Raw genomic sequence first — 70,971 nt, 5'->3', positions numbered from 1 at the left:
ACACCAGTTCCCACCACCTCGACTCAGGCCTTTGTTATCCATAGTGTTGCGCGACTTGCTCCTGTCCATCGCAGTATGGTCGTATCTAAACCCTTGCACTTGTCACCAAGTTTGTTCTTCTCCACCCGTTCTTTGAGGACTTGGACTTGTCCTTGCCAGATTGAGGATTTCTTATGTGTACCTGGGCTTCCGCTCGTTTTGCACACTTATCAGCCAACTCGAAGAGCTCTTTGAATGTATAGATCTTCCGAGTAGCCATCTTCCTGAGTAGATCCATATTCTAGATGGCTCGCTTAAAGGTGATGATGACTGATTCATCAGAGATATCTAGGATCATGTTATGTCTGTCACTGAAATGGTGGATGAAATCTCGGAGGGACTCATCCGCACTCTTGTTTAGCTGATGGAGATCATTCTCCATTCCTAGGTGCTCAAATGTGCCTTGGAAGTTGGCTATGAAGTGAGCCTTCAACTCGGGTCACAATCAGATCGAGGTACGAGCTATGGTATACAGCCAGGACTTTGCAGGTCCATCGAGCACGGTCAGCAGATAATTGGCCATTACCTTTTTTTCACCGCCCATAGCTCGAATAATCATGGTATAGATCTATAACCACTCGTTAGGGTTGATCTTCCCATCATACTTCTAGATTGGGCCAGCCTTGAACTTCTCGAACCATCGTATCGATCGAAGCTCGTGTACAAAAGCTTCGCAGCCTCTATCGAATTCTTCAGGAGGAGGTGGGGGTGGACTATCATGCATGTTCCTTTGAGTAGGGGAGTCAGGTTGACCATCTCGTCCTAGAGATATGTGATCGTAATGACGGTGGTTGTCCTCATAGTGTTTCTCACGCTGGTTGTCTATCACTATACGTAGATCAAGCTGATTGTAACGAATGTGATTCCTCAGGTCTTCCTGGTTCCTACGCTTATGGATAGGATAGTTACAGTTTGGGCTACAAATTGGTACTCGGGCTCGATAACCTAAGCTTCTCGCCTGGGGTCCCTCGACTCGGGGATACTCGCATTTATGGCTCCTCGAGCTGGTGCCTTGCTGGCAGGGGCGCCTAGAGTTGCTGGTATTGTTTGCTCGAGCAGCTTGGATTTGGCCCGCATAGAGTAAGGTCCTAACCTGGTTAACCAAAGGGGTTAAAGGATTCTTCGGATCCAACTCAGAAAGAGATCTTAGAATAAGATAGGCTCCTTGGACATTAGCATCTGGAGTGCTAAAAACATCACTGCCCAGACTTGGCTATGGTTGACATGATGCTGCTCTGCGGTTGTTGTTCTAAGGGAGCTCGTCCCTTGATGTTTGAGCCGTTGGGGGTGGAGGTGTGCCCATCGGAAGTTGTCATTGAAGACCAGGAGGTATCTGACCTCCTGTGGTCTGTCGATGGAGAGTTGTGTCAAGAACACATAAGGCTCCAGCTGCAGATGTCTCTAGTAGCATATCACCAACAACGCTGGTACCATGAGACGCGGCTAGCACTGCTAGATCCTCGTGAATCTCTATGCCATTGTTCACCACAACATTTGGATCTACTGCCATTGGGTCAGTAGGTGGGGTATCAACTCCTCTAGCCATGAACATGAATCGATCTATTCGGTTGCTCTGGCTGGTGGTATACATGTTCAAGCCCTCAGTTGGAGTAATACTCTACGTGCTATGTGGATGATTATGTATATGTATTCACTCGAGTATAGGTAATATGGCTAACCTATTATAAGGAGTAGATCGGATCTAATCTAACCTAGGGCTAAAGTCACCGAGTTCCTCCTGCGTCAACATCTTGATGCTTGTCTCGAGTAGTTGGAAAAAAGAGAGCCTCTCCTGGGGGATCTGGGTCCCTGCCTTATATAGGGGTGATGTACTGTCTTCTATCCATCTGTAGTCGATAGGGAGTCTTTCTTGTCCCATAAGTAGATAAATTTGTTATGAATACTAGTCTTCTCGAGTTAGGTAAGCAATCGAGTCCTTCTAAGTATGCACCTTCTAGATTCTGGGAGTAGCATATACTGCAGATTTCGGTTATGTAATATCCGAAGTTGTAAAGTATGCGCATGGTATACCTTGTCCGTATATGGTATACTTCTGATACGTATATACCCCATAGTTAGATATTCGACAGACTTGTAATTCAGAAAAGGTTTCTGGGTAGCGGTCATTTACACATGAACCTGACGGATTACACACTTAAAGGGATGGAATCTGAAACTTGCATGAAACGACTCTAGTGCAAGTGGGAGATTGCTGGTGATATGCCTTACAGGCGATCGCGTATGCAGATTGGACCTACGAATGGGATTTAATATGATTGAATGTCCATTAGGGTTTAGAGTCATGATGGGCTTTAATGAGATTAAAAACCCATTAGCGTACTCTATATAAGAGGAGGCAGGGGCCGTGTGTGCTAGAGTTGATTTTGCCATTAAAATCCTAGCCACCACCTCTTCCCAAACTCCCTGGGAAACGCTAGATGGGCATGCGGTGCTAGCACACCGATGTATGGCATTCCATCCCTATACGTTTTGATACCATTGAGGCACTGCTACGATTACTGCGGTGCTGATCGGCGACAAGGACACTAGGACGGGTTTGACTACTTCCTCATCGTGATCGAGGATGTGGTCGAGGCTTCCTGTTCATGGTCGATAAGGTGGTCGACGTGATCGACTACTTCCTCTACGTGGTCATGAAGCTGGTTGAGGACCTAGTGCCCATGGTTAGAACTGGTTGAGGAACTGGTCGAGAAGCACGACCACCTGCTTAGAGCTGGTTTATGAGTGTGACCACCTACTCAACGCTGGTCGAGGAGCGTGACCACCTGCTCAGAGCTGGTCGATGAGCATGACCACTTGTGTGTGGCTGGTCACGAATCTGATCAAGAAGCTGCTTGAGGAGTTTAACACATACGACGTTGGATCGGTCTACTCCAAATCTTGTTCCGTTGCACTACGCATCAAATGGTAACGATCTATGATCTCTTACTTGCATGGTTTTCTGGATGAATGCGGTAGAAAAATTTTATTTTTAGGCTAGCATAGCCAACGCGTTTCCCAACAGAGCATATCCTATGGGTTGTGATTTTGAGACTAACAAGTATTTCAAGTAATATCTTTTGTAGTCTCATAGAGTGATCAACAAGTCCCTGGAGGTATGCAATGCTTAAATGCATTAATTAGTACAATTGTCGATTCATTTCTACATTTAAGCTACCTTCATGCATGATATGGCTCAAACTTCCTACCTCTACTTATTATCTAGTTGTGCATGTATTGCTACATGTTACTGAACGGGTAGGCTACGCTAGCCTAAAATAAAAAAATTCTACCGCATTCACCCAGGAAATCATGTAAGTAGGAGATCGTTACCACTTGACGCGTAGTGTAGCCTAAGAAGAGTTGGAGTAGACCAATCCAATATCGTGTGCGTCAAACTCCTCGAGCAACTTCTTGATCAGATCTGCAACCAGCCCCGTGTAGGTGGTCACGGTTCTCGACTAGCTCTGAGCAGGTGGTCACGCTCCTCGACCAGCTCCGAGCAGTATTGTCGCAATCTGCGACCACGAAGGGGAAACCTCAACCACGTCGTCGACCACAAAGGGGAAGTAGTCGATCTCAACCACCTTGTCGATCAAGTACTCGCACTCCTTTTGCACCCCAAGAAGGTGCATCGCACTCCTTGACGACAGAGCATAACCAACACCATGATCAGAGAGTACAATCAGCACTGCAATCTTCATTCCAAAGAGCATTGCCTCTACGGTATCCAAACGTTAATGGATGAAATGTCGTACGCTTGTGTGCTAGCAACGCGAGATCGACTACGGTTTCATAGGGAGTTCGGGAACAGGTGGTGGTCAGAGTTTTGATGGTGAAATCAACTCATGCGCCCATGTCTGCTACCTCCTCTTATATAGAGTACACTAATAGGCCTTTAATCACATTAAATCCCATCATGACTCTAAATCCTAATGGACATTTAATCATATTAAATTCCATTCGTAGATACAATCTGCATACGCGATCGCCTCTAGGGCATATCACCAACACCGCATTCCTACAAGTGGTATTTACAAGTGGGTTGCATTATATGTATGCACACATATAGGGAGAGTTTAGATTATATCAATAAGTTTCATGAATTATGATCCTTATTTGTATTTTTAATTGATATCAATACCTCGTATCCTAACAATTGGTATATCTTTTCATTTGGTATCAATTCCTCATAATTCTTCATAAGTGGTATCATTCATATGGATCGTGTTTTATGAAGCTCTCCCAAATACTCTAATGTTTTCATATGGATCATGTTTTATTAAGCTCTCCCAAATACTCGCCTTTTTGAGATTATTGACAGGGGAGATTTTGAGACCAAAGCAAGATGCAAGAGAAGCAAGCAAGATGCAAGGGAGAAGCAAGATGTAAAAACTATCACGGGTAGATTGTTGACAAAGGGGATACATCTCGGGTAGACAAAGGTGAAGAAACTCTTGCATGGGTTGATCAAGGGATATATTGGCAATTGAGAAAAAGGAAGAACTATCTACATGGCAGCCACAACTAAAAGGGGGACATAATGTTGAGGAAAATTGTATCAAAAAGGGAGATATAATGTTGGTAAGAACACGGTTGTCTTTAAAATTGGTATCATATTTTGTTCTTAACGTACATCCAAGTAAAGAGGTATGGTCTTTGCATGTATTTTCTTAATTGGTATCATTTCTCTCTTGCTTTGGTTGTGTTGTCATCAATCAATAAAAGGGAGAGATTGTAGCGAAAATGACCCTATTAGGTCATGATTGTGATTTTGGTGATTAATGACAACATAGTCATTGGGACTAATATGTTTGTCAAGAATATATGTTAGTAGGCCTCATGGATGCAATATATAAAGAAGCCACCACATATGGGATAAAGTTTAGTTGAATTGGAGAAGTCCCAGGAAAAATGACTACACTGTATGGTCCGGCGCAAAGGAGTTATGAACGCTGGAGTGTTTTCTTGCCTGGTGTTTTTACATGTTGGATGATCCCACGTTGTGGAGATATGAACGCCAGAGCATTTCTGAGTTGAAGCTCAAGGATGGTACACGCCAGAAGGTCTGACGATCAGTAGTATGCACGTCGGAGTATACGCCAGAGCAATTGTTCCAGAGAGGATTGCAATAGTGGGAAGACCGAAAAACTACATGCCGGAAGGTACGTGCACGCCAGAGTATACGCCGGAGCATGTGTTGCGAAGAAGATGTCAAAGTCTGGTTTGGTGTAAGCGAATGGTGCGGCGATGAAGCAAAGCAACGTCGGAGTATTTTGCACTGAGGAAGGCGCGGGATGGCTCAGTTGAACACGTCAAAAGGTCCGACGATGGAGCTGGTGAACGCGCTAGAACATCCGATGTTCACATTGGTTTTGAGTGGAGTTTCAATGGCTAGTTTTTGGAAGGTGTATACGCCGGATGTTCCGGTGAGTACAATTTGTCTACACCAGAAGATTCGAAGTATATAGAGAATTTGAGCCGTTGGGGCAACGGCTAGTCCGCAGGGTTAAGGCTATAAATACCCCTCTACTCAGTCATTTGAAGGTGCTGGAGTCTAGAGAAGCACATATACACTCGAGAAGACATTCAACCCATCAAAGTGCTAAAAGCGATCATCCAAGGTGATTAAGCACAAGTTTAGAGAGTGGTTAGTGCTTATAGACCTAAAGAGAAGTGTTGCTGGGTGCTGTAACCTAGAGAGTGGATCAAGGAGTGATCCAACCGTGAAAAAAATACTGAGAGATACGCTGATGCCTTGGAGTCTTGGTGACTCGCTGGTAACTTGTTGACCCTCCGACTTGGTGTGGAGCAGTGGCAAGAAGATTGTGCGGGGACGCGGAGGCCTTTGTCTTTATGACTAAAGCTTTGAAGTGAAGACGACGTACAAGTGATCGAAAGAGAGGTTAGTGGTGAGACCTCACCTTGGTGGCTTGGTGACTCATCGTGCTTGAGGCCTTGTCTTAGTGACTTGGTCGCTCAAGTCCCATGACCGAAAGAAACTTAGTAATTGGGAGCATATTCTTTGTGGATCTCCAACGTGGACTAAAGGTGTCTTGTATGCCACCGATACCACAGGATAAAAATCCCTTGTGCTGAGTTTGTCTCTCTACCATATTTACATTTCCACATTTACATTCTTATAATTTACCTTGCTAGAGTAGGTTTCAATCCTCTTAAATGGTAGAGTAGACACACTAGATACATTTAGAGCACATTTAGATAGAATTTGAGATAGGTTTATCTTGTGAAGTTTCTGGAGCCATTAGTTTCTAATTGTCCTAATTCATCCCCCTCTTAGGACGTCATCATTCCTCACAACATTGCAAGACTTGTCATGATGAAGTCCCATAATTACCATGTGATGATGATGTCACTGCTTATGGTAGCTATTAGGAACATCCTCCCAATTAAGGTTCACGAGGCTATCCTAAGCATGTGCTTTTTCTTTAATGCAATTGAACAAAAGGTGCTCGATCTAGACTCGCTGGAGGAGCTAGAAAAAAGACACTTTGACACTATGTATTCTTGAGGTGTATTCTCCATCATCCTTTTTTGATATCATGGTACATCTCACTACTCACCTTGTGGAGATACACTACCTTGGCTCCGTGTTCCTGCATCACATGTTTCCATATGAGAGATATATGAGCGTTCTCAAGTTGTACGTAAGGAATCAAGCATTTCCTGAGTGACAGATGGGGCATTGGAGTGGTTTATTGATTACATTGATCCAAATAACCCAATTGGTTTGCGTAAGTCTCACCATGAGAGGAGGCTCACAGATGTAGGGGTTCTGGGGAAGATGGCAATAACTCCTGATCCGAAGGCATACGACCAAGCTCATTTCCTCGTGCTGCAACAAATGAGCGAAGTGTGCCCATATGTCGATGAGCACAAGCAGATGCTACTTGAAGAGAATCCAGGGCAGACCGCAGCTTGGGTTGCGATGCTACATATGCAAAGGTTCACGACTTGGTCCTATGAGTGCTCTGATAAAAAAAAACTGGCATCGGGCCCTATATACACAATTATGATATATTAATAGTACAATATAAACTGATATGCATTTTATACGGTTGCCCAAGATAAGAAGAGCATATACCAGAACAGTGATGTCCGTATAGATGCTTATGACAACAACTTGCAGAGGGGCACGTACTACGGTCAAATAGAGGAGATTTGAGAGCTGAACTACTTGGGATTCAAGGTAACCCTGTTTTTGTGCCGTTGGGTACATTGGGCAAAGGGCATCACTAATGACATGTATGGATTCACTAACGTTGTTCGCAAACATGTCGGATACAATTCTGAACCCTTCGTACTCACTAAAGATGTTTGCCAAGTCTTTTATGCGACTGACACAACAAAAAAGAAACGTCATATGGTTCTCACTAGGAAAACACGCATCGTCGGAGTTGCAAATATCGTTGATGAGGAGGAGTTCAATCAATTCGATGAAATCCCCCCTTTCGCTACTGCAATCGTGCCACACTTTTCGCCGACTGAGGAAAATCCATACCTGAGCTCCGACCATAACGAAGGGATCCATGTCAAGAAAGCACGAAAATGACAAATTTAAATTTGAGTGTCAAATTTGTATATATTAAATTTGTAATATTAATGTCAAATTTGAGTTTTAGGTTTCAAGTTATTTGAATTTGTAATGTTAATGACAAATTTGTATTTTAGGTTTCAAGTTATTTAAATTTGTAATATTAATGTCAAATTTATATTTTAGGTTTCAAGTTACTTGAATTTTATTTCAGCAAAATATTTTTCTCTTCACTGGATGGTTCGACGCTCTCATTCTCCTCCCCAGCGGATCATAAGTAAAAGATGAGGGGTGATACTTTGCACCTATCACTTATTATAAGTAAAAGGTGACGGGTGATACTCTTCACATGTCACATTTTACTATCTTCACCAGTCACCTATGACCATATATGTATATATATTAATGTCAAATTTGTATTTTAGGTTTCAAGTTATTTTTCTCTTCACTGGATGGTCCGATGCTCTCATTTTCCTCCTCAACGGATCATAAGTAAAAGGTGATGTTTGATACTCTTCACTCATCACCTTTTACTATCTTCGCCTGTCACCTTTTACTATGTATATATATACTGAGTCCCCGCCCTCCTCTATGTCATTTTGCCTAAGTCATTTCCCGCTCGACCGCTGCACTCACCCGTGCAAGGGTTCGCCGCTCCCCGCTCCATCGGGCCTCTCTGCCGCCCTCAGAGCTCCGCCGCCCACTAGTCCCCGCCGCTCTCAAAGCCTCGCCACCCTCCACCCTCCACCCTCCACCGTGTGCCACCTCCATCAACCTCGAGCTGCTTCCAAGCACCAGGCCACCATCGATTGTCACACCCTGATTTTCAGATTTCTCAAATTTCTAAAATTTTACAAGAATAGTTTTAGATTAAATCATTAGAATAGGAAAAATCCTATTTTCTAAATTCCAATTCAAATTTGAATAAGGTTATAATTGTTTGAATGCATTCATGCTAGAAAATAGGCATTTAGTTTTTATTTGGCCTTTGGATTTTAATTTGGTTTTTTGGATTTTATTTGAGCTCATTTGGAGATTTCTTGAATTTGTTTGTTTTATATTTATTTTACAAAATATTAAAATGTTTTTCATAAGCTCAAAATATTTTTATTTGGCTTCTAAATGTTTTTGAAAGCTTGTCAAACTTTTCTAGAAGTTTTAGACTTCATTTGATATTTTATTTGGATTTATTTGCATTCCTTATCTTCTAGAAATTCCCAAACCAAAAGAAAATCCCAAATCTAAAACCCAACCCGCCTATCTAGACCTAGCCCAACTCCCCAGCTGTCTCTGGGCAGCCCAAAGCCAGCCTAGCCCACCAACCGCTCCTTCTCAACCCATATCTCCCTCTCCTCTCTCCCACCCGCACCTGGGCCGCAAGCCAATTGGCCCTTCCCTCCTCTCTCCCCGCACGGGCCAACCAGACCAACCCAAGCCAGCGGCGGCCCTCTCCCTCCGCCTGCTCTCTCTGCCTAGGCCGCTAGCCTAGTGCCAACAGCGCTCCTCCTGCCTTCCGCCTCCTGCCGCCAAAAGCGCCTGCGCCGTACGCCTTCACCACTGAGCCATTGATGTGTGGGTCCCGCTTTTTAGGCGTGTCTCCTACCTTGATCCGGAGTCCCACTCCTTCACAAGACCGCACTGGCCTTCCAATCAATGTATAATCTAAGCCAAAGATCTTCAAGAAGTTCGTGGGATAAAGTCCACTTGTTTCCCGAGACCGATTGTCGGTCTTATCTCTAGCGAATTGCGTTTAAACAAGGGAGTTCAAGCTTGGATTTATGCCACCACCGCCAAACCCTAGCCGACTCCATCTCGATCCTCTTGAGCCTCCATGCCTATAAATATTCGCCCCTACGACCTCCCTAGAACCCGCCGACCCTTTTCCCCAACTTGCTGACGCGTTTTTGATGTCGTAGCACCATCTCCGTGAAGCCTCGTCGCACGTCACCAAGCTGCTCCGGTGGTCCTCCACCCCTATCGACGCCCAAACAAGATTCATGTGCTCCCGCGCCTCTTTTCCGCCGCTCTTCAAAGCTCCTTGATCGCCGGAGCTTGATCTCACCGAGAGTTCGCCGCTCTACTTGTCGGAGCAGAACCAGGTAATGCCGCCACCATCTGATCGAGATTCAACGATCACGATTAGATCACAACATACCTCTTCACTAGCCAATCCAGAGCCGCCATCTATCTACCTTAATCCCAGTCAGCACTATCTTAAACCTAGTCAGCAAGCCACATGGCACCACGTTAGTGCCACGCCACCTCATCCAGAACCCGATCCAAGTGCCACGTCGTCAGGGACCACATCACATGCCACCTCACTTGCCATATCATCGTCCACATTAGCATCCTTGCTGACGTGTCAACCCACATGTCTGCCACATTAGCTCAACTAAGCCCAGTTAATGCCCAGTCAGCAATTCAATCTTTTTTAGTACAAAAATATTTCTAGAAATTCCAGGAAATTAGGGAATTTTGTAGTAAGCCCCTTAGACTTTTTAAATATTAATGTTAGGTCCTATATTTTTATAAAAACTCCATTTACTTTAATAAATTAGATTTTAGCCCCTGGCTCCTTTGCAGAAACGTCCCTAGAACTTCAAAGTCTCATATCTTTTTCGTTTTAGTTCCGATTGAGTGATTCTTGCACTCAAATTTTTCTAAAAATATGATCTATCCAACCATGCTAGTTTCAAATAGCAATTCTTACATCCTTATAGTTGTTTTCCTCATTAACATTTAAATCCCTACAATATGAAGATATTATTTTGATTAGTAAATTTATGTTTATTACATTGGCAATTAGGTGCTGGCTAGATTTACATGTCATTGTATCACAAACATGAGTTTATGATATTAAAATAGTATATTAATTTATAGGTGACACATGTTAATGCTTCAGTCAATCTTTTCTATCATTTCATGTGAAGCCTTAGTTCATTTATCGCTTTATCTTTCCTAGAAAGAAGTCTAGTCAATTTTGTTCTCTTTACCTAGATCGACCAAAAATTCTAGCATATCATTCTATTCCTATTATTTTTCAATTTGGAGTTTATTTGGTGTTTATTCGATGCTGCTTTTGTTTGTCAGTAGAATCCGCGATTAGTTGATAATGCTTCAGATCTGTTCGAGGACTTCAAGACCAAGGTTTCAACAACACCAATCAACATTGGGTAAAAAGCAAGTGTACTTCTTGATCATCTTTAACCTATTTTTAAAATGTTTTGTTTTACAAATTACATGCAGTGTCTACTAACTTGATGGTAGTCACCTATGTTAGGGTTTGCTCTAGTTTTTCCTTTATATCCCTTGAAGCCTAAGTGGTAGATGTATGAGTCTCTTGGATAGATTTGCTTAGTCATGCTATCGGGATGTTGGGAAGTGTCATTTACAGGATTAGTGGACATATGCAGTGTTGATTGTAAATTTGATATAAAAACATGGAACTTTAGGACTTGGGCAAGGAGATGGTTTGATAATGGAGGTTCATGTGGTGGGCTTGTGGATACGTTCCAAGCAAAGGTGTTAGGTCTTGTTGGTTATTTCCCTGTTGGATAGTCTTTGCCTAAGTATCACATATAAGGACTGGTTAGTGGAGCGACAACTCAAGAAATACCGTACCAACCATGAGGCTGATATGGATAAGACTTAACATATTGATTAGACACCTATCTCACATTCATTGGGGGTACCAGGACCTAATTGATAGACCATACTTTGTAGTGATCTCCTAGCGGCACACCACTGGCGTGTGTTGAGTGTCTTGTAAGTATAGTAACATGTAAATCACGACTCGTGGAAAAAGCTGGACAACATTTGCAGAGTGTAAAATCTGATATATCAATTGTGCTCACTGTCATGAGAGACTTGTATCCTCACATGATTAGTTGGTTTGGGTTATGGTTATAGATATGGTTATGGATATGGTCTGGTGATATGGGATGGTAATGGTTTCCAAGGTGGGTAGCCTTGAGTGATAGTTATTGGGTCATTTGGGTTACATTCACTTAATAAATATTTAATGCTTTTGAGTCTAAATATTTTTTCTTTAATTGAATTTACATAAATATACCATGTGTCAGCTTGTCATTGTTATAAACCTGCATATCATTATTCTCATGTACACTTGTTGAGCACGTCAAGCGCTCACACTTGCTATTTTCCCTATACCATACGACATGTGCGGTGCTGCTCAGTGAGTGAAGATGCTAAAGATTAACAAGACAAAGTTGCGATGTTCTAGGCATGTGTCTCCCAATCAGTTGCCTGTGGTGTTATTGGGTACCAGTGCTTCTATTCTGCTGTAGATATCTTCTTAGAAGACAATATATGTCAATTGTTGTAAGAGTTAATGTTTATTCCCTAAAAGTATTGCTTTTATTACTTCACATGTGACGTCCTTATATGTGTTGAACATTTTGGGCACACATAAGCCACATTGGATTTTTTCCGTTAAAACCGGGTGTGACATTGACCCATCGCCCTATCCTCCGTGCACCGCCGCACTCGGAGCATTGCCTCCCTCTAGTCCCCACTACTTAGATTGGGTATGTTCTCTTAGTACACTAGCTTAGGCCTGTGGATGCTCTTCTAGTTTGGCTGAAATTGATAGCACATGGAGGCTAATTGGTGTGATTCTAGGTTCTGTTCCTGTACATCGAGAAACACTTGATGGATTGGATGTCTAGTGTGTTGCTTGCTTTTTGATCCATGGATTAGTGTTGCTATGAGTCCAGAGTGTGCTAGATAAATTGCTAATCAAATTGCAGTTACTGTCATCTTGCAATTTGCTGACTACTTTTATCTTTGTCTCAGCAGTGACTTGCCTCTTTTATTCTGAGTTTGTATGCTTTGGCTTGGCACAACAACATTGTCCTTGATGAGGCTTCAAAATTTGAGAACTCTGTCCAGGTTCTATTTACTAGTTGAGAGCTTAGAAATATTGCCTAGTCTATGATGTATTTGATAGGACAATTAGAGAGTAGGATTATGATAGTCCGAGGGCCAATTGTTATACATTTTCTGAGAGCACATTTATACCAGAAATGTTCTTGCTATTCAGTTCTTGATGTATACATGATGTCGGAAATTGCTTATTATGCTTTGCTGTCAATCCTTTCCAAGGTCATGTGTAACAAGCACATTTTGTTATGCTTTTGTATATTTTTATGTGGGATGACATCCATGCTCATATTATCGCTTTATGTACAACAATCCAGCTAAGTAGTACTCATAGTGCTTGTAACGAGTATTAGAGTTGTTGTTTTATTAGAAGATGGATACTACCAATCATAGTACTTGTAAGGAGTATTAGAGTTGTCATATTCTTTGTTGTTGTTCGAATTAGCTACAAATTGAATCCATTTTAGCCAAAATGTTTATCAATTCTTAGTTTCTTGGATGGAGAGCGCAAAAGGACTCCTTGACGCATAAGTTCTATCTGGGTTAGTTTACATATTTAACTTTTCTAACATTCAAATATTCCCTAATTGATCTATCTTTATGTAGGGCTTTTGACAAGTACCTTCGAGCTGATCTTGACTACAATGCAAAAGACGGGATCTGAGCACAGGATATCAAATCCCCCCATGTAAGTTCAATACAAGATTATTCATAACTAATTTTAGTAATTAGTTTAATTATATGATAACATGACATTGATTATACATCAAATTATGCAAGATTATCAGGCTTCTTTTTTTGACGACAGTGCACTCCCGGGGATTCGACAATGAATCGCCAAGTTCATGATGTTTGAAGTTATCAACCCATATGGTGAGTTGTACTATAGAAATCCTACGTTGTGAGGTCTATGTAATATGAATTGATTGGAACTTTGTAACCTTTGCGATCCTGTGATGAAGTGAGTTCTTATATAAGTGTGTTTGTCGATATAGATTTGATTGTGTTGCTATTGTTTGCAAGGAGAAGATGGCTGTCAAATCCTGGCTATGCTCCAGGATGAAGCCAAGAAACAGGACAAACCTGTAGGGCAACCTACTCATAAGTGACGGCTAAAGAACATTACCCGTCACTTATGTGGTAACCTCTTCACCCGTCACTTATGTCTTTCTCCCTGGTACATGGGAGACGCACGTCAGTGACGAGTCACAATTATGACCTATCATCTATGATCTCATAAGTGGCGGGTCGTAACCCATCACTAATGACGACTTATCAGTGGTGCATTCATGATGACGGATGCGAGACTCGTCACCTATGAAGGTTATCACCCATCATCATTGTTCTTTTTTTATGTAGTGTTACATGATTTAGCCCTCACCGTTTGCTAACGTGGCCAACTACGTCATGTCATAATTTCTTGCCAAGTTAACAGATTCTACGTGGCCTTTGGACTCCTTCTCTTGGAAGCTACCGATTTTTCGCGTTCAGGAATTCAACTCATGCCAGATCGGTAGCCTCCGAGAGAAGGAGCCCAAAGGCCACGTAGGATATGCTAACTTGACAAGTAATTGTGACATGGCGTAGTCAGCCACATCAGCAAATGGTGAGGGTTGAAACCTGTAAGTATGACATGTGGGCCCATCTTGTTAGATCTATCCACATTAACAAAAGTGTAGTTTGTGATAAAGTGATGCAAAATAAGTGTGATTTTGTGAAATAGGAGAGGAAAAGTGTAGTTTTGTGATAGTAAACCAAAAGGAGTGTAGTTTTATGATAAAGTGATGCAAAGTAAGGGTGATTTTGTAAAATATGAGGAAAAAATATAGTTTTGTGATAGTTAAACCAAAAGAAGTGTAGTTTCGATATTCACTCTAGATTATTTGATCATATGTGACACAAGACAGTTGAAACCATGATACAATGTTTCACATATGTTCATGACCAATTGGTGTTTGATTTGACCTAGTTTCTAGTAAGCTATAAGGTTCATTAATTTCAGTGGAGTGAAAATTCATGTAATTTTAACAATTCGTTAGCATGGAGTTGCAAGTTGTATTACCTTTTTATAGTTTTAAGTCCTAAGTCCTTACATCTGGCCAACATCTAGGTGAAAGAGGATTGGAGCTTCTACCATATACAAATAAACCACTTTATTTTATGGGAACAAACATTCATCGCATCGTTGAAGGATTTGTTGCTCAGGTACCAAAAGATTGCACTGATCTGGCTGCTGCATATTTCTGACAGTATGTTTGAATCTTTTGTGGGTTTAAAAGATTGAGCTCTATAGAATATAGATATATTGGGACTTGGGAGTCTGCTACTGCATAATCCCATAGTTTTTATCTCGGTTCGTAGATATCTTATTCTATGGCATTTTAACATCTGTTTTGTTCGAACTAAACTCAACCGATCAAATTTTCTTCCTTCAGGGTGGTGATTTTTCAAAGGGAGATGGTATTGCTTCATTAGCCCAGGCCTCTTCTTTCAACTGACTTCTTGATGTTGTGTACTTTATAAGCTCAACATTGCATGCTATTTTCAGGACGTGGTGGAGATAGCATATATGGTCGAAAATTTCCAGGTTAATTGTGGATGTTGTAGAATTTGTTTGTTAACTACTGATGATTGATATTAAGCTTTTGCTGATGTTTTCTTGGGTACTGTCATGTGTTCTATAGATGAAAACTTCAGGCTATGCATGATCATCCTGGTGACCTATCCATGGCAAATTATGGAGTACACCGCAATGGATCCCAATTTTTTATAACATTCAAGGCTTTACCTAATCTTGATGGGTATCGCTTCTTTCCATGAGTTAGTTGGCATTATTAGATTATGAGTTTCTTTCCAGCTGTTGATTCTTTATGTATATGGACTTGAGGGTGTACTTTTTGTTAATTTATCACAACCTAAACTACTATTCTGTGGAGAAGTATACTGATGACAACGTGACAAATAATGGTTGAGACTTGAGAGTACGTGATGACCCCAACCTGAGTGGTATATTACTATATTAGCCAAATCGAAACTGATCATCATTAATTCCTATGGTGTCTTTCTTTGGAGAAGGAAGTCTTATATGTCTCATATTTCCTTACCAATTCCTCCAAGTAATATCAATTTAAAATAAGCGAATTTTCGTTCTCGTAGCAAGCCTATGGTCTTTGGGAAGATGGTCAGTGGAATAGCATTCCTTAAGAAGCTGGAAGCAGAAGATACTAAGGCACGGTTTGGATAGTGTCAATGTCAAGAATAAGGGGTTATCTGTCAGGAGGGCACAGTATCGAGGGTTAATCCCAGACAATGATTCCGAAGTGTATCAGACGATAAGCGTGTGATCAACATCTTGTGTATCTGCTAGAACTCAAGAACACCAGGAATTATCCAGGTTTAGACCTCTTGAAGGATAACAGCGCTACGTCATGTATATTTTGTTATGAATGTTTTCTGAACTGGTTACAAATGAGATCCTCCCCCCCAATCCTAGACCTATTCTCCTCTTTAAATACAAGAGAAGGAGAACTTGCAAGTGGGCCCCTTTTCATAGACCCATACCTAGCTAGATATTCTTTTCTCAGGCCATCACCACGTGGAGCGTGCGCTACAATATTGCATAGTGCGAGGGCCTCTTGTCCAGAATACGATCAACCTCCAAACTTGGGATAAAGCGCCAGCTAGCGATTAGGGGCTCGCTACTAGTCATGAACCAAGTGCAAAAGGATTTTCAGTGCTCTGATCTGATAATGGCGACATACCTCACTGAAGTGAGAAGGCTGGAGCAATGCTTTATCGATTTCGAAGTCAAGCATGTCCCTCGCAAGGACAACTTCCTAGCTGATGAGTTGGCCCGTCTAGATTCTTCTCGCGAACTTGGCCCAGACAGACTCTTTGAAAAAAAACTCACACCATCATCCACTGCGCTCTCAGGCCAAGGTGAAGGGGATGCTCCGTTTGGAAATGGAGCACTAGAGGCAACACCTCCTTTGGTGCAGTCGACCTCGGATGGCCATTATGTGGTCACCTTGCTCGATTCGAGTACGACCTGGATGGATTAGATCTTGGACTATCTTCAGAATTAAGTAGTCCGTAATAATGATGCGTCAGTAAAAAGGTCACGCGACAAGACCGCAGATACTCCCTGGTAGAGGGACGCCTTTACCCCAAGGGGAGCAACGGCCTTTTACTGAAATGGATCACTCAGGAAGATGGGAGCACAGTGCTCTTTGATATCCATAGAGGCATATGTGGTAGCCACGCTTTATACCGCACTCTGATCAGAAAAGCATTTAGGCAAGGATTCTATTGGCCCACTACCCTCTAGGATGCTTGTGAGCGGGTGAAATGGTGCGAGTCATGTCAGTACTATAGCCAACATACCAACCTACTAGTGCAAGCACTGTAAACCATACCTCTCTTGGCCTTTCGCTGTCTGGGGGCTAGATATCGTGGGACCGTTCCCTAAAGCCCTAGGTGGTTTCGAATTTCTGTTCATGTCAGTCAACAAATTCACTAAGTAGATCGAGGTCAAGCCCATCAGGAAGATAATCGTTGCATCAGCAATCAAGTTTATACGGGGGTGTAGTGTAGTTTGATAGTCCAAACTGCATTATTACAGACAACGAGATTCAGTTCGCCAGTAGTGCTTTCCGAGACTACTGCGAAGAGACCAGGACCAAAGTTTGCTTTGCATCGGTGGCACACCCCTAAAGCAATGGACAAGTCGAAAGGGCAAATGGGATGATACTGCAAGATCAAAATCGGGGTCTTCGATCGACTTAAGAGCTATTCAAGACACTGGGTGGACGAGCTTCCCATAATACTCTAGTCGCGATGAACGACCCCCAGTAGGGCGACGCCTGAAACTACTCTTTTCCTGATCTTTGATGCAGAAGCAATGCTTCGCTCCGCGATTGCCCTTCAGTCTCCCCGAGTGACCAGCTACTTGAATGACAACTAGGTAGCGCGACGAGAGGATGGCATAAATTTGATCGAAGAGTTTTGTGATCGTGCTCTAACTTGAGCAGCTCAATATCAGTAAAACCTCAGACACTATCACGACTGCAAGGTGCGGGAGTAGACACTGGTCATAGGCGACCACGTCCTTAGGCAAATCCAAAATAAGGCAGGCTAGAATAAGCTCTCTCCCAAGTGGGAGGGGCCCTACAAGGTAGTCGATGTTACCTGACCTGGTACGGTCAAGTTATCCATGGAGGACGGCCGTGAATTGCACAAATCCTGGAACATAGTCTAGTTGCACAAATTCTATGTATAGGGTTACTCGAAGAAGAGCATGTTTCTCTATTTTGTAGGATCTTCCGGATGAGCATGGAACATGACTTGTAAGTTTTTTCGATTCAAAAAGTAGACTCTGTTTTGTAGGATTTCCCAGAAAGGAACAGTCTCCCACTAGCTTGTAAGTTTTTTTGATTCTAAGGCTCGACCACTTGGTCGGTAGCTTTTTTTTGCAAACCAGGCGGTTGGGGGCTAGAGCAGTTTAGATATTATATAGGCTTTTTTTTTATGTTTTTCTGTGTTGCTAGTTATTTTGCTTGTTCGCTCATATGGTGAGTACCAAACCGTTTGAGTAGGGATTCAAATTGTTACTCGCGTAGTTTCAAGGATATGGGCGGCTGGGGGTAACGACCATGAAGCCACAAGCCCTAACTCGAGTCAAGCATTGGTCGCCACCGAAAGGCTTCTCGTGCCAAGGGTTGCTCTAGGCGCCACGAACCTAACTAGCGAGCAGTACGGAAAGCATTGGTCCCCCTAAATGTAACAAGCACTCAGAACCTACTCGCCACTTGAACACAGGAAAAGTTTATATAAAAGCATGTCCTTGCATTACAAAATAACTGCTCAGGTAATACCTGAGGGCTGCTTCTAACGGTTTTATTCCGTATCCCTAGGATATGAAGATGTCCCTCTGCAAGTCAAATCGGACAAACCAAATAAAGACTGAGTTGCAGAAAGAAATGACCTCGTAAGGTCGTTGTGGTCTTCTGAACGTCGATGGAATCTTTAGAGATTGCATGAACAAGGTCCAAGTTGGGGAAGTGCTTGCTGACACAAGCGAAGGCAAGGCAGGCACCATGTATTGCGGTTGCAAACAAGTTGTTGCTGATGTTCCCGCTCAGCCTTTGGTCAATCGCACCCGCCTCCTCGGAGGCTGCCAAGAACCAGTTGACACGACCAGTTACGGTGCCTCTAGGAGTGTGGTGGATCTGAATGTCGGTGGCCCAGAGCAGTGAGTTAAATGGGGTGAACACTTAATTGAGGTGGTCGTAGAAACGTGCCCGCCGCTGGTCGTCCTCCCTCATCACTTGCTCTAAGTCTCTCTTCACCGCTAATAGCTCCTCCCGACAAGTTGGTCAAAGCAGGAGTCAGCTGGTCGAGTCTCACTTGCCTAGCCTGTGACTACACATGGCTTAATGGTGGTAGGGCCAACGCACCTGGAAGATCGCTTTACAAGATCTCTCGCTCAACCACAAACCAAAGCTCGCACTCGATCGCCGCTTTCAGATTATGTTGGTCATCGGTGTTGTCAATAAGCGTGGTCGGGGCTCGGAGTGAGTAGGAGGGGTGGTCAATTATGGGACTCTATGACTACAGTAGCGATACAAGCTCAGAGAAAATAAAAGCTTCATTTATGCATAATACAAGCCTAGATTATAGCTCGAGATTTACTTTTCTTCTACGGCCTCCTCGATGGCCTTCACCTAGAAGATAGACCCTACGAAATCCGCTAACTCTTGACACTCTGCCTTCAGCCTCTCTATGGCTACAGGACTAGCAGTCACGACCCCTTCCCAGACGGTCTCGAGATTGAAGTTGGGATCACGATAGCGGTAGCACTTGAGAACGTACGCTGCCGTGGTTCACCGCTGTTGTCACGTCCTCCGAGGTCCTCGCCACCAGGATGCTCGGGAGTTGGGAAAACTTCTCCATCAAAATGTGGATGGTGTAGGCCCAGCCCTGAGCGACCCTTTCATCCTTTGGGTTAGTGGTGTCTAGTCTGACGCTCCTCAGGGGTCATCGAATTGCCTTAAAGGCTCCCTCAAGAATACTGCGGGTCTTCCGCTCATCCTCCTTGAGCTGAGAACATTCAATAGTGAGTGCAACATTTTACTATTAAAGCTTGGCATTTTCCAGCTGAAGTAAGCGTCTCACCTACTTTTCGGCCACCAGTCTCTCCAACTCGGTGCACCTGCTGTCTATCGCCTCCTTCTTGACAATCTGTCTTTGGATGGATGCTAGAAGGCTGGTGACAAAGGAAAGCAGGTCAGAGGCCAGAGCGAGCTCCACGACCAGCTCTGCAGATGTGGAAGTCACTGCCAGTGCTTCTGGCGTCGGAGCTACTAGTGGTTGGGGGGCTAGAGCATCTTGCTGAAGCACCGAAGGAGACTGGGGGCTAAGGCCTATGGTGGGGTTGAGGACCTACAGCGATAACATATCATAGAGTTAAAAAAGAAAGAAAACTTTCAATGCATCTACACCTAACCAGGAAAGTTACGTGTGGGTGGAGGGGTGAACACGAGCCTCGTCCTTGTGAAGCCTCCGGTGATCTGTGTCCCAATGGCGCATTTGGACGCTTTCGCGGAAGCCAAGTCCTCCACCGCTCTCTTCTCCGCTGGTGTAGAGCCTTGGCTAGCAGCAGCCTAATCGCCCCTGGCTTGGTCAGGGCGACACTGGTCGGGGTGAGTCTAGTCGGAGCGGACCTGGTCCAAGTGGGTCTGGTTCATGCAAGACTGGTTAGAGTGAATCTGGTCAGTGCGGGCTTGGTCGGAGAGAGTTTGGTCAAAGCAAGATTGGTCAACTCTCTACTGACTAGCCCCGCTCGCAGTGCCTCCACAAGTAGTCGATATTCGGCTCCAAGTAGCTTGATCATCATCGCGACCAGATTGACTACTGACTGGAGCGATACTGGGCAATGAAGGAGTCGTGTGGGTGCCGGAGTTGATTTCCTGGACGGCCCCGTGACATTGTCAATCACTGGGTGCAGGATGTTGATCTCGGGGAGACCTTGCAGTGATACGAACCATGAAACCCTCACCCAGGAGAAGGCTTAGAGATGAAAATTCTGAGAAAATACTAAACATACCAGTCTAATCTGAGCCCTCTCCAACGAAGGGACATCACACAGCAGAGGGGCACCGCACGGAGGGCCATCTTTCCTTGGGGCTGCCGCCGTTAGGAATTTGACTTGAGAGTCAATGGCCTCATCAGGAATATTTGGATAGAAAGGATACTTAAGGTGTCATGCGATCGACAACAAGAGCCAAGGAAATGGCAGCTAGGTTACCTGTAGAACTCTCTCGAGTGTCATCGTCGCTTCCGGTGTACTGATATGTCAATGCACTCTCCTCCACAACGAGCACAACCGATGCTTGATGAAATCACGGATAACGTCTGATCCCGTCAGCCCGGCATCTCCAAGCTGCTTGACCCATTTAACGAGGATCATCAGCTTTGGAGTTGTGGTGGGAGCGTTTCTCCAGTTCTCGGTGACCTGTGCCAATTTGTTCCGCATGCGGAATGTTGTCCAAAGAGTCTTCGGTCGCGAGGTAGAACCAATCCTCCCTTCAGTTTGACCACAGTGACTTGAAACCCATCTCAAAGTAGGAGCCTACGACGTCATCATGGAGATGAAACCCGCAGCTTCTAGTGGCTAGCCCAATCTGTAACCTAGCCGTGTATAGAAACCTAAAGAGATCGAGGCATGGCTCGACCCCGATGAAATTCTCCCACATATGGGCAAAGGCGCTCAGCATGATAATGAAATTGGAGTTGAGATGGAGGTGGCAGATCTTGCAGAAGGAAATGACGGTGATGAAGAAATCAGAGAAGGGTGGCACAAGGCTGGCCAAGAAAAAGGAAGCAAACATCATGATCTTCCCCTAATGGGGGTCCTCCATGCTCTCATCGGCGTAGTACCCCGAGGACAGATGGCAAGGGAGCTGGTGGTTGTCACATATTTGCTTCATCCTCACCGCATTGCACTTGGATTTAGGGAGATTTGGCTTGTTACTGGTGAGCGGCACCATTGCGGGTGCAAGAACGGGGATAGAGGAGAAAGGCTATGAGCTCAAAGGCTTGGAAGCTATGGGAGGTGGCGAAAATATTCGTGGAGAACCATTGGCTTTCCAATGTATAGGGCCAACATGATATCCCAACTGTTGTAGAGTCTAGTCGGTTCAAAATTCAAAAGGTCGCGCGTGAGGAACTAAAATTCCCTTGGGTTCGGTGGCATTTAATGTTTCTCTCTCCCACGATTCTCTCTCATTCACATTTTTCTCTCCCCCACAATTTCTCTATCTGTCCAAACGTTTAACCTCCCCTAGGGATGAGGTTTCTTGAGTTGACCACAAAAGCAAGTCGCGTCGACGACCACTCCCTGGGTGAACTTATGTTCACACGGGGACAAAGTGATTCGATCAGGCCCAACCACGGCTGAATGGTGTCCAGCAACCTCGAAACCATGCAGTGAACCACTCGATTCACCTCATCCGCGATGGACCTTGGGAACTACTATCGATGTAAAGAATAAGGGGCTCCCCTATCAAGAGGGCCCACACCGGCACATGCTAGCTAGCAGTTGATATTTTTAAAACTATGGCCCCACCGCACGACCAGGCAGGGCTCACGCAACCAATCCCCTAAACACAGATGGAAACCCCATGAGTAGCCTTTGCTGGTTGTGGGGAAGGTACACACATAACAAATCTAATCACATTTAATATCATCCACTCATGCGTCTTCCTTCCCCAGACACCCTTTCGGCAGACGAAGTCGTGGACCAATGCAGAGATGGAGTGACCCATCCCATAGCATTTAATGCTACAAGATGGCTAGGCAGGCGAGCGTGATGGGCTTGCAACCAGGTGTGATGGCATTTGGCAGATAGGACAGGGCATGCAGAATGACCAGGGCTGTCTGAGCGGGCCCACTCCCTGTAATGATGGCCTAGGAGTAGTTGTTTTCGTCTGATATATGACAGCCACTGTATTTGTCATGGTCTTCTTGTACACCTTGTCTCATGCTATATAAAAGGGGAAGGACCGGACTTGTAAAGGAGGATACTCTGGATAAGTTCATCCAACTCATAAGAAAATATACAGGATGTATGGATGTTATCCCACGGGAGGTCTAAACCTGGATAAATCCTGATGTTCTTAAGTTCTTTTGACACACACCAATCAATAGCCACTGGAAACATTGATCACACATCCATCTTCTGGCATACCCTAGATACATTGTCAAGGATTAACCCTTAACAGATAGGCTGTGGCTTTAGAGCTTCTAGCTAGCTGAGGAAGCGGCTATGGTTGTTGAATTTTGGCTATTAGCTTTTACAATAAACTTTTAGAAGCTGGAAGCAGAAGGTACTAAGGCCCCATTTGGATAGGCTATGGTTCTAAAGCTTCTGGCTGATTGAGGAAGTTGTTGTGACTGTTGAATTTTGGTTGTTGATTTATAATAAACTTTTAGCTTCTCAGCACACTAAAAGTCAGAAAAAAAAAACTCTTCTCGGTCTGATTCTCAGCTTCTACCTCATTTCAGCAACAGTTGCTTCCTTAGCCCACCAAAAACCACATAAACTGAGACAAAAGCCACCCATTGAATAGCTTCTGCTTTTTCAGTAGAAAAAAAATATCCAAAGGGAGCCTAAAAGAGTGAAAAGCCTACTTGTCAAGTGAAAATAGTAGACTGTGGTGAAGTATCTGATATAAATACTCAGAATCAGCAACAGGGACAGCAAGGTAAGAAGTGATGAAAATGTAAATCTGCAAGAAGTTTGTGTGTTCTCTCTGGTTATGTTCATCAGTACTTGTTTTTGCAGAAAAGAAGCCAACTAGAGCAAATGATAACTCCAATGCTGAAGGGAGGGTCAAAAACAAAAAAACCACCTAGTGATGCTAAACGAAGAAAAAAGATAAAGTACTATTCTTCTGATTCATACAGCTCAGATACTTCGGGCTCACGGTCCTGGACGAAATGGTACGGAACGCAATGTCACGAGATCGGGTGGACGAAATGGTACGGAAGGCAATTGCATATAAAGTTGTTAGCGCTGGTATGTTTGGTTTTTTTTTAGATTTTTCTGAACAGCTGGATTTTTTTATTTAAAAAGTTGTTTTAGAAATAGGTTGTTATTTTTCACAATAAATTTTTAGCTTCTCGTACTAAACTCCTCAGAAAAACAGCGTGTTTCTCAACTTTAATTTATTAAAAAAACAGATTTCTATTTTTTTTTAAATCACTTTTCTAGAACTCTATTTTTACTTCTGACTTATGATAGTAACCGAAATAGAACAAAAATAGGAAATAAATAGGACCTTTGTCAGCCACAAGCAGCCCCTGCTATTGTGGAAGCCTCGTCACCTTCGGTACAAAGTGCTGCCAATATTCCTGTTGACGACATCCAGAAATATATATATATATATATATCACTATTACAAAATAAATTTTATATATCGACTCATCATTGTTAATTTTTAATAGGCTGATAGTGATGGGGTATCACTATCAGTTCGTAAGTCACACGCGAAGAATCAGTCAATATGTTTTGACTTATAAACTAGCAGTGATAAAAATCATCACTACCGACTAATAGCTTAAACCGACAATGGTGTCCAATTTCATCATCACTGCCAGCTAAAACTAACGATCGGTAGTGATAGCTTGACTATCACTGTCGGCTCGTGACTAAAGCCGGCAATGATAGTTCATCAAGTATTACTACGAATCAGCAGTGATAATGGATGATAGCTTATTTAAAAAATTTATAATTTTTTTAATAAGAAGTGGGAAGGAGATAAATTTTATACGAAAATTGTAGTCTTCGATGAGATCTATAACTTTATAGTTATTTTTTTATTAAAATTATTTAGATGTCTAAATAATCGTTTGAAGTTTCAGATATAAGAGATCAAAATGATTGCAGATGCTATTATTACCAAAGCGTAAAAAAGTATTAGTAGAAGTAACAATTGTAGAAGATTACTATCCTAGGTAAGTTGCAAGGTTTCGATAGCTAGAACTAGATAAGTTGCAAGGTTTTGATAGCCAGAACTAAGTGAGATATTCAGAAGATAGATGGGGCTAGTATGATGTATGCAGTGTATCGCGATGGTAAGTTTGGCAACTCGTGTAATAACAAGAGCCTATCATATTGGTGAATGAGGAGTGATAACCTATGTAGTAATGAGGCTAGTAGGAGATAAAAGTCGCCGAGACCAGTAAGGAAATAATCCAGCTAAGGCCTATTTGCGTTTGTTTTGAATGGTTACAATTTGGATTATGTGAAGAAACTTCCTTTCATCAGATTTTAGATTATGCGATTTCGTAGTATAATTTAGTTTGTGATTATAAAAAACAGCTTTTAGATTGAGACGATTTGTTTTTTTTTTTTACTAGAATTCATAATCAGAATAAAAAAAACAAATATGGCCTATGGCACATTTGAAACATAGGAATTTCACCACGTAACTATGGGCATATTTATTTTAACACGAGATTATAAAAAGCTGTTCGTAGATGGTAGATTGTAAAAGTTAAATTGTATAATCAATAGAAGATGGTAAAATCTGGATTGTTGAATTGTTATAATGTAGAGGTTGAATTGTTACAAATTGAATTGTGATGATGACATATTTATTTTAACTTGCAAATTTTGAATCATAAATTACCGTCTCTAACCGAACAACCAGAACATATAAATATTTACAAGATAACAAATGAAATGCGAAAAAATTTGTCATAAATAAAACATCTGCGCCGACTTGATACGGTTTCCTATGCAAGAACCTGCATTTCGAACAAACGCAGTCACTCTATAAATTGGTCTTGAGCCACTCTATTTTTTCTTATATTTTCCATATAAGACCATACTCAACTACTGAGAGCTTTAGAATCCAAAATTATTGTTGTATTTCCAGAAAATTTATGGGTGTACTGAAAAGTGTGGGTAGGAGATACGGCTACGAGAAGACATTCATGCCTCAACAGTCTCTGCCTATCTCAGTAACAATGTTACTACACATGAATACGGGTGTTAAAATCCGACTCATATTTGGAGAGTCAGATTTGTTGGAAAAAATTTGTAAAATGGGTGTCGGGTAACACTGCTGAGCGGACTTCTCGGCCTGCAGGCCGGATTCGTATGGGCCCACGGCCCAGGACGGGCCCAACTCGGGTCGCCTGCACTCCGCCGCCGTCAAGGAACCCTGCCACCTCTTCGCCTGCACGCGCCGCCGAAGCACGACGCACCCCGCCTCCGCCTCGCTCTCAGCTCGAAGCCGCCGGCGTCCTCCTCCCGCCGCCTCCTGCAACGGCGCCGTGTGTAGATCCATCCGGATTCGCCGGTAAGCTTTCCCCACCTTGCTTGGGTCGTTCGAGACGAAGTCCAAGTCCAAAACCAAATGTTTCTCTCTCTAGTCTCCAATCCTTCCGGTTAGCCCCGGGTGGATCTGTTCGCTATTCTTGCGGAGTACCAACTCAATCAAGCCGTGGTTCGATTTGATTCGATCTGGTTATGTTTTTCTCCAGCGCAAAATCGAGCTCAGTGGAGCCTGTTACCCTAAACTAGTTCTCTAGTAGCAGATGCAGAATTACTAACTAATATCAGCTAGTTTGTTTTACAAATTCTCCCTTTTTTGGAGACAATGCGTAAATCTCGTCAGTGAAGGAAGTCTTGATTTGGGATGCTCATGTGTACTAGTTAGTAAGTTAATGCCTCGCCTTAGGGATATTGCTTATGATGTGATTGTCTCACACCCGCAGGTGATCCAAAAGGGGTGGAGCAACCATGCCCAAGGTTAAGAATCCGCATGTTTTCTTGGACATATCGATCGGTGGACAAAGCGCCGTGAGGATCACGTGCGAGGTTGTAAAGCTTGCGGCAGCATGCTTGCTCTTGCACTCTTACTATTTAATGAATAATGGCTGTTTTCACCCTCAAGGACATAAGTGGCATGCACCTGATTAGCATCTGGCTTTGGTTTGCAGCTCTTTTTTAATGTAGTCCCAAAGACTGCAGAGAACTTCCGAGCTCTTTGTACTGGTAATTCTGATTCCTCATTGTGAATAGTGTGTGTGATGTAGGAGTTGTTGCTACGACATATGTTTGCAATATGCGAGCTCTTAACAATTAGCAACGGACAGTCTGTGATGTGAAAGAGTTGGATTATTTTTTACCATGCCTTTCTTGTTATGGTAGATTATTTGATCATGTGTAACACAAGACAGTTGAAACCAGTGATACAATGCTTCACTTATTTTTCTTCTTGACCGATTGGCATTTGTTTTGACCAAGTTTCTAGTTATCCATAAGGTTCATTATTTTCCGTTGATTGAAAACTCATGTAATTTAAGCAATTTCTTAGCATGGAATTGCAAGCTGTATTACCTTTTTATAGTTGAAGTCCTAACTTCTGGCCAACATATAGGTGAAAGAGGCCTTGGTGCATCTACACAGAAACCACTTTATTTTAAGGGAACGAACATCCATCGCATCGTTAAAGGGTTTGTTGCTCAGGTACCAAAAGATTGCAACTGATCTGACTGCTACATATTTCTTATCTAATGATATTTTCTTCAATTCTTTTGTGGTATTTCAAATCTGAGATCTATGCAGTATAGACAGATATCTTTACACTACTGCAGTTTAACATCAGTTTTCGTCAAACTAAACTGGCCAAATTTCCTTCCTGCAGGGTGGTGACTTTTCAAGTGGAGATGGTATTGCTTTATTGGCCCAGGCTTCTTCTTTCAACTGACTTCTTGATGTTGTGTACTTTATAAGCTCGACATTGCATGCTATTTCCAGGACGTGGTGGAGAGAGCATATATGGTGGAAAATTTCCAGGTTAATGGCTACATTGAAATTTGTGGCAGCTGTAGAATTTGTTTATTAACCACTAACAACTATGCTATTAAGCTTTTGCTGAAGTTTTCTTGCATATTGTCATGTGTTTTACAGATGAAAACTTCAGGCTAATGCATGATCAGCCTGGTGTCCTATCCATGGCAAATTCTGGGCCAGACAGCAATGGATCCCAATTTTTTATAACATTCAAGCCCTTACCTCATCTTGATGGGTATTGCTTCTTTCTTTCTTTCTTTCGTTCGTTCAGTTTATACTATTAGATTCTGAGTTTCTTACTAGCTTTTGGTTCCTTATGTATATGGACATGAGGGTACTTTTTTGTTATTTGTCACAACCAAACTACTATTCTGTGGAGAAGTATACTGTTGGCATTGTGCCCTTACCTCATCTTGAGAGCATGTCATGGCCCCAACCTGAGTGATATATTACTGTATTAACCACAGCAATACTCACCATAATGAATTCCTATGGTGTCTTTCTTTGGATAAGAAGTCTCTTGTGTCTCATATTTCCTTCTGAATTCCTCCAAGGTATATCGACTTAAAATGAGTCTGAATTATCATTTTTGTAGCAAGCATGTGGTCTTTGGGAAGGTAGTCAGTGGAATAGCTTTGCTTAAGAAGCTGGAAGCGGTAGGTTCTGTTGAAAGTGGAAAGCCTTCTTGTCAAGTGAAAATAGTAGACTGTGGTGGAGTCTCCAACACAAACGCTCAGGATCAGCTACAGGGAGAGAAAGGTATGAAGTGATGAATATAATGTAGATCTGCAAACAGTTTGTATGTTCTCTTCTTATCTTCCTCGGTACCTGTTCTTGCAGAAAAGAAGCTAAGGAGGGCATATGATAACTCTGGTGCTGAAGGGAGGGTCAAAGCCAAAAAAGCATCTAGTGATGATAAGCGAATAAAAAAGAGAAAGCATTCTTCTTCTGGTTCATATAGCTCAGATACTTCAGACTCCCAGTCCTATTCCTCAGACAGTGGCTCTGAGTCAGAATCATACTCGCCATCATCAATGGATACTAGTTCATCCACCGATCATAGGCGTAAGAGAAGAAAGGGGTCCAAGAAGGATAAACGCAAGCCCACAAAGAGGAAGGGTAAACATACAAAGAGTAAGAGAAAGAGTAGAGGATCCAAAAGGAGATCTAGACGGTATAATGTTAACCTGTATAATCTCTCTACTTTGTTAGCATGGGATGACTTTTAGCTGAAATTCTTCCTTTTTGGTGCTATTTTCAGGAGCTATGGGAGTTCAAGTGATGATTCAAAAAGCTCAAAGACAGGTAACAGCAGCTCTGACAGTGAAACTGTGGGCCATCGTACCAAGCGTTCCTTGTGGAAAGGTAGTAGATCTGGTTCCCATTAGATTTAGTGTTCTGTGTGTGTTCTATATTTGCTATCAACATGCTCTAGTGGAGTTCAATTTAAGTTCTGACTATCACCATACTTATTCATGTTTATTATTATGAATCTTCATTATTTATTGATGGTGATTACATATTTCATTGAAGAAAGTTTATATTTGTGCTTTAAAATACTGGACGTAGAGTAAAAGAAGTGGAGCACTTTCACATTGATAACAAATTACCTTTGCTAACAGAAAACAACTGCTTCTAATAATCAGTTATTGTCCTTTCTCTAAACTGAAAGCAACTGCTTCTAACGGACTTTAACATATACTACAATTTTCGATCGGCTTGAAGTTTCATATGTTGTTTAGTTATAACATTTTAAGTTTTTAATATACTGAGATGACTTTGCCTCACTTTTTTTTGTCTACGATTTTGAGGGAGTAACCATCTTTGTTTGTAGCAGATAAAGAGAATACCAAAACGACAAAGTCGGAGCAAGGTAGAACTTTTGAAGATGTGGACAAAGGCAAACAGATGGTTACTACTGGCAACCGATCACATGATGGAAGTAAACCCTCAAGCAAAGATGAAAATGGGGCTGATGACAGATCTGGAAATCAAAATTCAGAAGATAGGTATACCGATTTCTGGTTTGGTTCATCAAATGCACTAAGTGCTGTTAGGATCCTATTAGTACCACATTAGAGAGCAAAGTTTGTGCAGAACTTTCAGATGACTAGTTATCGTTTGAATGTCTAATACAGATGTGCTTGTTCTGAATTGCAGGAATGATCCAGGTGCAAGCTCCAGGATCAACCCCATCCAGGCTGATGTAAATTTAACAAAGCCAGGAAAGGGAGATGGCGGCAGGGACGCTGATACTGCAGAGGTTGGCATGTCTAGAACTGGTACAGAAAGGAACCTACAAAGCAATGAACGTTTGGCCGCCAATGGTAAAGATGTAGCGGTGGGCTCTGCAGACAATGGACAGCCTCAACGCATCAGAAAAGGGCGTGGTTTTACAGAAGAGTATGCATATGCACGTCGATACATGACGCCATCTCCGGAGCGTCCCCCTGTTCGGCCCCACTATGATGGAAGAAGGAATGACAGATGGAATAATTTTAATAGGTATTGAAATTATACTATTTACCAAATTATGACAGATTTGACATTTATTCTGGATTTCCTGTCATGTTCAGGTATGGAAGAAATGGTCCATACAGTGGACGCTCGCCAGTAAGGAGATATTGTGGCTCCCCAAGAGCCAGTAGCCCATCCAGGTTGGTGTTTCTTATGCATCAAAGTGATATTCTTGCAGGGCTTTACTAATCTCATTAGACTTGAGAGTAACAACCTGTTCTTGCCAACCATTGTTTTATCTTTATTTATGCTTGTTTAATGCCTTAGAGTTGCATGTTTTTATAAACTAATAATATAAGTCTGCTTGTTACAAATAGTCATTTAGAAGCCAGTGCTAATTGGTTGAAATGTTTAAATTATTAGCTTGTGATCTTACTCTTCATGGGTAAAAAGAAATAGCCTCAACAAGTAAATAACATGGCACAATTGAATATTATCATATCTAATGTAGATGAATCTGGCATTTCTTCAAGTTCAGTTCCTCTTTCTTGATATCTGATCAAAACTGTCATGGAGGTTTGTGACTGGTAGCAAAATAGTTTGTTTTGTCCATCACTTCCTGGGTTTAATTGGTTTGAATTAATCCCCAAATTTGTCAGCATTTTGGATACTGAACAATTGCCTGTATGTGTCATTTTTTTTCGATATTATGTTGAGCACATGGGCAAGTGCCACATAACCCTACACTTCTTATAGATCAAGTAGCTTTACCATTACCATGATAAAAATAAAACCATTTTCCTTTCCATTTGGTCCCTATTTTTTCTACCTTCTTGTGCAAGGCCATGTTACTTTAGCAATGGCTCGGTTTTGAACCAATGTCTGTGACTTTAGGTACCCAAGGAGAGGCCGAAGCAGATCACGCAGTCCGATGAGACGCCGTGACCGTGGAGGGTATCGCCGCCCCAGCCCAAGACACAACTTCAGCCGCGCAGAACAACCTAGACGGGATGTAAGCAACAGGCCTCGATCAGGCCGTGATGGAGGCGGCCCTGACCTCCGTGTCAGCAGCCCCAACCCCAACGCCAATAGAGGAAGATCGAGGTCCAGGTCGAAGAGTCGCGACCCCTCGAGATCCCGATCTCCCGATGCTGCCCCAGCCAAGAGGGGGAGCTCAAAATACAACCGTAGGCGCAGCAGCAGCTCAAGGTCCAGCAGCCCTGATGGGAACAAAGGCCTGGTTTCGTACTGAGATAGGATGATTCCAAATTTTCAGGTGCTGAGAACTGTTTTGTGCTAGTTTAGTATTCTGTTCTCTGCTCTGTAGCACGGCGCCGGTATAATTTGCAGAATCATGTAGTTGTACGCTTTTGTAGTGGCTGTTGAACTTACATTGCTTTTTATGTAGTACGTTTGGATGGCCAGTTTGTGACTTCATAATGTTTGGTACAACAGATATTTACTGCGGAATTAAGTTGATACAATATTGGAGATTTATTGAGTATCTTCTAAGAAGAATGATGAGCATTAGCAATACAACACTTATATGGGTACGGGTATCGGTATCGGTCTGATATGGATATGGGTGTTGGTGTCGGCCCAATACGAATACGGATACGGGATGTGCTATTTTTCTAGAAAATTGATATGTGGATATATTTTATAATTTTTTAATAAACATAAATAAGTTACTCCATGTAATATGTAAAGATAATTTAGGAAAAAACATTTAGACCACACAAATATGTACTTTGGTGACAACATTTAATATTGTATGACACGCACAATGCTTTGATGATTTACAAATGTTAACATTCACATTCCATGATCAAGAGAAGCCACAACTGCAATATGTTGTGAAGTTGCACAAGGGTGCAAAAACTGGACATCGTGTAAAGGTGAAAATAGCGAGTTAGGTAATGCCTGATGAAATAGAATAATGACTAATTAAGAGTACAAGAAATAATCATGCAAATAGTTGGAAACCATATTGCCTTTTGATTTACCAAGTGAATTGAGAACAACTGCCAACTATCCGGATTCCAGACTACTAAAATAGGATGAAGGTAATTCCCAAGCACCTGATTGCCTAGTCGACTCGGCAGAAGGAGAGCAGATCATATGAGAACATAACAGAGAAGGAGAGCAAAGAGCGGGCTACTCACCAGATCTAGAGGCGGCTGCCGATTAGAGGAAGTGGAGGTGCAGGCAGGTGATCGTCTACCAGCTAGAAGTGCGACCGCGTGGGTGGGGTAGCTTTCGGCTGGAGGCATGGGCTGGCGGGGTAGCTGCCGACTAGAGGGTGGGGCGGCTGCCGGCTAGAGGTGAGGGTGGTCATTGGCAAGGTCGCCAGTGACGGCGAGAGGCCCTATGTCAGGAGGCGGCTGACGAGATGCGAGAGGGAGGCGAGAGCCGAGAGGATAATCGATGATGAAGGATTCGAGTGGGCTGAACCAGACTGCTACTAGGCTGGACCGTATCCTCAAGGTATCCATGAAATATCCATGAGATATTTGTTTTTCTTCGATTTATTTTTTTGATATCTCTCGAATATGTATTCGAGCTGTATCTGAGTCAGGTACCATGTCAGACTTGGATACGCTCTTTTGTGGGAGTATCTGTGTTTCAGAGAGCATTACCAGAACCATTTTGGTTTCCTGCCTGGGAGGTAGACCGTGAAAGCTATTTTTTTGATAAGCCAACTTATGGAGAGATATAGGGTAAAAAAGAACTTGTACATGATATTCAGTGGCTAGGAGGAGGCTATGACAAAATACCGATTTAATGACATACGATGGATCTGGGAGGAACACAAAGTCCCAATAAAACACATTACCCTCATCAAGGATTAAAATAATGTTGTGATAAGTGTTTGATAAGTGATTAAAATAGTATTACACCAAGAGATAATTTTGAGTCCTTATTTATTTGTTTTGGTGATGGATGAAGTCAAGGGACATACAAGGACATATTTCTTAATGTATGCTCTTTGATGATGATGTGGTGCTAGTTGATGAGAGTATGACAGGGTTTAATATGAAATTAGAGTTGTGGAGGCAAACCTTAGAATCGAAATGTTTTTAGGTTTAGTAGGACTAAAACCAAGTATGTGCTATTAAGCATAAGGGGGAAGATTTTAGTCTCATTAGAGGTGGCTCCAAAGAAGGATAGATTTTGATACTTGTGATGGATACAACAAATAAATGGTGAGTTGTTGAAAATATTAGTCATAGAATCAAAGCTGGATGGATAAAATATCGTTAAACTTATAGCATCTTCTGTGATAAAAGAGTACCACAAAAGTTAAAATATAAGTTTTATAGGATAACGATCCGACCTGCGATGTTGTATGATGCAGAATGATGTCCAATGTGCCGTTTAGCAAATTTGGTCATCCTTGCTTTGATATCAGTTTTTATAAAAGCAGCTTTCTTAGTTGGTCACCTGTTTGTTTTTGAAGTTAGCCAAAAGCTAGGTTATCAAAGTGGCAGCTTGAGTGAGGACTTGTTTGGTCTGCTGACAAAGAATTGTTCAAGTTTGCCAAGCCATAGTTTCGATACGTTCTAAATTTAATCACTGTTTGATTCCATGCCAAAATTTGATAACTCAACCTTCTTATCTTCCAGCCTTGTTCATTAAAGGTAGCATGAATATCAAATCCCAAACCACAAATATGGCCATACGGGTGTAAGGGAGCATTTTAAATTTAATTTTTTTTTTGAAAATGAACTCACAAAAGGGGAACGAGATCATCCGGCAATAGGCCTCTCTAATGTTGCTACAGTACCATATTTACAGCTGGAATGGGATCTGGTGAAGTCAGTGACATCAAATTCACGTGAACCGTTAGATTTGAGTGGACGGATTAGATATGATGTTACAATACTACTATAGTACTGCTGCTACTGTATTTCCGGCTACAATACCGTGCTACATTATATTTCACTACAGTATTTAAAGTCATGGTACTGTTTACTCTCTCACATTTTATTGTTCATCCATGACTTCACCGTGCTGGAGTCAGAGGATTTCGATCTTTGCAGCTGCCTGAGCTGGGACGGACCAAGCAGATCAAGTACCACAGTGACCGAATGAATAGTAAAATCGGTACATTATTTTTGTTTAACCGCAAAACCACTGTTTGGCACGGCGAGAAGAATGGAATTAAGCATGTTGACAGTGAGAGAGTTTGAATCTGCTTGGCAGTATCTTCTGGATAAGTACAACTTGCATGGCAATGCATTCCTTTCGCAGATTTATGATTCTCTACGTAAATGGGCGAAGCCCTACTGCGAAGGAAAATTTATGTGGCAGACAGGCTAGCAAGTAAAGAAGTGAGACTGCGAACCACATGTTAAAGGGTTACGTACCACTGAATAGCTCTATCAACTTGTTCGTGCGACACTACAACAAGCTGCATTCTGATCTTGACTCAAATGAAAGCTTCGAGGAGAATAGGAGTAGGCAGGTAATAGGTCCTGCAGCATGTACATGCTGGTTGTCAGCTTTTTATTCTGCCTTGGTGAGTCCCATTCTGATTTGTTTTTCTCTGTACTGCAGATACCCAGGGTCATGAGCAAAGGAGCTCCAATGGAGGAGTATGCTGCAAAGATCTATACAAGGGCTATGTTTGAAAAGTTTGATGAAATAATTTTTCAGTCTGATTCTTATGTTCTGACGAGGAGGAAGGGAAGGCATATTTGGCACGGCACAGACCATCTCTAACTATATTCCCTTCATTTCGTTCTCTTTCTGATTCCCTTTCCTATTCTCATTCCTTTTATTTCCTCTCATCTCCAACAGCTTCCTTTCGAGGGGAATCATGAAGGAAAAGGAGAGAAATTCCGTCCTGGAGGGAATAACCCTGGGAATCCCTTCGTGATGGAAACTGTGAAGGGAAACCGTTGGAGCGCTGAAGGGAACGAAAATCCCGTCGTGAAAGTTTTCTGGACCCTGAAGGGAAACCGTTGAAGATGGTAGGAGTGACCGTCCGGAGACATGGCAACAGGCAGGGATTTTAATTTTATTTTACTATTTTTTCAGTCATGAGCGAAAAGACCGAAGTTTACAAAATTTTGCTAAAATTTTGGTCATTTTTTATCATTTGCTTTATGGGTTCTATATGTTAGTGAAAGAAAATTCTGAAATTAGATATTTCATTACTCTCTGAAATTCGTGAAATTTTGTGGAAATTTCGGTGAAATTGTAATCTCTGGTCACAAGTGGAGTTTGAGGATACCATTTGGGCTGAAGATGGTGCGGTTCTTTGTGAGTGCGGATTGGGGGAGCACCTGGGGATCCCTTGCTAACATGCTGTGAAGGTAAGATTGCTGCTTGTTTGTATGTGACATTCCTTCTTGAATGCAATGGTGCCTGGTTTCGGATGTAACCAAAGTGACATTTATGTCAACGCAGGTGATAGTACACTTGGGAATGCAGGAGATACCAGCAGGAAATATTGTGAAGCGTTGGACGCGAGAGAGATTTTACCGGCTTGTCTGACCGAATATGACATGGATAGTGCAGCAGAAAGGTCACAAACATCTAGATGTTCAGTGTTGTTCATTGCTGCCTTGGAGTTTGTAAAGCTTGGTTCCTTGAGTTCTGAGTCTTTTGAAATAGCGATGCCATTATCTGGCTCAAGCAAAGCAGAAACTTTTGGAACTCAGTAAAGCTATGGATGGTTTTGGGTTGGCCGAGCAGTCCAGCCATTCTGCCGCGCAAGGTTCTGATGTGCTAGACACGCCTGCTGTAACTACAGATGATGCTACCTCGGGAGCCCGGAAACGAAGCCTGGAAGCGGAGGCACCTGAGCGTAAACGCAAGATTCTGCAGCATTCGCTGGCACAAGGGGACCAATAGAGGCCTATACAGTGTTACCTGAATATCAGTGCTCATTTTTTAATTGAATCGGACACTTTAAATTCAAGTCGAATGCTGACTTATGTTAGATTCTAAGTTATATTTCACATGCTCAAATTTTCTTTGCCGAATCGGACACCTGAATCCGAATCAAATTCGAACATCCGTGTCCGTATCGAGGTAACACTAGGCATATGCACGACACAACGTGTTCTATATCTAACTCAAGGAAGCTAACTACTAGCAGCAAATGCAAACTGACAGTTCATAAGATGACAACTGCTCAGAGGCCCTCGTGTCGTCTCGCTCAGAGGCGACAGATGGGGCGTCAAAGCCTCCCACCAGCCCACCCTGCCAATCCCGAATGTGTTGCCGCCACCGGCACTACTGGGCGGCGGTGGTGGAGGCGGCCAACGGTAGCACCAAGCGGAATCCATGCGTTTCTCCTCCCCCTCTCTCCCTCCTCTCCCCTCTCATCTTCTAGATCTGGTAGTCATAGCTCTGTTGTTGGTGGCGGTGGTGCACAGGATGTTGCAATGGGGCCCGATTTACGTGAGGGTCAGCTGGATCCGTGTAGCGGTTGCCGGTTTTGCTCGTTTGGCATGGTGAGCTGTCAAGGGTTTGTGGAGAGGGCCGCCGCGGTGCATGCTAGGGTCATCGCTACTAGCGCGGATCCACTCGCTGCCGACTAAAAGGATAATGATGTCGCCTAAAAGGGGGTGGACAGGCATTTTAACATAAGTTCGTCCTCTTTTACTAGTTGGCCTAAACTGACAATGGAACTAAAACTAACGGATTTTCTAGTATAAAAAACCTAAATATACTAAGCTCAACTAGTGCACAAACACCCTAAATCAATGTGAATGTTACACTCCTAGAGTGACAAAGATATCTAGCAAGATATACAACAAAACTCTAATAAAAAATTCTAAAAGTACTGTTCATCAGAAGTTCCGGTACTGCTTATCGGAAGTTCCGGTACTGTTCATCAAAAGTTCCAATTTTACTGTTTATCGGATGTTCTGATTTCCCAAATCGGAAGTTTTGATCAGTTTAAAACAACAAATTTTAGAATTAGTAAATTAACTCAATGCACATACAAATAAGCATATAAGCATGAATATCAAAGTAATGCACAAGAGTAAGAAAATACAGAGACAAATGATTTGTTACCGAAGTTCATCCACCGATATCCTATGTCTCCATTGAGGAAGCTCGGTCACACTTGAGCCTGATCTTTTTCAACCATTTTCCTCACGAGGTTGCACATATGCACTCCTCGCCTCCACTATAGTCAACTCTTCCTCCACTCCAAAGATAGTAAGTTCCGCAATCACTTCCGGGCATCCTCACAATCTTCACTTGAGGAGATCGTCGGCAATCCAACACCGAGCCACCTAAGAGACGGCAGTCTTTAAGAGTAACAAACTTCCAAACTCGCGCACGATCAATACCAAGCGCTCAAACACAGGCAACTAATGCGATAACCGTGGCTACTAAAGTACCACACCCTTTACACCTCTCTCCCTCTATTCACTAAGCCACAAAGGCTTGATTCTCATCAAATCTTGAAAGAGAGGGAATGGGAGCATTCAAAGGTGGAATACTAAATTCTAACACCTCTTACAAGCACCACAAAGGCAGCCAAGCAACCAGCCCCACCAAAGGAGGCCAAGGGGTATTATAGCGAAAATAGTCCTATTAAGCTATGATTGTGATTTTTGTGATTAATGACAATATAGTCATTATGACTAACATATTTGTCAAGAATATATATTAGTAGGTATCATAGATGCAATATATCAAGAAGTTACCACAGCCGGGATAAAGTTTGATTGAATTGAAAAAATCCCAGAAAAATTTATCCCACCGGAAGTTCCGGTGCAAAGGGGTTGAACTCACCGGAGTATTTTGTCCAAAGACAAAGTGAATGTTGATAACTTCACCAGATTCGATGCTCTGTGTGTTCAGCTCACCAGAGTATTTCTAACAAAGAGGGAGAAGGCTAAGGATCTCACCGGATAGTCTGTTGATCTGCACTGGGTAACATCGGAGTATTTCTTGAAGAAAAGAATGCAAGTACAGAAGACTGAAGATCAACCCACTGGAAGGTCCGGGGCTTGGTTTGTGTACACCGGAGTATAGCACCAGAGTATTTCTTACAGAGGCGTCTACAAAGTGCTGAAGAATAAAGATCAACTTACCGGATAGTCCGATGATCACAGAGATAGTTGCACCGGAGCATTTCCAAAGAAAAGAAGAGAATGTTTAACTCATCGGATGGTCCGGTGTGAATGGAATGAACACCAGATGAATGCATCGGAGCATTTTACACAAAGATGCTGCAAATGCTTGAATGACTCAGATAACTTATCGGAAGGTCCGGTGATGGATTTGAAGGCACACCGGAGTGTCCGGTGCTCATAGAGGCTTTGAGATAGGTTTATCTTGTGAAGTTTTTTGAGCTAATTTGTTTTAGTTTCTAAGTGTCCTAATTCACCCCTCTCTTAGGATATCACTGTTCCTCATAATTAGTATCAGAACCTCATGCTGTTGATAGGCTTAGCATCCTAGAGTTGTGACGTTCAGGTTGGGATGGATATCCATAATGCTCAACTTTTTGATGGCACAAATTTTTTCCATTGAAAAATTATAATGTCTTGTTATTTGCAAGCTAAAAATTTAGATGTTTAGATAGTCATTGAGAAAAGGATGAGACCTTGCATCACTAACAAGGAGAGGTAATTAGATGCATTGACGAAGAGTATTCTTTTATCATCTTTAAATATTGATGCATTTAATCGTGTTTATTTTCTCATCAATGCATATGATATTTGGAATAGTCTTATTAAAATACATGAAGGCATAAATGATGTGTGCGATGAGAAATATCATGTGCTAGTTACTAAGCTCAATAGCATTAAATAATTTGCCTATAAAAATGCTAATAACATATACTCATGTTTAGATATTCTTTGGTAATGAGATCAATGGGCTAGATTTGACGTAAATTGATGATGATCAAGTGGTGAGAAGAATACTTCAAGCCCTTCTTCTAAAGTACAAGTTGATAGTCTCCATCATCTACGACAACAACGATATTAAAAAGATGACTCCAAGTCAAATGCTCGGTAAGATCACCGCCCTTGAGACGACTATGAACAACGGGGTGGAAGCCTCTTCCTCATCCGACCCCAAAAATCCTGCTCTTATAAGTAAGCAAGCATCATGCCCACACATAAAGGCAAAGATGAGGAGGCAAGAGTAAGAGTCAAGCTCAAATGAAGATAATAGAGATGAAGATGAAGAGAGCAATGAAGATGATGAGAAAAGCACATCAAATGATGAAGAAATAGATCCCGAAGTCGTCAAGGTCATCTCTTAAGTGGAGAAGAACATAAAAAATATCAATACCAAGATTGATCATCGAATCTCCATAAAAGATTTGGTCAAAACTATTTATCATATCAAGAAGAAGAGGACTGCTAGGTGTTCTGCCAATGCTAACAATGGAGACGCCTTTGGGCGTTGTTCCCCTCCTTGGAGGCATTGTTGAGGTGCTCCTGTTCCCTCAACCCTCAGCGGGTTCTCCAAGTGAAAACCCGATCTGGCTTACCAGATCAGGAAACGACGATGTCTTTGATGTCATGTCCTCCTTGGAGGTGTTTCCTTGGAGTTCACTACCATATGTTGGATGTTTTCCGGCGTTGCTCAGATTGGTAGCTGTGATGACACATTTTGGTGAAGTCAAAACTTTTGTCTAGCGGTGGTTCTGATCCGACGACTTTGGTTTGCGGTCCTCTTAGCGGGGCGTCTGTTGTAGCTGGAGGCGAGCTTCTCCCCTTGGTGGTTTAGGACATGGTGACCACTTGGCGGTGGCCCTCAAGGGATGCTTCGATGGGACTTTTGTCTCTTTGATGTTGCACTCCATGATGGTTTCATGGCGAGTGAGCATGCTACGGTGAGGTCGAAGCTGTTGTGGCATGGGTGTGCGACCGAGCTTGGCAACGATGGCGCATAGCGGGCTCGTTCGGTGGGGACCATGCACGTGGGTTGTAATGCTTTTCGAGGCAAAGGTTGATGTCCGCCGTGGTGAAGTCAGAGCTACTCGGTCGCTTTGTGGCGAGCTTGGCAACTACGACTTGCGACGGTTTCCGTCGTTTATAGGGTGTTGATGGTGTGTCTTTACGCAGTGTGTTGTTGGTTTTGCCAACTGGCCGCAATAGAAAAGTTATTCTAGCAGTTAGTGTTTTTTATTTTAGCTTTGTTGCCCCGATGGGCCTCCGTGGTGTGATTCATCTTTCTTTTCTTGTTACTTCGGCTTGTAATTTTGGACACTTTTGGTGTCTTACTCTTCTTCTAATATAATCGTCCATTTTGTGACTTTAAAAAAGAGAGTGAGAGAGATGACAACTGCTCATCGAGGACTGCGTGCATGTATGTGGCGAGGTGGTGGGTGTTTGGTTGGCGGTGTTACATTTTGCCCTGGGAATTGCATCTTTAAAACTCTTTGTAAGATAACTGAATTCCGGTGGTGGTTGTCTGGTCCGCAGAAACTTGGTGAGGTGATGCACGCTGGACCTTTTCTTTTGCCCTAGTCTTGTTAACTGTCAATGACGCTGAAATGCGATGGTTCCTAGCTGCAGTGGCATGTGAATGTCATGTTATCTAGTCATGTTTTTGTCTCTGTTAAGGTGCCATTCTTTTCTGATATATATGTGCATTTGGTACCGTAAGCATGTGATTTATGGATGCTGCTGCCGTGAGCTCTGATGTGCTTGTGGTACTGTCAGATGGTTATATGATCTGTCTTAATAGGTTGTCTTCCCGTTGAGTTGGGTCAGAATCTTGTGTCCTCACTTCTCAGTGATTTGAAGTCCAATTTCCATTTGAAATGTGGTAACTTGTCCCTTTCGCAGCAGGAATTGAACTGCATCCCAAGAAATTCCTGCAAAAATAACTATGTTCCAAACGGAGCTGAAGTCAATACCCAAAATGCTATATAGTCTAAATGCCCCAAATTTGGATCTTCACAACCATTTCACCGACGACTCGACATAGCTTTCGCTATCATTTTGTTAACATTTGCATCTTGGCCTTCGTCGTTCAATTATAAGCGAAGCGAAAGGCGAAGGTGAAAGGATTCACAGGCTTCTCCACATACTCAGCCTTCGGACCGAGCTGCAGGAAGAACACAAGGTGTAAAAGAGGTAACTGAAGCACCTCAATTATAAGTTTAGCATGCACCAATGCAAATGTGTTCATTTAACTACTCGCAAACAGATCAAAACGTTGGTAGCATTCCGCATGACGAAAAATGCAATTGTTGAGTTCCAAGGATTCAGAACAAGCGGCGCATTTTATGCTTTGAGATGGAAAGCCATAGTCTGAGCTCTGAACTATAAGTGACCAAAACGTACCTGCAAAGGGGAATCACCAGGCTCTGTTTTGACCCCTGTAACAGAGCAACCCATGATCAGGCCATGCCGTCGAACACCGCAGTACCACTTGGTTCCGATCCTCTTGATCTTGACATCATCAAACCCTGCTCTCTGGAACCATTCCATGTACTCTTCTTCCTTGGGGAAAAGCATCCACATGTCCGCGAAGAAGCGGCCAATCAAACAGGCTGCTCCACCAGGTTTCAGGACCCTGTAAGCTTCCTTGATTCCTCGCTGCGGGTCAGGCCAATACTCGATGCTGGAGAATAACACCAAATCAGTAGGAATAAAACGGTTAATGGATATTATTTATGCTCCCAACTTAGGAGAAGAAAGTTGAACACAGGCCACTATATGTGTATTGCTTCCAAACTGTCTATCTTTTCAGATATAAGTGGCCATAGTCATGTGTATCAAGGACAGATATACATGACAACAAAAAAAATCACAAATCTGATACAGTGCAATGGCTTAGTAGCAGTTCTGGCTTTCACTGAAGAATAAGAATATCTCGATCATGGAGAATTGCAGTTTTTTTATGGAAAATCACAGCGAGGTTATTTATTTACTAAAAAAAAAAAATCAAATCTCCCAGACTGATTATAGACAAACTGAAAAAGTGCATCTGCATTGCCAGGAATTGCACTAGAGACCAAGTTTACTCTGACAATCAATTGATTATTAATGGGAAAAACTGTAATTTGCATTAAAAAAAAGAGGCACATGATATCCAACAAGTGATTAGAGCATCACCTCCCAGCAGAGACGTAGCGATCAAATGTGTCAGTTGGGAAGGGGAGGTCCTCAGCATCACCCTCAAGAATGTTCACCCCCTTCAGTGCCTCCTTCTGCCGGGCCTTCTCAAGCTGGTGTGGCGACTGGTCCAGCAGGGTGACATTCTGACTGTCCATGTGCTTGACAATCCCCAATGTGGCAAAACCGGTTCCGTCACCGACATCGACGACCTTGAGCTCAGGGTCATAAAGTTCAGCAGGCTCCAGTGCGTCGTCCCTCATGTCCTCAGTCCAATGCCCTGGGTTTATGACATGATCATACACTATGGAAAGGAACCTGTAGAACCAGAAGGCCTCCTTCTTGTGCTGTATGAACCTGGGCTTTGATACTGGCCTGGAAGAAGAAACCACACACTTCGGTGTCATATATCTTGCACTTAATCTCACACCAGTACTATTTCTCAAAGGATTCAGACCAACCTTGGAAGGCCCCAAGAATCCTAACCCAATTGGGGCTCTAAATGTGGAGGAAGAAGCCATTTCTTGATCTCTGAATGCAAACTTGGATCAAATCATATATAGATTAGTTTCTAGGGAAAGATAATGCTGGAACGATAATTTAACATAACGAAACAACTAACAAATGGGAAGTGAGTTAGAGAACTCCTACACAAATCTTTGTGAGATTTCTTGATACATCTGCGAGGAAATAAATAGAGGTCACATACCTGTGCTCTTGTGAGGTGAGGAAGGAGGCCAGCTCTTGACCCTGATCACCACAGCCCCCAAGCCCAGCGCAATTCCACGCCACAGAAACTTGAGAACTAGCAGCAGCCATGTGAGCAAGCTTGCGTATGTACTGTGTGAGAGGTGCCTTGCGTGCTGCAGCAGAAGGTTTTGGTGGTACTAGTCCTTCAGGACTCTGATGATTTTGTGTGTTGTCTATGCCCATGAGTTTTCTCCATGGAGATAAGCAAGTTTTCCTCTCAAAAAAGGAAACTTTATTCATTGATGGGGACGTGGGAGTTGGGGGCTGTGCACCTATGGATGATAATTCAGGACAGTGATGTATAGGAAATTCGCCACTTGGTATCTTGCAATGGTTTTACAGATCCCATCCAAATATTACACCTAGTTCATTGGGTTTATGTTATGTAACAACTATTTTTTCCTTCTTTTCTGAGGTTCATCTGAATTTTTTTCATTGTATAAATTTCTTATACAAGACTTGCAAAAATAAACACTAACATCATTTGGATTGGACAGATTTCCAGTCCTACAAAAAATCAACGCTCGCTAAGAACATACTGTTTTACTCCACTGAGGATAATTTCTCTGTAGAAAGGGTCACTTCTGTCTAGATCCTAGGCTGAATTCGCTAATTAATTGAAACAACATGGTTGTAGGACATGATTAGACTCTTCATAATCTAAAATCAGCTATCAAAACTTTTGTGCAATTATACATTGTCTTTAGTTTTCTGGTTCTATATCCATGGAGAACATAGAACCTCTGATAAACCAATGCGCATACCCAATTTGTGACAAGAGGCCCAAGAGCATAATGAGTTCTTTTCAAGTACACATTATATGAGTGCATGACATAAGGAACACCGTATTCATTTGTAGTTTTGCCACTATTCTAGACAAGACAACCCCATAGGGACATCCTTTTTACATTCAGATGGCAATGCCAATACAAAATCTGTAAATTTGGTTAGTTCGGAAGAGTCCATGTTGCCCAGATTGAGTTTATAAGGTTAGAGTAATACTGTTACAGGTCCATGGTTCAATGTTCAAAGATTATTCCTCCAGAAAGGTAACCAAACTGCCAGCTCTGATTACTTTTTGTCGACAATGAGCTTGGGGCAGACAACCCGGGATTTGTGCATCCAGCTAACCAGATTCAAGTATTCTTTTTCCTCACTAAGAACCTTCACGGCTAGCAGTTTTTACTTCAGTTTATTGAGCTTGCTCCGCCTCGAGCTTCCTTAAAGCAGACGAACTCAATTTCTTCCCCTCCACGCATCCAGAAAGGAGATCAACAACCTCAACCTGAAAGTAAGCTCATCCACATTTGGATCAGTTATATAGTCAATACTGTAGCAGACTAATATCAATTAAACGAAATACAGAAGCGAGCGTGAACACACCTTCAACAGTGGCAACCCTTTCTCTACCCTTTTCCTATTTACAGCAAGTCCACCATTTAACGTCTCCTTACTGAACATAAGCAGCATTGCTACATCAAATGAGGCACAGCAGAAAGAGAAGCTTAAGAGTAAACATGAACTATTTACATGATTAGGAGACCACATTTTTAAGTTGATTATATTGAGGTACTTCAGAATTCAGATACCTTTAGTATAGTTTTGGAGTTGGAGTAATGAGTTTTTACCTTTTGGTAAGGTCACATACATGAAAGAACAAATGGAATAATTATGGATAGATAAATGCCTGAAAACAGATGATGCAATTGTTGATACCTGACAATAATGGCATCCAACTTATCATCAATAATGGATGGGCCATAAGGATCCTCAATAGGCTCCACTTGTACTATCAGTTCTGGCTTAATAGACTGCATATAATGACGAACCAATCATGAGCTTTTGTCAACCATTAGACAAAACACAGATACACGGGCATCTTCATTTTCCGTGGTTCCTCCTAGTACCCCACACAAAACCATACTATTGTATGAACATGAAGAATCGAAGATATGGAACTGATAACCCCTACACGTTCAAAGCACATGTCAACAAAATTTGAGCCAAGGATAATTTCCATTCCAGAAACTCCTTGCAAGAAGTTTCTCTACAGATCTTCAGACTTGAATACAAGAAGATTCTCTAAAGCCATACATTTATACAGCAAACGCATGTTCCTCAAAAAAATACAGCAAATGCACGGCCACATTCATAACAAGTTGGTTCTGAAATTTTACAAAATTCCATAGTAAACTCACTGAGTATAGAACAACTCATTGCTCAGCTGAAGTATGTGGCCACATAACACGAACAAATGAGCGTACACAGAAACTAATTCTTGTTCCTCTCTATAACTGATGACTTTTCAGATCAAAACAACCAACACTTTGATGACCACAGCTTTTCATGAACCAATTAAAAACCACAGGTTTGATGAACACAAGAAAACCACAGCTCTTTCTCCCCCAATGTAACAACTCAACTGCAGCCCCGTCACAGGATGTAACCCTGATGTCTTGGCCAATTTCGGCCATCTAATCAATATACCATTCAGGTGGGGACACTCTCCCCCTGGTGATCCATCAGAAAAAGGAAAAAGAAAACAGAAATAAACCAAGCCAATCTCAGAGACCAATTTTTCCTGCTAGTCATCCCCCAATCCTTCTAATTCTTTACCAGCAGAAATCACACAAAACAAGGAGACAGGGTAAGCACAACCTTGATGTAATCCTCCACGGCCATGATGCGCTTCTCGACAGGCTCAATCAGCTCCGCATACTACAACCACAGCATCAAGAAAACAACCATGAATCCTCACAAGCCCCAATAATTGATGAGAAAATGTTAAAAAGGAAAAGGTCTTTATGGGGGACAAAGGTAAGATTTTTGCCTCCTTCTTGGCGAGCATGGGGCCCGTGCAGACGCCCACCACGATCCGATCCCTCGCCAAATCCGCCGAGGCCTACCACCCACGAATCCCAGACCCCAAGAAATAAGATTTAAGCGCAGTTATCCGTAATGGAAAGAAAAGCAAATTTGTTTCTCTCTTTCGCGGCACCTTGAGAAGGCGGCGATGGCCGTCGTGGAGGCGGTCGAAGGTGCCGCCGAGAACCACGGAACCGTACGCCGGTGTCGCCGACTTCTCCGGGGACGGCGGCCGCGGAGCTCCAGCCGGGGTGGCGCCGTCATCGGGGGGAGCGATCATTTTTCGCTCTTTTCTTTTTCTTTTTTTTTTGTTTTTTTAGGGGAAGAAGAAGAACGTAAGGCTTCTTCTGCTTGTCCGTCCGTAGACGGAGGGCCCAGATTGACTGATATGCAGCATGGATGGACGGTGATCGTGGTCTCTTTTTTGTCCTCTTGTTTGGTGCTATCTTAGGACATCTTTAACACAGGCCGTAGGCTCCTGACCTGTATCACATCAGATGTTGGTCGGTGTGAGCCAAAAAATTGTCTCTAGCGAAGTTCGTATTGAGGTGAACATAGATGCGAGGAGTGGACCGATGATGGCAAATTTGTGGAGGGATGTGGTGTCCGTTTCACTGTTCACAACGGAATTGGCGAATGGTTCGTGGCTCCCGCGGAGCGGTGGAAGGGAGCTTGCGAGCCCTTGTGGAGGCAAGGCGAGCGGCTTCAGTGGCCGGCGGAAGCGAATAGCATCCGGTGACCGTGCAGACGACGCATCGTCCTTGCGGCTGATGATTGGACCGTCGCAGATCCGGCGGCTGCGCTCCTAGGTTCCCCACCGTCGGTGTGCTCAGCCGCAGTAGCATGACCGTGATCCTCCCTAAGCCTCTGGTAAGTCCTCGGATCCCAGATCCATCTCTTTGCAGGGCGTACGGCCAGAGCTGGGGTTGGTCGCCGCTGGTAGCGAAGAAGATCTCGTGTATTTATCGAGGTCTTGCTTGTTTGGTGTGTTTGGTTAGAAGCAAATCCCATGTATTTGTTACCGGCAGTGAAGCAAATCCCGTGTATTTATCGAGGATCTTGTGCATATACAAACCGAGTAGAAGGAATACACACCCAACATGCTCGTGCTACATTGATTGTTCGAAATTGAGTATGTTGTCAAATTTCAGTGTCATGCTTCGAATGAGTGTGAAATTTCAATGTCAAAGAGCTAATTGGACACTCATATTTGTTGATGTTACTTACTGCTTGTGTGATTAATTAGTCAGTCAGTCAGTCTGTAGGGTCTCGATAAAGGATATTGGTTATATATTTGTAATTGAATAACTGGGAAAAGATTTTAATTCATTCACTTTTAGATTATTGGTTAGCTGCAAAAGCTGAACGGGTTAAACTGGGCATGTTCTAGTTTAGATTATCGAATGACTAGGCTTGAAAACCTGTAATTGTAAACCCGTAGTTCAAGAAAGATTAGCTCTTTCTGACAAATCTCGAGCTGATTTTTGTTGTTGGTCTACCTCTCAATGCATGGAATGATTTTCCCTGTTATTTTTTATTTTCCTTTTTGATTGAGAAGATAAACTTCCTAGACATCAGCTGATCGGAGAATCACAATCAACAAATGTTGTCATTCACACCGTGAATTGTAGGAAGAGCTTAGTGTTAAGATTGGCGCATAATTATTGTGATTATCAGTTACTCGCAGCATATCAGGTGCTAATTGTCCTCACATCTAAGATGGCATTTTTGGCACTGTGGCAATGGCATTTTCTGATCTCCAAATTGGTCATATGTAGTTCTACATAACCTTTAGTCTTTGGACCGGACAGAAAGCTTCACAGGTTTCCTGCTGTAAATTTGACATAGAAACAACTGGCTCCTAGTGATTTGAGTATTTCCTGATTGGGTGAAATGGTTAACCAGTGTACAATTTTAGCTCAAATTTTGTTCCTCCCTTTAGTCATCTCTCACCCGTGCTTGTAGATGGACGCCGTAGCGCTTGCCGGTCTTGTGTCGAATATGCAGGACCACGTGCAGGAGGCGGTTGCCGCGCTGAAGAAGGTGGCCAACGACAACTTGAGTCCGGATAGCACCCATGCTGCCGTGGAGCTCAACAGAGCACTCCTGGAGGTCGACACCATTTGCGACGGAGTTGGAGCAGCCCGTGTTCCAAGTTGAAGATTCTCTGAGCAGCGGTGGCGTGCCCAACCATGTTGGTCACGCCGACAATAGAAGTGTGGCAGTGGAAGAGAAAGTGTCAGGATCAAAGGACATTAACGACGATGACGTCCTTCCCGCTAACTGGAGCTCAGATCACCTACAATGTGCTGATTTGGATGATGGCATTCTTTTGATGAGAGTTTCGTCATCCAACCTTTTTGACTTTCATAGCTTGCTTGCCTTAGAATTTTTCCGCGATCGTCTCTTTCTCTAGCACCGCCGCTTGTACTCAAAAACTTGTCCTTTAGCCTGAATCCAATGGAGGGGATCTCCGACTAGGCGGCTGTCGGAGGATGAACTCCACAAGCGGGGATCCGGAGGGACCCCTTTGAGATTCGGCCGGGAGGATGATTCTGAATCTACCTCGTACGTGAAATAAATGGGAGTAAATGAGATGCAGGTGGAATGGATGATCGGATGCAGGAGGAAATAAATGCTCAGGGGATTTTAGACAGGTTCGGGCCGCACGGAGCGTAATACCATACTCCTGTGTGTATGCTATAAATGCTCAGGAAATGTCTCTCTGAGGATCTGTTATGTTACAAGGATGTTTGTCTAAGTCTAGAGCTTCGTGCTCCTTATTCTTCGTCGGCTTGTCTTCTGAGCTCGTTCGGTGTGTTCCGTCTGATCCCTTCTTTTTTGTTCTCCGGGGAGCCCGCCCCTCTTTTATACCCGTCGAGGCGGGTAGCGTGCCCAAAAAGGATGGCGCAAGTTCCAAGGCGCCATAAATGAAAAGCAACCATCATGGGCTGCTGCTTGAGGTGACGGGGAGGGTTGAAAACGCGCCCCCGTCCGGGTGCAGCGGGGAGGGCCCATCAGGCAGCCACCGAGCGACCCCACGTGCCTGCCCGATCAGAGCGAGCCTGACACAACAGGGCGGCAGGAGTTACGCCTCGAGTCCTGTGACGTTATCTCGAGACGCGCGATGGGACCCGTGCATTAAATGTCCCCACGCCTCCTCGCCAGACCGTGGCAGGGACTGACAGCAGGCGTGGGGGGAGTGGTTGGAAGTGACAGGCCACGCGCCCTCTTAAATGCAGCATCGGGCCTCTCACCAATCGACACCTCACTGCTGAGTCCTTGTGAGGACCACCGGCGAAGGACTCCTCAGGACCTCGGGGAACTGTGAGTGCTTGGGGATTACTGTCCACAGCCCCGAGCACTCTCTCCCGGATATGCCCTCTCTTGGTCCTCGGGGAACTCAGGTGCTCGGGGACCACTGTTCATGGCCCCGAGCGCCCTCTCCCGGAACTTAACTGCTCGGGTCCTCGGGGAACTCGGGTGCTCGGGGACCACTGTTTGTGGCCCCGAGCACCCTCTCCCAGAACTTGGTCTTCTCGGATCATCGGGGAACTCGGGTACTCGGTGACCACTGTTCATAGCCCCGAGCACCCTCTCCCGGAACTTGGTCTTCTCGGACCTCGGGAAGATAATCCTCGAGGGAGGGCACCACGTGGCACTCTGTTGTTCTGGCCTTGGGACTCGGGGACCCCTGGTTCCCATGTCACCGACAGCGGCCTTGCCATTGGGGTGCTAGATGCCATCTCCAACAAATTACTGCATTCGAAAGACTTCGCCTTCTTCCATTGTGTCTGCGCCACATGGTGTGAAGTGCACAGAGTAGTGGAATTTGTGCCCTGGATCTTAAAAGGTCCTTTCGTGCAAGGGGACAACATGGTAAAGATATAGCGCCTGGAGAGCGATGCAGTTTTCGATCTTCGTCTTTGGGATTCGGCCGATGACAGTTGGGAGATGATTGGTGCCTCGAACGAGCTTTTGATCATCGTCGAACGGGGGCGCCAGGTCAAGGCCAATGTAGTAAATCTAGTGGCCGAATGGTTCTCCGACCTACCTCCACTCTCCTATGACGCATTCTAGGTGAATTGGGAAGGATGTGTGGTGCTAAGGGATGGGAAACTTTTCATCATTGTCGCTCCGAGGATGCCATGTTTTCATCTCCAGATGACAAAGGGAGTGCAGATTTGTATTATCGATGACACCACAATGGTTTCAGATTTCCAGTAGCAAGTTCTGGTGGCATATCGCATGTTTTCTGGATGGAATTGCTTCTGAGAATCCTTTAGGAGCCATAATGGCATTGGAACAGTCGATGCCTGAGTTCGATTCCTGGCAGCCTAGACTAGGGGGAGGTTGACTCATGTTGGTTGGAACCTGTGCATTATTCTTGAAAATCAGCGACCAAATTGACGATTTGGCTGAACACAATGCTCTAATGCTGATCTCTCTTCATGACTTCAGTGATAACATTTGGGAATATATTCCTTTGGTGATAGAAAGAACAATCCTGCTGGGTATGACGTCCGAGGCCATGCCACTAATTCCTGGAATCACCATGCAGGGTCGAATTCTCAGCTTCCATTGAGCAAACCTAGCTCACGACTGGGATTGATGTATGGTGCTTGAAACTCCATACCATTACGGGGCCTCCAGAACAATCAAATCCCTCGTGGGGAATTTTAAGTGGCATTCTTGTAGATGGTTGTCCCAAGCTTTCCCTTTAGAAATGTAATAAATTTTCTAGTAGGTTTTTGCTTGATGGTTGTAATGAAAACTTGGCTGTTACTTTGCTTGTCCATCATGCTTTTACCCTTATTTCCTTGTCGATGAAATAAAGTTAACATGAATAAATGCAAAAACTGATTAGCACATGCTATGTCCATCCTCGAGATTTGCTGACTGAATATCTGTTGATGCCTGAAAAGTCAACTAGACAAATCGTTAGATGCATTGGTCCTCGAGTATACACTCGAAGGAACCGAACGAACTAGAGAAAAGAATAGTACACAACTATAAAAAGAAATAGCATGATGACATTTTTTGGAAACTTTCACTGACTTGTGTATTTGACCAACATATGAATATGAACTCGATAGGAAACACATATGGGATCAACTAGAACTTCAGAACCTTGTGGGTCGTTAGGCGTGAGATGTCCGATAATCTCTTATGTTGTTATGCCTTATGAGGTGTAGTTATTCGTTATCGACCCAGCACATGTCTCTGTTAGCTCTATCTAAAGCAGTCGACACAAAGCTAGATAAACTTTTGCAAAAAAAAAAAACATGTATTAACATAATATGATAGTACTATGTAGCCCCCGACTCTGGTCGAGGAGGAAAAGCTTGATTGAGAAGTAAGAAAAAACATACATATACCATCAAAAATATATGATGTAGCTCTTGACTCTCTGCTTGATGACTAAATCGAGTGGAGAGTAAAGCCGTAGCATCGAAAGTAAGTGATATAGCCCCCCGACTCTTTATTTGATGTGATAATCAAAATAGAGAGTATAGTTGTAGTATCAAAAGATACCCGATGTGGCCCCTGACTCTTCACTCAATAGCTAAGTTTGAGTACTTGTTTTCACCGCAACCTCTGATTTGACGTGTCATAATGACGGTGCACCCCTATTTGCAAAGATTAGACAAGTCACAATGCCTCAGCAATGCCTCGACTTCCACCATACGCGCTGCGCGACCGAGGCGACCTTGTCATCATGCCCGACGCTATCAAATCTTGATGACGCCATTTCAATAGTAAGACCTATTTCCACAGCTATAAACAAGGAAAAAAACTGAAGCCGACTGATCTCACTCCATTTCCTTCCTTTCTCCCTGCACACAGCCCAGTACAAACATGCCCTTATGCTTGCTGGCAGTCGGTCCCTAGGACAATCAACTACCGCCCCAAATAGGAGCAGAGAAGGTTCCTCAAATCGTTCGAGGGCAAGTAGGGGTCCACATACTTCTGAACTCTTAGAAGTGGTGGATCTTTACTATTTGCAAGAGCAAGACGGATCCTTTCTGTCAACTTTACGCCAGCCACATAGGTAAGAAAGAGAAAAATATGTAATATGATAGTCAATCTGATCAAAATGTAATCTACCTACCTTCAAGTTACCTTAAATATGAATGAAACTATCGGAATTGGTCAATGTTCCACGAGTGTTTGAGTATCTCACCGTCTACCGTAGATAACTGTACTAATCCAGGTTGAGTAACTTCAACTACTATGTAGAGTCCTTCCCACTTAGGTGATAACTTATGGTGCCTAGCCTATTTCTGCACCTTTCGTAGAATAAGGTCCCCAACAGTGAGTTTTCTGGGCTCGATTTTCTGACTATGATATCTACGCAACGCTTGTTGATACTTGGCCGCTCGAATGCATGCTTAATCATGGTACTCCTTGAGTAGATTGATATTGTCCGCTCGTAACTGCTCTTGCCCTTCTTCTGAGTAACTTTCCACTCACGGTGACCCAAATTGCAATTCAGTCGCAAGCACTACCTCTACTCCGTAGACTAAAAAGAAAGGAATTTCACCGGTGGCCCTATTAGTTGAGATACGAATGGCCATAGCACAAAGGAAGCTCTTTCACCCAGCGTTTTGAGTAAGCTTTAAGCCTATCGAAAACCCGAGTTTTGATACCCTGCAAGACTATACCATTGGCACGCTCAACCTAACCGTTACTTTGAGGGTGAGCTACTGAGGCAAACAAGTTGTTATACCAAATTCTTCATAGAACACAGTAAATGTCCCATTTCTGAACTGACTACCATTGTCTGCAAATATTCGATGCGGAATACCATATTGAGTAACTATGCTCCTCATGAACTTCTTGGCTACTTCTGTGGTTATCTTTCCCACAGGTTTGTCCTCGATCCACTTAGTGAACGTGTCGATAGCTACGAATAGGAATTTGAAACCTCCTTGGGCCCTTAAGAACGGTCCCAAGATATCCAAACCCCAGACAGATAAAGGCTAAGAAAGAGAAAATGTTTGCAAAGCTTGGGCTGGTCGAGTGGTCAGCTTTCACACTTTTTAATAAGCTCGTAAGCATCGTGTAGGGCAGTTGGCCAAAAGAATCCTTGGTGGAAAACCTTTATGACCAAGGTGCGATAAGACGCATGATTACCACACATGTCTTCATGGATATCGAGCAATATCTTAGTGCCCTCTTCCTGAGTGATGCACTTCATCAAAATTCTGTTACTCCCCTTTCGGTAGAGCTTACCGTCTACCAAAGTGTATATCTTGGACTTTTGAGAAATTTTCTTTGTAGACGCATCATCATCAGGGATTTCTTGACATTTAAGATAGTTTCGGAATGGAATCATCTAAGTCAGTTCGCGTTCGAGTAGTGCAACTACCGTGTCTGTGGATCCTACCTCACTGACCTAACCAGACTGCTGGCTGAGTTGTGCAGCATCTGAGCTCAAAAATATCGAGACAAATGGTTTAAGGAGTTTCTCGACAAAGACTCCTGCAGATGTTGGAGCCTAGCGAGTTCATCAGCGGTGGAATTGTCACTTCTTCGGATGGGTGTGACTTCCAACCCTTCGAACCGTTGCTCGAGCTTTCATACTTTGTTCAGATAAACCGCAATGTTGTCGTCTAAGCACAGGTACTCCTTTTGCACTTGGTTTACGACTAGCTGTGAGTCCTCTTTCACGAGTAGTCACCTGATTCCAAGCGATATAGCTATACGAAGCCCGTTTACCAGTCATTCATACTCTGTAACATTGTTGAAAGCTTTAAATTCTACTTGAATGCCGCACATGAGTTCATCGCCTATTAGAGATTTGAGTATGATGCTAACCCCGAGCCTTGAACTGTAAGCGATCTGTAGAAGAAGAGCGTCCAGTGGTCCTCGACCATGTTCGGCTTTATTTCCTCAACATTTTTCCATTCGGCAATAAATTCTGCTGATACTCTCGACTTGATGCACGTACACGGTGCATAGTTTACCTTGAACTTATTGAGCTCAACCTCCCATTGCGCGAATCGTCCAGTAGCATCCCTATTGTGTATAATATCCTTCAGCGGATACGTCATCACGATGGTGATCTTGTGCGCTTGGAAGTAGTGTCGTAACTTTTGGGAAGTCATCAGGATGCCATATAGCAACTTCTGCACTTGCGGGTATCGTGGTTTAGCATCATGTAGGACTTTGGTCATGTAATAAACCGGCTTCTAGATCTTTCCTTCTTCTTGGGGCATTCCCGTTCGACCACCAAGACAGTGCTTCCAACTTGTGGTGTAGCTGCAATGTACAAAAGAGCTCCTCTTTTTCGTTAGGTGGGGTTAGAATCAACGGAGACAGTAAATACCTTTTTAAGTCTTGAAAGGCCTTGTCTGCCTCTTCTGTCCACTCGAACTGGTCATTCTTCTTCAAAAACTTGAAGAAGGGCATCCCTCGCTCGCCCATCTTGGAGATGAATCGACTAAGGGCTGATATACATCATGTCAATTTTTGAACCTCCTTCAATGTTCGAGATGACTGCATCTGGTCGAGAGCCTCGATTTTCATGGATTGGCCTTAATGCCCCGACTTGACACCAGGAAGCCGAGAAGCTTGCCGAACGAAATGCCAAACATGCACTTCTCGGGGTTAAACATCATACGGTATTTCTTGAGGTTGTCGAATGTTTCGTTGAGGTAGACAATCAATGCATCTTTGGTTCTAGACTTGACTACAATATCATCGATATAAACTTCAATGTTGCACCTGATTTGGGGCTGTAAACACTTCTGAATACACCGTTGATAAGTAGTACCGACACTCTTTAAACTAAAATGCATCTTTACATAGTAAAATACACCAAAAGGAGTAATAAAAGCAGTTTTCTCTTCATTCTCTATCTTCATGCTAATTTGGTGATATCCCGAATAGGTATCTAGGAAACATAATAATTCACAACCCATCGTAGAGTCAACAATCTGGTCGATGCGAGGAAGAGGAAAAGGATCCTTAGGACAAGTTTTGTTGAGGTCGGTGAAATCGACGCATATTCTTCACTTGTCGTTGGCTTTGTTTATAAGGATAGGGTTCGCGAACCATATAGGATGATGAACTTCTCGAATGAAAGCCCGCTTTTAGGAGTTTTCTAACCTCCTCCTAGATGGCTTTCTTTCTGTATTCCGCAAATCTTTGTTGCTTCTGCACCACAGGTTTGGCATCAGGTTTCACAGCTAGGCGATGCTCGATCACCTCCCTAAGGACTCCGAGCATATTGGATCGTTGCACACAAACACATCTTGGTTTGCTTGGAGGAAAGTGATGAGCTCGAGTTCCTATTTGGGATCAAGGTCGACCCCTATCTTGACCATCTTGGCTAGTTCAGACAAGTAGATGGGAATTGTCTTGATACCACCACATGCCTTCTTGTCCTTAGCACCGTTGGTGTTCTCTCCTTTAGCAATGTCGTCGGACTGGGAGGCCTCAGTGAGGCTCACGAGTTTGGACTCCTTGATCTTGGTGGCGGCTTGATGCTTCATGCCCTTGGAATCCATGCCTTTCGAAGTGATTGTCGCTCGGCATAAGTGTTCGACCATATCCAAGCTCTGCTTGTCACATTTGACTACTGCATGTTGATCTCTTTGACGGTTATGACCCCTTTGGGGCCTAGGATCTTTAGCATCTGGTATGTATAGTGAACTGTAGCCATGAACTTGCCAAGCATTGGGTGACCTAGGATCACATTGTAAACCATCTCGAAGTCCGCAACATCGAAGATTAACTTTTCAGTGTGGAAGTTGTCAGGCTCGCCAAATGTGGCTACAGCTCGATCTACCCAAGGGGCATGGTTAATGAGTTTGGAGTTATAATGTGGAAAGGTTCAGCTCCTCTCTTGAGCTTTGACCTTTTGATCCCTATCTTGTCTAAGGTCTCTGCGAAGATGAGGTTAAGAGAACTACCCCCGTCAACCAAGGTTAGAGAAACATTGATGTTGATGATAGTCGGCTAGACCACAACCGAATATTGACCTGGGTGTGGAACTATAGCTGGATGGTCAACTTGATTGAAGCTGATCTTGACTTCCTATCTCTTGAGGTACTGAGGAGGCCCAGTCGATGCTAGATTGACCTCCCTTTTGACTGCCTTGTACTATCTTTTGGACTCATACGAGGCGGATCCTCCGAAGATGTATGCCAAGCTCTGATCGGTCATGTGGAATTTGGGCTCGTCATCTTTGGCATCTGGCTTGGCTTGTTTCTTGTGATACTCAGCAACGGCAGCCTTGAGCTTATCATCGACAATCTTTTTAATGACATGGCATTTTTTTTTAAAGTCGTGATGGTTAGTCCGGTGGACAGGACACCACTTACCATCTCCTTGACTTAGGCCTTTGTTATCACAAGTGTTACACAATTTGCTCCTATCGACTGTGGCTATAGTCATGTCTAGACTCAGGCTTGTCCTTACCAGACTTGGGATTCTTGGTGTGTACCTGGGCTTCGGCACGCTTTCTGTACTTATCGGCCAACTCGAAGAGCTCCTTAACCATACGAATCTTTCAGGTAGCCAACTTTCTGACCAGATCCTACGAATAAATCTCAAAGGGATTCTTCCTTACCCTGATTCAGTTGATGAAGATCGTCTTCCGTCCTCGGGCGCTTGAACTTACCCTGGAAGTTTGCGATGAACTGACCCTTCAGCTTGGCCCATGATTGAATCGAGTTACGCGGCAAGTTTAGCAACCAGGACCTCGCAGGTCCATCAAGGGTGACTAATAGATAATTGGCCATCACTCTGTTATCACCGCTGGCTCCTCGAATAACAAGAGTATAGATCTGCAACCACTCGTTGGGGTTGAACTTCCTGTCGTACTTCTGAATCAGACCCTCTTTGAACTTCCTGGGCCATCGTATCAACCGAAGCTCATGTACGAAAGCTCTGCAGCCTCCATCGAACTCCTCGGGAGGAGATGGTGGAGGACTATCATGCATATTCCTTCGACCAGGGGAGCCATGTTGACTGCCCCGTCTTGGAGATCTGTGGCCATTGAACCGACAATCATCCTCATGGCATTCCTCATGATAGTTGTCTATCAGTCTTCGTAGATTGTGCCAATCATGAGGAATGTGGTACCTTAAGTCTTCCTGATTTCTCTGCTTATAGATATGGGTAGTTACAATTTGGCTCACACAGTTGTGCTAGAGTTTGACCACCCGAGCTTCCCATCTGTGATCCCTCGACTTGGGGATATCCTCGTCTGTTGCTCCTCGAACTGGGACCTTGCTAACTGGGGTGCCTAGAGCCACTAGGGTTATTTGCTCGAGCCATCTGGACTTGAGCCGCATCGAGCAGGGTCTTAAGTTGGTTGACCATCGGGATCAGCAGATTCACCGGATCCAACTCCGGGAAATATCTTAGAATCATGTGGATGCCCTGAACATTGGCCTTTGGGGGTACTAAAAACACCGCTACCCAGGCGTATTTGTGGTCAGGCCAATATCGTCCCATGATTGCTATTCTGAGGGAGTTCGTTCCTTGATCTCTGGGGTGCTGTTGGTGGAGGCGTATCCACAACAAGTTATCGTTGAAGACCAGGATGAACTTGACCTCCTGCGGTTCGTCAATGAAGAGTTGTATAAGGGACAGTGCCCAATGGTGGCACCTCCGTGGCACCAGTTCCTACAGCAACGGTTGCCGCCACTAGGTCTTCAGGGATTTCTGCAGCATCGTTCATCATAGTATCCTGATCTCCAGCGTTCTAATCAACAAGTGTTTAGATGGCTCTGACCATAAACACAAATCAATCTATTTGACTACTCTGGTCGTCGATGGAGTCGCCGTTGTCACTTTCCTGACTTTTGTTGTCGCTATTGGTGTCCATGAACTGGAGAAACTTAGGCTCCTTGGGATCCTAGTTGAGATGCCCCACCTCACAGTATGTGTCCAATGGGTTGGACTCAAGAATACCAGTGTGGATTAGTCCACCCTGATTGTCCCAGTGGTAAACCATAATTCCAAAGGTGATCTCAGAGCCGGTGAGAGGTGATTCGAAGATGACTTCCGCTGACTCAAAGTGGTTGTAGAAACCGATGTCGGAGAATCCGACGCAGATGCGTACTTGAGACATGATCGATCCTGAAAAATAGAAGAAGACCCCTACCTGACATGCCAATTATCCAAGATTTGTTCTTAACAATGTGTCCGGAATTAGACTGGGGTACCTTAGAGATTAGGGATCAAGAACAAAACAAGACATGTGATGTAGACAGGTTTGGGCCCCCAGCTGGAGTAATACCCTACGTCTTGTATGGAGGTTGATGTATTTGTATTCTCTCGAGTACAAGCAAGGTGGCTAGACCTATTACAAGGAGTAGATTGGATCTAAACTAAACTATAGTTGAAGTCACTGAGTATCTCCTATGGTCTTGGTGCTTGCGTTGAGTTAAGTTGTGTTGAACTGCTCTAGGTCATCAAAGTTAAGGTTCTAGTTGTAATTCTAGTTGTAGTTGTCCTTTCAAAGGTCTAGGTCCTCACCTTATATAGGCCCTGGCACTGCCCTGAATCCTGCTATAATTGATGAGGAGTCATCCTTCTGTCGATCAAGGAAAGGCAGCCGAATCTAGCCTGGATACTAGTCGTACTCGAGTCGGTTAACCCAATCGAGACCTTCCTAGTATGGCCTTTTGTGATCTCCGAGTATATCGGGTCCATAGATTCGGGTTCGCAATATTTGAAGTCATTAAAGATATGAACAAAGTATCATGTACATATATGATGTACTCCTTATGCCTATATACCCTGCAACAACACCTCGAAACTTGAAAGAGGGTGATTTCAACATCTCCTTCTTCCAACAACATGCTAGGTTTTGGAATAGAAAAATTAGCTCTACATATGTTTTGAAATTACGAGGCAGCATAGGTTGAGATGAAAAGCCGAAGGTAGGAGAAGCTACGTGGCAAGTGAGAAGCGTGCATTGCACGGTAGTTGTAACAGCCCAAAATCTAGAACACAAAGAAATAAATTATTTTTATAAAGGAAATAAAAGTTTTTCAAAAATTGAATAAAAGACTAGACATATATATATATATATATATATATATATGAATATGTACATACATGTATAAGTATGTATGTATGTGTATATTTATATATTTGGAAAGGGTATATTTCTTCCTTTATAAGAGAATATATATATATATACACACACACATACATAAGTATATACAAATAATTTACTTGAGTGATTACCTGAATTGTCTGTTTGCATATATGTGTTGTTTATATGTGTATAAAAGCATATAATACATGTATACATGCATGTATGATGTATGTATACAATTTAGGTCGGTGGGCTCATGAGCTACTCGAACTCGACTCATTCTAGGCTCGAGAACCTAACAAGCCAAGCTCAAGTCTAGTTATAGGTTCGGCCAAATCTTTGGATCGGATCGAGCTCAGCTCGAGTTTCTATCAAACTCAAGCTTGAGGCAACAGACTCGCTCGAGCTCAGCTCGTTCATAGCCCTAGGTAAGCCATTGACGTCCAATCCAATTTTAACGGTCAAGATTAGAACTCGTGATACCTTTGAGCCGATAGATCGTGACTCATCAATCCAAGATGATGTCTCAGATTTTATGAAGTTAACAGCAATGTCAAAAACGTTTCTTCCACGTCAGCTAGCCACGTAAACGCTAGAGCTGAGGTCGCAGCCGCATGGCACCACCACGTCGGACATGTACGCCTACATGGCAAGCACAATCAGCAATTCTTTTCTATTATTTATTTTAATACTGTGATGATGTCATAAATTATATATGTATTGCATAATAATTAGTTTTTCAGTATAAAAGAATTCTAAAAGAGGAATAATTTGGAAAATAATTTTAGTAATGCTTAAAAGTGTTTTGATAGTTTTATTAATCATTTTTAATGTTTATATAATTTTATTATTCAAATAAAATCTAGAAAAATCTAAAACAATCCTAGAAAATCTCAAAAAATAATAGATAACTTCAAAAAATTCTAGAAAAATTTCTAGCAATATATTTTCATCTATAGTTAATCTTTTTAGTCCTGTTTTAATCTTTAGGAAGCTATAATTGGTTAGTTGTAGTTCTGTTTTGACATGCTCTTTCGCTGGATTGTCCGGAAAAGCGTGATCTTTTGTGTGATGATGTTTGTTGTTTGATATTTGGTTCTTTTTGGATCTTGGTGTTTATATGTTGCCTTTTTGCTTATATTTGTGAGTATATGCTAACATTCCAAAGGAGCTAGAATGACTACAAGATCAAGACTTTGAAGACCCAATTGAGTATAGTGAAGGTAAGTTGTGTTCTTAAATATATTTATCCTAGTTTTTTTAATATTTTGTTTTAAAAATATGCATGCTACTAATTTATCGGGAATCTCAAGAGTTAGGTTTTACCCTAGTTTTCCCTTATCATCCTTGTCACCAGGGTTATAGTTTAGGGTAATGAAAAGGTAGATGATGCTTAGCCTTGTTTTGGGATGGAGATTATAATAATGACTCTACGAAATTTTATAATGGTCCTATGTAACAATGATAAAAGATGTTGGTCTAATTTTTGCAACAAAATGGTATAAGGATTTGAGCGATGGTTTGATGTGACTGGTATATGTTGTACGATTGGGTTATGGTAGTCTTGCTCAAATCTAAGGATCGGTTCATGGAGTGATCTTTTTGGGTTAACAGTACGACCATAAGCCTGAAATTGGATAGGCCTAGCCAATTAATTTGCGTACTCTCAGCATTGTGTATACCATCCGGTTGTGTGGAATGGAAGGGTGAACTTCCAGGGTGTTCTATTGACGCAAGAGAGGGCTTCCGTTGAGATGTATTTACAAGGCAGTGAAACTTTAGTAGGTATACATGTGCTGAGAGGGGAATTGTAAAGGCTTGAAGTGATTTCCTGCCCGCACACATCAGAAGTGTGTAATTGTTTTGTGAACACGGGTACAATGGATAATCATGACTTGTTGGTAAAGTGTACGACCTTTGCAGAATATAAAATTGGTTAATTAGCTGTACTCACAGCTACGAGTGGCAAGAAAAACCTCACATGATTAGAACTTGGTAGTTTGATTAGTTTGGTCAGTCATAGTGGTGGGAACTATGATTGAGGTGTTATTCAACCTTGGTTGAGGTGTTAGAAGGTTGGTTAAGTCAATTTGGTTGGAATCTTAAGGTGGTTGTTTATTTACAGTTATTCACTTAATTATTATTATTATTTAAATATTTTTACTTAAATATTGTTTTATGCAAAAGAGTCATATTGACATATTGTTGTCAAGCCTTATATGCATATTATTCCTCACAACTTACTGAGTACAATATGTGTTCACTCTTGCTATCACCAAACACTCAGTTGGAGAAGGAATCGAAGAGTTCGCTGAGGATAGATCATTCTGAGATGCATTCTACGTCGATCATGCATGTGGAGTCGTCATGAAGGATTAGAGTCTATGTAGCTATGCTGCAATTTTATTTGGATCTTTACCCTGAAATGTCACTTTTGTAAGACATTTAATAACAATTAAGTGTGATATTGTAATTATATTTATCTATAAAGTCACTATATATTAGGATTGATTTATGTGATCAGCACATAGGTGAGATTGATCTTCCCTTGAACCGGTCTCGATAGTAGTGGACTAGTCACAGAGGATAGGGTAGCTGAACATGGTTTCACTAAGCTAGCCCGCGTTCGAGTCTTGCATCCGCTTAAGAGTAAACCAAGGGGACGTCTTCCCCTATGGTCTAATATATACTCTATCTGTTCAAGAATGTAATATGTATTTTGTTTTGAAAATGTTATTAAAAGTAAACTTTAATCGTCAATTGCTACAAAATCAATATTATATTAAAAGTATTTTGAAATAAATCTATTGAAACAAATTTTATATACTAAACATGCGTATAATTTAACTAATTATCGGTCAAAACTTATGAAGTTTGACTTTTTCGAAACAAAATACGCCTTACATTATTGAACGGATGGAGTTTTTTTTTTTTTGACGGAGGGTAGGGTAGGCGAAGCTAGGAAAGTGATAAGTAGCTAACTTTGTTGTGTAGGTGGAGAGGGAAGGTTCTATAGAAGAGAAACAGTTCAAAATCGTGTTTTTTGGATAAAAATGACATCAATTGAATGCCACATAGCATTTATCCTTGGAGCTGCTTTCGTGTTTTTTTTCCCCTGGAGTAATGGCATGAATAGAATATGCAGATATTAGATTATCCCTAACCGATTCTCATCAGGGCCCAGAATCCCTTTACGAAGGGATTTTCGTTCCCTTCAGCGCTCCAACGGTTTCCCTTTACGGTTTCCGTCACGAAAGAATTTCCAAGATCATTCCCTTCAGGATGAGATTCTCTCCTTTCCCTTTACGAATCCCTTCGAAGGTAAACTGTTGGAGATGAGAGAAAATAAAAGGAATGAAAACGGGAAGAATAATCGGGAAGGAAATGAAATGAAGGGAATATGGTTAGAGATGATTTTATGATGCATCCTTCAGTGTGGACTTCTTATGAAGGCCTTGATAGCGAAAATCAAGATGGCAAAAAAAATCCAGAATCTTAGAAGTTTGGGATGCCTTAGTTTATTCATGCATCAGTCTCGAGCATACACCAGAACTGAGCAAGCACCTTGCTGTGGGAATAATATTTTTAAAATTAAATACAAGGAAATTTTAGGGACGAAAATTGGATACTTAGAGTTTTTCAAGAATAAATATAAACGTATGGTTCATGAGGGCAAGTATACAAAATGTGGACTTCAGGAGGACGTATTTGATGGTGTACTGAATCTAATCATAATTCATGAATGGTGACAATGACATGGACTCTCGAGGGGAGAGAAAATGACCTAAGGCTATCTCCAATTACTTCCTTTCGCGAGTCCCGTTTCTTTCCCGAAGAGATTCTCATTTTCTTCTATGCTCCAACGGTTTTTCTTCATAGTTCTCTTCACAAAGAGATTCTCTCTCTCATTCTCTCCACCCCGGGATTCTCTATCATTTCCCTTTATAAATCCCTTCAAAAAAAAGCTGTTGGAGATAAGAAAAAATAAAGGGCATGAGAACAAGGAGGAAAATCAGGAAGAGAACGAAATGAAGAGAATATGGTTAGAGATGGTCTAAGCATCTAGTTTTTAGGCTTCAATACGGTTTGAAATAAGCGCACTTTTAGATTTAATTTCTAGATAAATCATAAATAAGAAATAATTTACTATCATTATTGTACAACACGAGTATAATCTAGACATACATGTAATAGAATTACACATATCAAATATACTTCATAACATGAACAATATAGTATTGCTAAGCATGATTAAACAAAGATTAATCATAGCGAATATACCAATCGGCAGCGAGTAACACCGAAGCCCCCATGATGATGATGTAGAAGGCAACAATGAATAGGAAGTAGATTGCGAGTAATTGATGGTGATGATGAAGCGTATCATGAGCAGTTGCGTACAACGCTTTCTAAAAACTTTATTTGTCCTCTCTCAGTTCAGGATCGTAAGGATGACAGGTTTAGAGACCTGCTCTCGCAATCGCCGGTACACGTTGACGGAGCCGGACAGAGCAGACTGCATGTGGCGGCGCAGCAAAGAGAGAGGCAAAACCCTAGTTTGTTCTCTCTCTCTTTTGCGACGACTGGTAGATATATAGGGTAGATTGCGCGGTTGAGACGAGCCACAATCGGACTCGATTACCTGTCACGATCAGACTCTTAACCGACACGATTTCCATATACAATTTTGTTGGGCGTTTTTCCACGCAACAAAAAGATTAATACTAAAAAAAAAAGGCCGCACCTGCATAAGCAACTGAACCCGATTTTAATAAACCATTCACATAAGTGTCGTGCGCCTATGCCCTTCGACTTGGCCACGGCGAGGCGAGCGAATGAGCATATGTTCTTTTAGCTCTCTCATTCACATGTGCTAGTGGGATAAAGAATGTAACTTCTTTTAAATTGATCTATATCTTCACTGGCAATGTGAGACTAAACATCACATACCCTTTTAAGTATTGGATCTTTGAGATTTATTAAGAACTATCAACAAAATAAAATGGGTCAAGCCCATAATAATTCTAACAAGTACACTGTCTCTTGCAGCTATGTCTCTCTCATGAAGTGGTATTCATCAACTGTTCAGAGATCTGTGTGTTCGCAGCATTAAAGAGGCTGAAACGTCAGCAAATAGCAAGGAAACTTTATCTAGCAGTATTGAGACGTGGCCAACTGGGCCACCCGCGTGTCGGCTAACGTGATGAGTCTCAGGTTCAGGCATGGCCCACTAATGATCGTACTGAGTCAAGTTAGCTGGTACGGCACGTCAGATGAGTTTTTCTGACCCCTTATGCTCAGAGTAAAGTGCAATATTACTACACACAATTTATATATGATATTAACTCTAAATAAATTATATATATTCTTATAAAAATATAAAAAATTAAACAGATCGTGTCGTGCCATGCCAGTCCGGCGTGTTGCACCTCCGACCCACGCACGGCCAGCCTAGCCATGCAGTGTCGACCCAGCCTACTCCCCACCAGGTCATGTCATGTTTGGGCAAGACCAAAAATGATGTGTCTCGTGTTGACCCATTTAGCCTGACCCAGTTGAACACCTTTAGCAGTATCAATAAAAAATAGTGAGTTACTCTTCCAAGAACTTTACAATTTATATTCTAAGAAAAAAACAAATTTCAGTTTGGTTCTGACTTTTGACTTAGGTATTAACCTGAAATGATCACCCTTAGGATGTATCTAAAATGCTAGGGATGGCAACAGGTCAGGTCAGGTACGGACGAAGCAAATCCGTACCCAACTCGTCACCCGAATCGTCTGACCCAACCCGCTCTCGTGAAGAGTGACGGGCAAATTTTCATACATGTGCCCGCTGGGTATCCGAAACTTACCGAGCCAGGTTGCCCATGGGTACCAATTTGATCATGCTCTACGACAGCGGTGGCCGGCTGGGGGATGGGTGTGGGCAGACGGTGAGGATGAGGCGTGGGCGCGCGACGGCGGCCGGCTAGAGGAGAGGTGCGAGCGAGCGATGGCAGCGAGGCGCGGGTGGGCGGCCTGCGCGGTGGCCGGCTGGGGGATGGGCGTGGGCAGACGGTGACGATGAGGCGTGGGCGCGCGACAGCGGCCGGCTAGGGGAGAGGTGCGAGCGGGCGATTGCAGTGAGGCGCGGGTGGGCGGCCTGCGCGGTGGCGGGGCAGATAAGGGTGAGACAAGAGTTGGCGACGACAGTGATGACGATGCGAGTGGGTGGTGACATGGGCGAGCGGCGACGGACGACTGGGGGAGAGGTGTGGGTTGGTGGTCTGTGCGGCAGCCAACCAGGTGGGGGCGGGACGCAAGCTAGCAACGACGGCTGGCTAGGGAAGGGGCACGGGTGGGCAACGATGGCAGGCACAGGTGGGCGGTGACAGCGGGAGTAGGCGGGCAGCTGGGGGAGGGGTGTGCCCGCACGGCAGCACCGGGGGGATGGGGATGGGGTGGCCAGTTGGGGGCTAGGTCCCTGTGATGGAGGTGAGAGTGAGCCGATGCGTTATTAGGCTGGGCTAAGGTTAGCAATGGACAATGGATTGGCTACGCTAACATTACAAATCAGGTATACCCGTGGGTAGACTTTAAAACCCGTATCTGATCCAAGATACCCGAGCTCGCGGGTAGGATTGTGATCCCTCTTAAACAAAACATGTCAATGTTGAATCATTACAGCCAGCAATACACAGAGTGAGACCGAAGATAGAATCAAAGAAATCACCTGGTATTTCAACCTTGACTGACAACATAGCCAAATAAAATTTGATGATATTAATTTCAAGGTAGCTTTCCTTGTCCCTGAAATGTAAAACCACTAAACTGCAACTCTCATTTACTTGTGGCAACAAAGTTTTGGTGAAATACAACAACTATAGGTTCATTTTCCTAACGCTTTTTTATATACAAAACCATCAAGGTAGAAAAACAGGCGCTACTAAGCTGCGGCGATCTCTACAAGTCAGGGGTAGTCCACAGATATGCAAAAAGCGCTCTATTTTTGAAATTTTCAAGATGATAAGAGATGCCTCACCTGAAGCAAGTGCTCCTCATTCGAGATGTTAAGCGAGAGGCGCAGGTTTGTCAGGAGTGACTCTTGATCCCATGTCAGGGGTCCCGAGGCATGGAAAGCTCTGACCGTTGATTGGTATGCTTGCAGCTCCAGCTCGTGGACATCCATTTCTAAATCAGAGCCACATACACTGTTATTCTTCTGCCCAGACATAGGTGAACATGCAGACATCGCATCATCAGGAAAGCAACTGCCGATTCCGACTGGTAGTTGGTCATCATTGGTAGAGTATTCCAAGTTATTTGCGCTACAACTAGCCACTGAGCACTCGTTCTCTTCTCTGATGCACAAAGGTATTTCAGTCGATACAAGAACTTCACAATCTGGTTTTATCCTAGTAATGTTGTTCTTGGCAAGATCACTGCATCTGCCATTTAAAGGCCTATAAAATTGGTCGCCATCGATGTCATTCCTAGCAGATATCTTCAGAGGCAATACTTTCTTGGTCGTCTGACGAACTTCATATGCAGCTGCTTTCCTTTTCTTGCTTGTTACTCTAACCAAACCATTAGGTGGCATCCTACTTGGTTCAAGTTTTCTCTTCACAACTCTAGCACTAGAGGAAGAACAAAGATTGGTTGCCTTGTGCCTCTTAGTATTGTGACCATCCTCTTCATAGGCTTGACGATCCTGTTCCATCACAAATTTTGAGTGATAAGTGGAGTGATCAGCAAGTCGGCACGGTTTAATCAGCTCTGTGACCTGAAAAAAGGAATCATGTTGATGAAATACTTTCTCGAAGAATGGCAAAAGAAACTGACAGTGGTAATAGAAAGACAATAAAGATATTTCTTATGCCATATACAGAAGTCAAGCAAGTGCTCATGGTTGACAGATATCACTGATTCATCATGGGTCACCTCTCATAGTACAAAATTACTATGGAACGAAATGTTCAGTCTAACAGAAGTGGAAGATTGGAAATCTTCAAGTTCCAACAAATGTTAGTGCTTTCATAATTGACGGAACCAAACCATATAAAACAATAAAGGCTAAAATATAAATCAGAACTTAGTCCAAGCGCTGTGTCCTAACTCCTCACTAATAGAGTTAGAAATGAAACATATGCATCTCATGAAGTACTTCTGATGTCAAACAAGCGCTTTATCTCAGGTGGCAACAACTTCACAGCTTCTCAAATCTAGGCAAAAATAATTTAGTAGTTCAAGGTTCAAAGTTCAAACACATGTAACGGTACCATTTTCATTTATAGAATACTAGAATTGGAAGCAAACACACCATGCAGATGTTAACTAGAAAATATAAATTCAAAACAAACATCTCACCCTGTCTGTTACAATCAACTGCTTGCTATGATAAGCATGTGGAACCCTCAAGCAAGATATGTGGAATTCCCTCAGTTGGATGCAACCTGTTAGCCTGATGACGAAGTAGTCATTCTTCAGCACCTCTGCAATCTTCCCAAGCCTCCACGAGTAATGATCGAAAACCTCGGTTATGTCACCACAAACCCATCTACTTTTTATGAGATCAACCGGTGGATGAGGCCTAAAATCATTTTGCATCTTGTTAGCTGAATCTTTTACTAGAGCAGCCGATTGTGGATGATCATCCCTATAGAAATGTAGTCTTCTACTTTTTAGCTTCATCATATCTCACTATAAGCCTGACCCTGCTCTGTATATGCACATAAAAGGCAGACCATTAGGAAAAGTTTAAAGAAGCACTAGCACACAGGGAAGAATATGAAAACATGAATGGATAATAAAATGAAGACCTCATTTGGTAAGAGCATAGATTATTTTATTTCTAGGTAAAGCATACAAGTGGAATACAAAGTTCGTCATTGACAAATGTGTTGACAGAAGAAAGTCTAAGATACCATACAGTCATCAAACTATAACAAGTATAATAGTGGTATAGTGCTATGCCTAATCAGACTAGAAGTATGAGGCCTTTTGGCGCACCAGCTTGTCACATGCATTTGGTGACACAATAACAACGAAGCAAGTCATAACAATATGCGCATCAATTGAACAACACAGGAAAGCACAGAAGGCACAGTCCTAAAATTTGGATGGGCAAATAAATTGATCGAAGTCCAATAATGAAATCTGATTTGTTCACTGTGTCCAACACTGAAGGCTGCAAACACTTTTTTCGAAAGGACAACATTGAAGGCTGCCAACATGAACCATGAAATGTTTGGTAAACATGATTCAAGAACATTCATCTGGATTAGACGCAAGCTTTTGATGCCTTCTTGAAACTACTTAGCTGACTATCAGAACTTGAACCTTCTTAAACAACCAAGTCCCTCATCTAAGCCCCACAAGCCCAGGCACAAAGCTCACAGTAAGCGTTCATGGTTTTCAGGTGGTAAACAGCAATGAAACATTCATGTCGGAGAGAAACAACTAAAATCAAGAAGCTTCAAAAGTAGCTGAATCAACTACGAATTTCTATGGAACTGTAAGGAAATCAGTTCTACATGAAGAACTATTAGCGGCAAAAGATTCAACTGAAATCACCCAAACAGGATAACTCAGCAGAACCGCCTTTTGCTCTGATTTTAGGCTAACAGGCTAAGAACTACGAGCAGCTTCCCAAATCCAGAAGTTCTACAAGTTGGAAACTTATTTCCTAGGATAAGTCAAACCACACTTGTAAGCTGTTAGATGGAACAGATGGCACATCATTTCATCTAAAACCATGTCTCAGTTCCTGAACATTCATAAACCCAATCAAGATACCAAGTAGCAAAACAAGCACAGTACAGCGGTTCAAACTGGAATCATGGATGCAAGAATTAAACAAAGATCTAATTGGGTACCACACTGGAAAGGCAAAAACAGGAACTTAAATGAAAGAGGAAATAAAGAAAGATACAAACGAATTGGCTTTTTCGAATCTTTGATCCAAAAAAAGTGTAACAATCACCTAGAAGACTTGATTTCCCAATCCAACCAAACTGCAACGTGGAAATAAATTCCAAGAAACGAACTACGAACTGCTATGACCTGCAACAAACCAATCTCTGGCCCTTACAGATCCAAGAGCACTAACAAATCACATCAAGAACTCTCTTTTGAATTTGGAGAAACAGTAGCTCAAGTTGGATTCAGGACTCAGAGAACTCATATACAGGATCTTTAATGCACAATCTGCCGCAGAATACGAACTTTGCCAAGAGAGAAATTCAAGAAACCTGCTTTAAGCACTCCTCACCTGAAGCAAACCAACCAACCAACTCGCCTGCTGATCCAAGAACAAGAAAAATAAATTCGAATCGGGCTGTTTTTCCAGACCGATTGAGATTACGAGGTAAGATTCCAAGAATGGTGACCAAAGAATAGAAAGGGATAAAGAAGCAAATAAATTTTTTGCCTCCTCCAAACACCTAAAATATAAATCAAAATCTGATGTGAAAGAAATTTCAGAAATTTAGTGTATCGAAGGTGACCAACCTCAGGGAAGGGAAAGATTAATCCGGCGGCTAGGAAGCAATCGAGGAGCCTAATTCCGGGGCCAACCGTACGGGAAAACGGTGTGCTGGCCTGCTCTGTAGATTGGCTATTTCTTCCGGTTCTTGCTTTCGTGTTTCTTGCATTTTAGGCATGGGGATTTTGTTTTTTTCTATTTAGTTTTAAACCCAGCATGTGCTCGTAAATAATCTGGATTGATCATATGGTAATGCCCTTGCTTCGAATGCTTATGTCAAATTGCTTTATTTGGTTCCCCTTTTACTCCGTAGTTTTTGTTCTTATGAAATGCAACAACAAATTCGCTTTAGTTCTTGCGAGTAAAGTTTTGGGGGAAAAAAATCACTAAAATTCACATAGGAAATTGCTTTAAGATTTGTGCTCCGATTTGCAACATAATCATTGTACTTCACTAAGAAAATAGGATATGCGGACACATTTTGATGGTGGAGGCAATATGGTGAGATTGGCAACTCCATTTTTTCCTGTTAGTAATCCAAGTAAAATAATTAACCCATCAAATTATTCATACTGTTTTGTTTATAAAATGTGTTTTTACAAAAAGATAAATACACATTCAATAACGTAAAATGATACTCCGTGATAATAAAAACTCCCATGAGTTATTTTAGCAAGCTTACGTGGTCATGCCACTTAGCACAATGTGTGACTCTAACAGGAATTTTCTGGCAAGGCAAAACAGCCTAGGAGCTTATCTATCCTAGCTAAAAAAATTATGATTTATTATTATATGATTCTTCTTGTTACCAAGGGTTTAGCCGAGACCTCTAAATTACCCGTAGGTGGCTATGGCCGATGATGGATGGTGGCGATGGAGGTGGCATCAGTGCCGGTTGCAAGATTAGAGAAGAGGAGGGTTGACGGCAAGAGTAGCAAGTTGGTTATTGGTGATGGCAAGAGAAGAATGGATGGAGTGAGGTGATGGTGGAATTTGATGATTGATTATATTAAAACAAGAAGGACATGGATGAAAGTGGTAACAAGATCATGTTATGACCTAACATTTTTACGAGCATTAGATGAATCCTCTTATATTAGCATGAGAACATCAAGTTTGAGTACTATCTGAGATGTTTACACATTTAGTCCTGGAATCATGTTCAGTAAAACATCAGCAAAAGTCACACCTCACCTAATCTTTTGCACGATTTATGACTCCTTTCAATTCTCCTACCCCCGTTGTAAGGAGTTAGGACCGAGGACTGTGTCGCTTAGAAAGATAAATAGAGCATGCTAGCCACCTTGGGTGTTACCACAACGGTATGGCTGTATGGGGTTAGGAGAAATCAGGAAAATAAAAATTCTTCCATGTCCAAGTGCTCACAGTCACTTAAAAGCGGTAGGTCAATTCCACCACGAATAGCTCGCACCGACCATTAGGAGGTGCTCCCGTTTCTTTCTTTGCTTGCACATCTAGACACCATGTCTTAGAGCACTGTATCATATAGCTCCCTCGCATTAGTTCTACTTAATAAAATACACCTATCAATCTAAGCATTGTTTTTTAGCTTGACTCCGTCTGTAATTCTCGTGAAGGTCCATCACCCCTTGCTTGAATGTTCTGTGTGATATTTACAATATGTAGATGAGGCCATTCTGACTTATATGATCAAAAGCCTTAGCCATGTTCTCCTTATCACCATCCAAGTCGATAATGTTTTCTTTAACAAAATCCTTACTGCCTTCCAAATCATCATCGTGCACAAACTCGTGCTCAACGGGGTCTTCTTCTTCGGAGCTATCTTCATACGTCTAGTCTTCCTGCTTTGCTCCGGGAGCTGGTGGAGGTGGCGGTGGCACTACAACCGGTGCTGGTATAACTCTTCTAGATGCAATTGCGCTGGCTACTCCTGGGAGAGGAGGGGAACTCCTGATAACTCTAGACGTTGGAT

At 42.7% G+C, this 70,971-nt stretch overlaps 4 protein-coding genes across 9 annotated transcripts; 1 reads left to right on the top strand and 3 right to left on the bottom strand.

Moving 5' to 3' along the window:
* The first annotated feature begins 25,720 nt into the window (after positions 1-25,720).
* Positions 25,721-31,316, top strand: LOC133892701 (peptidyl-prolyl cis-trans isomerase CYP63-like). The gene is made up of 14 exons (XM_062333616.1): positions 25,721-25,863; positions 26,282-26,384; positions 26,507-26,561; positions 26,947-27,035; positions 27,214-27,238; positions 27,327-27,365; positions 27,480-27,597; positions 27,958-28,121; positions 28,203-28,536; positions 28,624-28,727; positions 29,200-29,371; positions 29,523-29,867; positions 29,939-30,019; positions 30,714-31,316. Exons 2-14 carry the CDS (start codon positions 26,307-26,309, stop codon positions 31,069-31,071), a joined length of 1,962 nt encoding a protein of 653 aa, XP_062189600.1. The 5' UTR covers positions 25,721-25,863; positions 26,282-26,306; the 3' UTR covers positions 31,072-31,316.
* Positions 31,317-40,131: 8,815 nt separating this feature from the next.
* LOC133892054 (2-methyl-6-phytyl-1,4-hydroquinone methyltransferase 1, chloroplastic-like) lies at positions 40,132-43,019 on the bottom strand. Of its 2 annotated transcripts, XM_062332799.1 has the most exons (5): positions 42,585-43,019; positions 41,876-42,406; positions 41,298-41,381; positions 41,102-41,267; positions 40,132-40,862 (listed from the first exon to the last, which is right to left on the bottom strand). In XM_062332799.1, exons 1-5 carry the CDS (start codon positions 42,863-42,865, stop codon positions 40,788-40,790), a joined length of 1,137 nt encoding a protein of 378 aa, XP_062188783.1. In that variant the 5' UTR covers positions 42,866-43,019; the 3' UTR covers positions 40,132-40,787. The 2 variants fall into 2 exon arrangements, with proteins under 2 accessions (XP_062188783.1, XP_062188782.1); XM_062332798.1 differs by having other exon boundaries at positions 41,102-41,381.
* Positions 43,020-43,411: 392 nt separating this feature from the next.
* On the bottom strand, positions 43,412-45,835 carry LOC133893485 (phosphopantetheine adenylyltransferase 1-like). Its single transcript, XM_062334512.1, has 6 exons — positions 45,624-45,835; positions 45,456-45,527; positions 45,284-45,343; positions 44,342-44,436; positions 44,009-44,078; positions 43,412-43,910 (listed from the first exon to the last, which is right to left on the bottom strand). Exons 1-6 carry the CDS (start codon positions 45,768-45,770, stop codon positions 43,818-43,820), a joined length of 537 nt encoding a protein of 178 aa, XP_062190496.1. The 5' UTR covers positions 45,771-45,835; the 3' UTR covers positions 43,412-43,817.
* Positions 45,836-65,251: 19,416 nt separating this feature from the next.
* LOC133893599 (uncharacterized) lies at positions 65,252-69,264 on the bottom strand. 5 transcript variants are annotated; one of them, XM_062334659.1, is made up of 4 exons: positions 69,044-69,263; positions 68,805-68,870; positions 66,902-67,253; positions 65,252-66,317 (listed from the first exon to the last, which is right to left on the bottom strand). In XM_062334659.1, exons 3-4 carry the CDS (start codon positions 67,226-67,228, stop codon positions 65,553-65,555), a joined length of 1,092 nt encoding a protein of 363 aa, XP_062190643.1. In that variant the 5' UTR covers positions 67,229-67,253; positions 68,805-68,870; positions 69,044-69,263; the 3' UTR covers positions 65,252-65,552. The 5 variants fall into 5 exon arrangements, with proteins under 5 accessions (XP_062190643.1, XP_062190644.1, XP_062190645.1 ...); XM_062334660.1 differs by having other exon boundaries at positions 68,805-68,885; positions 69,045-69,263; XM_062334661.1 differs by lacking the exon at positions 68,805-68,870 and having other exon boundaries at positions 66,902-67,248; positions 69,044-69,264.
* Positions 69,265-70,971: the final 1,707 nt, after the last annotated feature.

Source organism: Phragmites australis, chromosome 15 (assembly GCF_958298935.1).
Source record: "Phragmites australis chromosome 15, lpPhrAust1.1, whole genome shotgun sequence".
Taxonomy (NCBI): domain Eukaryota; kingdom Viridiplantae; phylum Streptophyta; class Magnoliopsida; order Poales; family Poaceae; genus Phragmites; species Phragmites australis.
The sequence above is the reverse complement of the archived record's forward strand: the minus strand, read 5'-3'. Positions and strand labels throughout refer to the sequence as shown.

Bases quoted from the DNA above. Each gene is read 5' to 3' on its own strand.
- LOC133892701 (XM_062333616.1), top strand. From the start codon at position 26,307: ATGCCCAAGGTTAAGAATCCGCATGTTTTCTTGGACATATCGATCGGT. The intron at 27,036-27,213 runs GTACCAAAAGAT...TCCTTCCTGCAG, and splicing joins TTAAAGGGTTTGTTGCTCAG to GGTGGTGACTTTTCAAGTGG. The intron at 27,598-27,957 runs GTATTGCTTCTT...TCATTTTTGTAG, and splicing joins CCCTTACCTCATCTTGATGG to CAAGCATGTGGTCTTTGGGA.
- LOC133892054 (XM_062332798.1), bottom strand. From the start codon at position 42,865: ATGAATAAAGTTTCCTTTTTTGAGAGGAAAACTTGCTTATCTCCATGG. The intron at 41,382-41,875 runs GTGATGCTCTAA...GTTATTCTCCAG, and splicing joins CGCTACGTCTCTGCTGGGAG to CATCGAGTATTGGCCTGACC. The intron at 40,863-41,101 runs GTACGTTTTGGT...TTCTTCCTGCAG, and splicing joins CTGGTGATTCCCCTTTGCAG to CTCGGTCCGAAGGCTGAGTA.
- LOC133893485 (XM_062334512.1), bottom strand. From the start codon at position 45,770: ATGATCGCTCCCCCCGATGACGGCGCCACCCCGGCTGGAGCTCCGCGG. The intron at 44,079-44,341 runs GTATCAACAATT...GCTTATGTTCAG, and splicing joins TTGGATGCCATTATTGTCAG to TAAGGAGACGTTAAATGGTG. The intron at 43,911-44,008 runs GTGTGTTCACGC...GCTTACTTTCAG, and splicing joins AAGGGTTGCCACTGTTGAAG to GTTGAGGTTGTTGATCTCCT.
- LOC133893599 (XM_062334661.1), bottom strand. From the start codon at position 67,228: ATGATGAAGCTAAAAAGTAGAAGACTACATTTCTATAGGGATGATCAT. The intron at 66,318-66,901 runs GTGAGATGTTTG...TCCTTTTTTCAG, and splicing joins AGTTGATTGTAACAGACAGG to GTCACAGAGCTGATTAAACC.